This window comes from Pseudochaenichthys georgianus, chromosome 5 (genome assembly GCF_902827115.2).
Source record: "Pseudochaenichthys georgianus chromosome 5, fPseGeo1.2, whole genome shotgun sequence".
Classification (NCBI taxonomy): Eukaryota; Metazoa; Chordata; class Actinopteri; order Perciformes; family Channichthyidae; genus Pseudochaenichthys; species Pseudochaenichthys georgianus.
Window position 1 is genome coordinate 24,729,456 of NC_047507.1, and position 65,588 is coordinate 24,795,043.

The 65,588-nt window shown below is 40.6% G+C and overlaps 2 protein-coding genes across 4 annotated transcripts in view; both read left to right on the top strand.

Annotated features, from left to right (window-relative positions):
- Nucleotides 1-12,813: 12,813 nt before the first annotated feature.
- On the top strand, nt 12,814-59,933 carry LOC117447092 (neurexophilin-4). Of its 3 annotated transcripts, XM_034083696.1 has the most exons (3): nt 12,814-13,277; nt 58,563-59,361; nt 59,721-59,933. In XM_034083696.1, the coding sequence occupies exons 1-3, from the start codon at nt 13,224-13,226 to the stop codon at nt 59,735-59,737; spliced, it is 870 nt and encodes a 289-aa protein (XP_033939587.1). In that variant the 5' UTR covers nt 12,814-13,223; the 3' UTR covers nt 59,738-59,933. The 3 variants fall into 3 exon arrangements, with proteins under 3 accessions (XP_033939587.1, XP_033939586.1, XP_033939588.1); XM_034083695.1 differs by having other exon boundaries at nt 58,563-59,933; XM_034083697.2 differs by lacking the exon at nt 12,814-13,277 and adding an exon at nt 46,422-46,508 and having other exon boundaries at nt 58,563-59,933.
- A 5,502-nt stretch (nt 59,934-65,435) lies between these two features.
- Nucleotides 65,436-65,588, top strand: part of shmt2 (serine hydroxymethyltransferase 2 (mitochondrial)) — a 29,844-nt gene continuing 29,691 nt past the window's right edge. The window contains exon 1 of the mRNA XM_034082869.2: nt 65,436-65,581. Within this exon, the coding sequence (XP_033938760.1) occupies nt 65,549-65,581 (33 nt within the window). The 5' untranslated portion in view covers nt 65,436-65,548. The remainder of the gene's footprint in view (nt 65,582-65,588) is intronic.

Consider the following 65,588-nt stretch of genomic DNA (forward strand, 5'->3'; position numbering starts at 1 on the left):
GACTCTAGGCCTCATCCAACAACGCTTCTGGTGGCCCTCCATGTCCTCTGACGCCAAGAAGTATGTCGCCGCCTGCTCCATCTGCGCCCGCAGTAAGGCATCCCACCGCGCCCCTGCTGGTCTTCTCCGCCCTCTTCCCATTCCTCATCGGCCTTGGTCTCACATCGCCATGGACTTCGTGACGGGTCTTCCCCCATCGGAAGGAAATACAGTTATCCTGACGATTGTTGACCGCTTTTCCAAGGCCGTACACTTCGTTCCCCTACCTAAGTTACCGTCTGCTCTGGAGACTGCTACACTAATCACCCAGCATGTTTTTAGATTGCATGGCATTCCTCTGGACATTGTTTCTGACAGGGGTCCGCAATTTGCCTCTCGAGTCCGGAAAGCCTTTTGCCAGGCATTGGGGGCGTCGGCCAGTCTGTCATCAGGTTACCACCCGCAGACCAACGGCCAGACTGAGCGTGCGAATCAGGACCTGGAGGCAGCCCTTCGCTGTGTCTCTTCTCACCATCCAGTCTCCTGGGCCTCCCACCTGCCTTGGGTTGAATATGCCCACAACTCCCTGGTTTGCTCCGCCACAGGAATGTCTCCATTCATGGCTTCTGTTGGGTTCCAACCCCCTCTCTTCCCCGCCCAGGAGAGGGATGTGGCAGTCCCCTCAGTACAGGGGCATCTTCGGCGGGCCCGCAGAGTCTGGCATGAAGCTCGGGCAGCTCTCGTTCGCACTGCTGCTCGCAACCAGAGGCTTGCAGACCGCCATCGCACTCCAGCCCCGGACTACCAGCCCGGTCAAAAGGTCTGGCTGTCCTCCCGTGATCTGCCACTCCAGACTGACTCCCGCAAACTGGCACCCAGGTACATTGGCCCATTTGTCATTGAACGGATTATTAACCCCGCTGTGGTTAGGCTCAAGCTGCCTGCTGCCTTGAATGTCCACCCATCATTTCATGTCTCACTTCTCAAACCAGTTTCCTCTAGTCCTCTGAGCCCTCCGGCCGAACCCCCTCCTCCCCCCCGGAGTATTGACAATCATCCTGCTTTCACCGTCCAGCGGTTGTTGGATGTACGAAGGCGAGGCCGGGGGTTCCAGTACTTGGTGGATTGGGAGGGGTACGGACTAGAGGAGCGTCAATGGGTCTCCCGCTCCCTGATTTTGGACCCTGCTCTCCTTAGGGACTTTTATGAGAGGTACCCGGACAGGCCTGGTAGGACGCCAGGAGGCGTCCGTTGAGGGGGGGGTACTGTTATGATTCTGTTTAGTTGTATTTTTGTTGTGTGCTTTTGTGTGCTATTTCCTGTCTCACCCCTCTCTTCTCTGTTTTCCTCTGCAGGGCTGGTGTGTGACAGGGAGTTGGCTGGCTCCTCCCAGTAGCAGACGAGGCACACCTGTTTCCACTCACCTCTTCACCTGTAGAGATAAAAGCCCGGTCCTCATGCCACTTCCCTGCCAGATAATTCCTCTGTGTTTCGACCCTCCGGTGTGTCTCGCTGCTCTCCTCGTTGTTTGGATTATTGTTTGGATTTTTGCCAGCCAACTTCCTGACTCCACTGCCATATTTTTTGTTCTCTGCTTGAATAAAGCTTTTTGTTTATCGACCATCTCTCTCCAGTCTTTTGCTTTGGGGTCCAACATCCTATAGGCCGTAACAGATTTCAGTATTTTGAGGCTCTAAGCCCCATTTCTTTTCCTCACAGACGGGAAAAAAAGTCCGACATTATACGATTTAAAATAAAAACATAAAACACTGGCATGTAATTTACGTTAGAATAAATAGAATGGTTTTTAATAATAGATGAGAGTAAAATCTACGTCACTTTACAGCCCCGCTCAGTTTTGGGGAAACCAACGCTGTCATTTGAACGGCGATCAAGCCTGAAGCCACAGATCTTCTGTTACTGTCCTTTCTTCTTAGAGGAAGTACAGAAACACGTAACTCTGGATTTGTTTTAATGTTTGAGGTGCAATAAACGACACAGCATCTTTTTGGCATGTTAAAACTATTATTTTCTGCCTCGTTCATGAGAGTAACAGCTGGAGAAATTACAGCCTCGCCTACTGATTTCAAATGTGTGCTCTAAAATGATATTTATAAATGACTATCATTATTATAAGCAAGACAATAAATGGCAAAGATATGTAGAAAATAAACGTATTTAAGATACGTTCATAAGAAACGTAACGTGGGAGAAAATATGCTTCTAGAAGATATGTAGAAAATAAACGTATTTGAGATACGTTCATAACCAACGTAACGTGGGAGAAAATACGTCTCTAGCTAAACGTAATTGAGAATGCAGTTTAGTTCTGTGGGAACGTAATTTTTAGGAGACAGGGTTGGTCACAGCATACAATCCCACCTCAAACCTCACATGTTAAGACGAGCCCATTGACTATAGTGTTAACCTTCCTGTCTGCATCATCTAAATGCTACTGTCTTTGTCTCCCTTCTACGTGTCTGCTTTTAAAATGTGTCTTTAATGTTTGCCCTGCTTGTGATTTATCATGTTTTGCTGTTTTTATCAGTTTGAGTATTTCTTTTATGCATTGAGAGGGGACCTTGGGTGTTCTGAAAGGCGTCTCTAAATACGATAATATATATATAAATAAAATATAATATGATTGAAATATTATAATGCCTGATCATGTAATACACCTGTGCCTTGTGTTGCAGTAATGGTTAGCAAAGTATGACGCTGAGTTATAATTCAACCTAGGCTGTATTTTATCAACAGTGCTTTGAATCCCCAGAACCACCTTTCCTTTTTTTTTTTTAAATAGATGTTGTCCCTCTTTCTGCTCCTCCTCCTTGTTTTCCAACTCTACCACCATCTCTCCCATCCTTCCTCCCCAACCCCTTCCTATTATTCCTCATTTGCTGATTCTCCCGTTTCCTCTTGCTGCTGCATCCTCCTCCATACTGCCTCCCTGCAGTCCTTGGATTTCCTTGCTCTCACTGAGACTTGGATTACACCATTCAACACATCCACCCCAGCAGCTCTCTCCACAGCATATTCCTTCTCCCATACACCCAGACCCACTGGCAGAGGAGGTGGCACTGGTCTCCTGCTCTCTCCCAAATGGAGCTTTTCCCTCTTCAAGCTACCCAACTTCACTCCTTCCACCTTTGAATTCCATGCCGTCACAGTAACCCATCCTATACAATAAACCATTGTTGTTCTCTACCGTCCGCCAGGCGCCTTGGGGGACTTCTTGGAGGAATTGGATAATCTCCTATCACACATCCCTGAATCTGGCCCTCCCGCTGTACTTCTCGGAGACTTCAACCTCCAGACGGGGAAGATAGACGAACTAACATCTCTGTTAACCACCTTTGCTTTCTCACTGTCTCCGTCCCCACCAACTCGTAAAGCTGGCAATGTCCTTGATCTCATATTCTCAAGGAACTGCGCTACTTCTAACCTCTCTGTAAACCCGCTCCACACATTCGATCACTTCTTCATCTCATTCTCTCTACCCCTTTCCAAACATAACAAACTAATCTCTTCTCATCCTGCACCTGTCCGCCGTAACCTCCGTTCCCTCTCCCCCTCTACCTTTGCCTCATCGGTGCTCTCAGCCCTCCCTTCCTCTGACTCGTTCCAACTCCTGCCTCCAAACTCTGCTACGGAAACTCTCCTCTCTACTCTCTCATCATCTCTGGACTCTCTCTGTCCTCTCACATCTCGGCAGGCTCGTCAGTCCCCTCCTGCTCCCTGGCTAAATGACGCACTGCGTGCTAATAGAACCGTCCTTAGGGCAGCAGAGCGGAAACGGTGGAAATCCAAACACCGCGACGACCTCCTAACCTATCAGGCTCTCCTCTCCTCTTTCTCTTCTTCGATCTCTCAGTCAAAAAGCACTTTCTTTCAAGATAAGATCCAATCTTCCTATTCCAATCCTAAAAAACTATTTTCCATCTTCTCCACCCTCTTGGACCCCCCCAAAGCCCCTCCCCCTCCTCACTTCTGTCAAGCGACTTTGTTAACTACTTTGAAAAAAAGGTTGATGATATTCGCTCTTCTTTTTATGACTCACCTCTACTCACCGCTGGGTCACCAGACCCTCCTTCCACCCACACACTAACCTCCTTTTCCCCTCTCTCGCCAAGTGAGGTTCTTACCCTCATTACCTCTGCCCGCCCTACCACCTGTCCTCTGGACCCTATCCCTTCAAACCTCCTTCAGACTATCGCTCCTGATATTCTACCGTTTCTCACCCATTTCATGAACACTTCTCTAACTTCTGGTCACTTTCCAAACAGTCTCAAGGAGGCAAGAGTAAACCCTCTCCTAAAGAAACCCACTCTCGACCCGTCTGATGTTATAAACTACAGGCCTGTCTCTCTCCTCCCGTTCCTGTCTAAAACACTTGAACGCGCTGTCTTTAAACAACTCTCCTGTTATCTCCATCAGAACAACCTTCTGGATCCGCACCAGTCTGGTTTCAAGGCAGGTCACTCCACAGAAACTGCCCTCATTGCTGTCACTGAGGAACTGCACACTGCTAAAGCAGCCTCCCTCTCCTCTGTCATCATCCTGTTGGACCTGTCTGCTGCATTTGACACGGTGAACCATCAGATCCTCCTTCGCACTCTCCAAGAACTTGGAGTTTCAGGCTCTGCACTTTCCCTCCTCACCTCATACCTCAAAGATCGTACCTACAGGGTAACTTGAAGAGGGTCCGAGTCCGACCCTTGTCAATTAACTACAGGGGTCCCTCAGGGCTCTGTTCTTGGTCCCCTCCTCTTCTCCCTGTACACAAACTCGCTCGGATCTGTCATTAGCCCGCATGGTTTTTCATACCACTGCTACGCTGACGACACCCAATTAATTCTGTCCTTTCCCCGCTCAGAGACCCAGGTCGTCGCACGCATCTCTGCTTGTCTAGCTGACATCTCTCAGTGGATGTCCGCTCATCATCTCAAGCTCAACCTTGACAAAACTGAACTGCTTTTCCTTCCGGGAAAAGATTGTCCCACTCTTGACCTGACTATCAACATCGGCACCTCTGTTGTTTCCCCGACCCAGACTGCAAGGAATCTGGGTGTGATCCTAGATAACAACCTGTCCTTCACTGCAAACATCGCTGCTACAACCCGTTGCTGCAGATACACGCTTTACAACATCAGGAAGATACGTCCCCAGCTGACCCAGAAAGCGACGCAGGTTCTGGTCCAGGCTCTCGTCACCTCACGCCTAGACTACTGCAACTCCCTCCTGGCTGGTCTACCTGCATGTGCCATCCGACCTCTGCAGCTCATCCAGAATGCAGCGGCTCGTCTGGTCTTCAACCTTCCTAAATTCTCCCACACCACGCCGCTCCTCCGCTCCCTCCACTTTCTTCCGGTAACTGCTAGAATCCACTTCAAGACAATGGTACTTGCGTACCATGCTGTGAATGGATCTGGCCCTTCCTACATCCTGGACATGGTTAAACTGTACACCCCAACGCGTGCTCAACGCTCTGCATCAGCCAAACGACTCGCGGCACCCTCGCTGCGAGGGGGACCCAAGTTCCCATCAGCAAAAACACGTGGGTTTGCTATCCTGGCTCCAAAATGGTGGAATGAGCTCCCCATTGACATCAGGACGGCAGAAAGCTTACACACCTTCCGGCGCAGACTGAAAACTCATCTCTTTCAACTCCACCTTGACCGATAGAATTACTAACAAAGAACTGCTAACAGAGCACTTATATACTAATAAAGGACTGGCTTATCTATAGCCAGTTGAGTAGCACTTGAAATACTTGGCTCTATGTAACCTGATGTACTTATATGATTCTGTTTTCTTCAAGGTTGTGTCTTCCTGGTCGAATGTACTTATTGTAAGTTGCTTTGGATAAAAGCGTCAGCTAAATGCAATGTAATGTAATGTAATCTAATACTCGCATTGTTGTCCTCCTCATTTATCCTTCTTTACCACCTCCGCCTACATCTGCTTTTCTCTTAATCCAAAAGACCATTAATAGTAAAGTGCTTTGATGCTGCCTAATGCTTAAATATGTGTAGACTTCAAGATGCACTTAGACTTGACGGTTATTTATTTCCTTGAATGATACATACTGCTTTTCATTTTACATGAAGATGATAAACAGAAGCAGCCTTTAAGTGTGCAGTTTTGAAAATGATAAAAACTTTTTTGCCTGACAGTTGGGGAGGAGGAAGAGGAATAATGATGTGAGGATGATATCTGTGAAGGTAGATGCACTCGGCTCTCGCTCAGAGCATGTTCATTCATTTACTATAACCATGCGGCGACAGAGTGACTCGAACAGGAGCATTGCTGCTAAGTGGAACAGAGAAGGGGAGCAGCTGGGCGAAATTCACCTGCCACTTCCAATGTGTATCAGAAATTGCATTCACACCAGCTACCCCTCTCCGACAGTGGTGGAACATTTTTTAGGGGAAATGGGAGGACAGAGTGTGCTGTGGCGATACAGTAGATTGAATGGCGGGCAGTGATGGAAATGGGAAATGGTCACATTCTTTGGGACCTGCTGTGTTTGATAGACAAGTTTTCATGGTCGACTGAAGATGAAGCAACGGGTGTAACATGCTGATTTACAGCAGCTGCAAGAGTGGTAGGAACCAAAAGAGAAACTTACTCTGAAGGACTTTGACCGCCCCTGTGAAGTAACTGAGGAGAAATTAAGTATGATAAGTTTTTCCATCTGAAAGAAAGTCTGTCTCAATACGTTTATCACAACTCTGTAAAATTGTGTCTATATATTTAATTGCTTTATATTTTTAAAGGAAATGTCTTATCTACCTGAAAGTCAATGAGAGTTCTGTACCATATCCAAGTTGTATTTAGGTGATCAATGAGGATGTTGCACATAAAAGCAAAGGACTTTGACACCAGATCTGGGGTTTGTATCCTGTGTGGAGTTTAAACAAATTGTGTTTTAAGGTTTAAACACATTTTTGGTCAATTTCAGTTAGTAACTTTATTAAAAAAAACTTTTCTTCATATTTTCACGACCTGTTAATCATGTTCCTTGGCCTCCTAGCAGTGCTCCGTATGGCATTTGCAAAATATCACCACGCATGGAAGAAAACAACCAATCAGGGCAGAGGAGTCTCTAGTGTCTATTGCTGCTCGTGAACTCAGATTAATCTGTCCAGCTTTTCAGTGCTGTTACAAAATAATCAAGATATTTGTGGCTGTATTGACTTTTCTAACCTTAAATATTCTCAGAAACATTTCACAGTGTCACCATGATGGCTCTCAAATACTTTTTAATTTGACAAAATAAACTGAAATACGTTTGTGTAAACATTTTAGGTGAGGTATAGGCAATGTGGCAGAGGAACATAAATGTTGTCCTGTTGGCAAGAACTATAAGGGTGTAAACATAAACACACAGAAACACCGATAAAGGCTACTAGCACTGGTTGGCTATAGAGCAGACATTGTAGGTAAGATTTCGCCATTGAATGCTTGCATGCTTTTTACTATATGTGCAATGAAACTGTTTGGAATAATTATCTGGTATATTCTGAACTCTTACCTTTAGAATATTAATGTGATATTTACCTGCAAAACTTGTGCCACTTACAGTGTAGTTTGTTTACACAAATGGATCTTAGTAGTTCAGACTCTCCTTATTAATGACCAGTTGGTGTAATTGATTGCATTTACCAAACAACACTTTCAGCAAGATTGTTGCAAACTTATTTTGCTATCTGCTATGATCACACTGAATTTTTATTACGTGCCCTTTCTACTTCAGCATTTTGATAATCCTGTCGAAGGCAGATTTACTTTACTTAACAGTAATTCACGGAATTCATTCCCACCCCAGTGCCAAGTGTTCAAGTCTTTCTAAGCACTGAAGTTTGCCTCTGCATGCAATGACTCTTTGCCTCGCAGGGAGGCAGCGTTGTGTCGTTCTGATGAGAGCCACAGACGGACTGCAAAGAGCCTGCATTTCAAGGATGATAACAGATTGCTAATATACAATATATAGAGGCACACATAACCACAAAGCAGCTCATTTTATACTGACACTCCTCTCCATCTGTGACAGGATATCACTGAACAGGCCCATCAATGTGCATGTGCACTTTGGCCAGTAGTCCCAGAAACGGGCCTCGTAAGAGTGAGACTAGAAGTGCAAGGACGTGCCACAGGTGAGCTACACTCTGATATCTGAAGAGGGAAGTGCTACAATGTCTGTGCTTGACCCTCCTTCTGTTCATAGCGTCGTTGTCTTGAAGGACAGACAGTGAAAAGTAGTTGATCATTTATAATAAAACAAGGTCATTTGATGTGCTAAACATGCTGTAAATATTTGGAAAACGCAGACATAGAAACGGATGAAAAACATTGAGACATGTGTAGATAAAGGTGTATTGGAAAAAACAAGTAGACAGGTAGCTGGTCAGTCAGTCATTCAGACAGACTGTTATCCAGGAGGGACACACTGCATCATACAGACGGAAAGTCGAGACAAACATTATGCTTATACAGAGGAGACGGCCGCCAGTCACTCAGTCTGATACGTTTGACTGATTGACAGCATTATATAACGCTACACAGACGGACACACTAACAATCCTGCAGACAGATATGCTTATCTCCACACGGACAAACTGAGCCGGGCGCACCAACACTCACTGTGCATCCCAGATCAGTTCATTTTAAAGGTCCACAATCAGGCAGGCAGCAGCTGGGACTGGCCATCAGGGAGAGATGTGGGGCCACGCTGCCCCAATATATCCATGCAACATTAATATTTCAAAATTGTTTTGCTGGGAATTTATAGTCTGGCTAGCTTGTGATGTTGGCCTCTATCACACACAAGCACACAAATGAGACAAGGTTCATGTCTTTGTGTATGATTGTTCTCCATTTGTGGTTTACCTTGAAGAAAGTCACATAATGCTGTTGTCCGTCTAAGACTACATATTCAATCAATCAATCAATCAATGTTTATTTATATAGCCCAATATCACAAATGTTACATTTGTCTCAGTGGACTTCAATCTCAATCTCAATCTTTATTTATTTATATAGCACATTTAAAACAACCTTCGGCTGACCAAAGTGCTGTACAGGGCAGGCAGTAACTACAATAGTGAATAGCCCAATGGGAGTACGATAATAAAAACAATAATTAAAAACATAATAAAAAGCACAATAACTAGAAACATATAAAAAAATAAAAAAATTAAAAAAACACATACAAATATAAAAATGTAATGCTCAACTAGTATTAAAAGCCAGTGCAAAGAGGTGAGTTTTTAGCTGGGATTTAAAAAGTTCAATAGACTCAACAGTCCGGATATGTGCTGGGAGGCTGTTCCACAGTCTGGGAGCTGCAACACTGAAGGCCCTGTCACCTCTGGTTTTTTTCCTGCTCCGAGGAACCACCAACATATTCTGCTGAGCTGAGCGCAATGCTCTAGCAGGAGCATGGCGGTGCAACAACTCAGACAGGTAATGTGGTGCCAGTCCATGCAATGATTTAAAAACAACAAGTAAGTACTTGAACTGGATCCTGTAACTGACAGGAAGCCAATGAAGGTCTGCCAGAACGGGTGTGATGTGGTCATAACGTCTCTTCCCAGTAAGAAGGCGTGCAGCCGCATTTTGGACCAGCTGCAGGCGACGGATCAAGCACTTGTCAACACCAATATAGAGGGAGTTACACTAGTCTAAACGAGACGTGATAAATAAGTGGATTAGCTGTTCAAATTCCTTACTAGGAAGATAGGCTTTTACCTTCCCCAGAAGCCGCAGCTGGAAGAAGCTTGTCTTGACAACTGAGCTTATCTGTTTGTCAAATTTAAAACAGTTGTCAAAGATGACTCCAAGATTTCTGACAGAGGGACGGCTGTAGGAGGCTAAGGGGCCGAGTACACTATTAAAGCCATCCAGGAGTTCAGACTGTCCAAATATTATAATCTCTGTCTTCTTTTCATTAAGAGTCAAGAAGTTGATTTCCATCCATGATTGTATGTCTTTCAGACAGCTAAGCAAGGCAATCCTAGATTCCTTATTTGCTGTTATAGGCAGGTATACCTGCAGATCATCTGCAAAGCAATGGTAAGAGATGTTGTGCTTTTTAAAAATTGACCCCAGAGGTAGTAAATACAGACTGAACAAAATGGGGCCCAGGACAGAGCCTTGTGGGACCCCATATGCTAGTGGGGCTGCAGCTGAAGAATACTGGCCAAGATGCACAGAAAAGGTCCTTTCTGACAGATAGGATTTAAACCATTTTAGGACGTTACAGTTTGTACAAAATATCAGTATGACAATACGACACCCTCTGTCCTTAGACCCTCACATCGTACAAGGAAAAACTTCCGGAGAAAACCCACAGTTTAAAGGGGAAAATGGGAGAAACCTCAGGGAGAGCAACAGAGGAGGGATCCCTCTCCCAGGACGGACAGACGTGCAATAGATGCCGTGTGTAAATTGAAAAGATAATACATTTGCAACATAGGTAGTCCAAATATTTGGAAATGGAATTGTGTATAATAGGAAGATGAATCCACGAGGATATCCATCCAGGACTAATGATCCAGGACCACAGCCACGACTCAAGATCCAGGGCTCGCGATGCAGGACACAGGACCGCAGGATCATCCATGACTCCGGATCCCGGCGTATATAGACACCAAAAAGAAAGAAATTTGGGGAAGCTGGGTTAATCGGAACATGAGAGTACACAGGTATAGACAGAGAGAAGGAAGAAGTAAGATGTCCCCCGACAAACTAAGCCTATATCAGCAAAACTAGGGGCTGAATCTAATCAGCCCTAACAATAAGCTTTTTAGGCTCCTCGTAAAGAGACACAAAACTTGAACCCGCTATGCAAGAACACTGGGACGGAGACTTAGGTGAAGTGTCAAAAAGACTGGATTTAATAAGTCCACAAAAAACCAGGCAGGGGACAAAGCAAACTCTGAACAGAGTGGGGAGAATGTGGAGCAGGGCTGAGACGGAGGTTGGGCTGGACGTGGCAGACAGGACGGAATGGAATGTGGAGTTTCTGGAACAGGCAAAAAACAGAACAGGATTAGCATACGAAAAAATCCAACAGGAAGAGTATACAAAAGAACTAGAAAATCTAGTCAGCCGGAACTGGAGTTTACCACTGTGAGTATACGAAGAACTGGCGAAGTCTGATGATCGAACCGGAGTTTTAAGCAGCAGCAGGTGAGTGGTGGTAATCAGTGATGATGAGACACAGGAGCGGAGGTGAGTTGGCAGAAAACGGAAAGTAGGTCAACCACGCCCAGCCAGGAAGACAGACAAACAGATAGACAAACAAACAGAAAAAAGGAGAAGGAGATACCGCAATTCCTCACAAAGCTTTATCAAAAAGGAAGGTCTTAAGCGCACTCTTAAAAACGGATAGGGTGTCTGCCGCCCGAACACAAACTGGAAGCTGATTCCACAAATGTGGAGCTTGATAAGAAAAATATTGAATCTCATATCTGGTGCGACTTTATTTAAAGGGGACCTATCATGCAAAATGTACTTTTGTACGTCTTTTATACATGAATATGTGTCCCCAGCGTTTCAGGGAACTCACCAAGTGTCAGAAAACACAACCCTCTCTCTTTTCCTCCATACCCAAATCTCTAAAAACGGGGCTGCAACGGATCTGATACAGACTGATACAGATTTTATATATCTCTGGCAACGAGGAGCTCCGCCTATATGGGCAACTCTCCACCTATCAGGAGGAGACAGCCACGGCCGGTCGAAAGCGCTGGAGACACTGTAGTACATATGCCAGGCCTGTAGGTGACACTGTAGTCTGCCACAAAAGCAGCGAAGAAGACTTCTCACAGATTCAGCCCTTGCAAAAACAGGGCTAAAAAAGAGCAAATAGAGCGAAATGAGGCATGGCGTAAAATGCGTGATCTGTTTGGTATTTTGAAAAAAAAACTTTGCAGACATGTTTTATATAGGTATGGCCCTACAATATATTATTGAAATATAGCATGATAGGTCAACTTTAAGTTAGAAGTAGTTCTAGTTTGATCATATCAATATGCTTGTATAGTTACAGTTACAGTAATAGATCTATCTGTTTACATATATATCTATGCATCTATCGATCTACCTATTTAATCTATCTGCAAACTATTTTGTTGGTTTTCCTTGTGTAGGAATGCAGATAGTAATAAAGACACAGACCTGTTTACCTTGATTTAAATCCCATTAATAATTGCATTTATTATATAAAGCTAAGATAATGTAAAAAAGACACACAGAAACAATATTATTAGTGATATTTTAGGTTTGAGGTGGTTTATAAAAAGGGCTAGCAAAACTAGAAACTTGTTTTGATAAATCTTCATTTTTATTTTTATTGATAGTAGATATTTATGGAGACATCTTCACATAGCTTGTATGTCCAGCCATCAGTAAAAACCCAAATATATATATAATGTACTGACATATTTTAAGAAATTTAGAGATTCCCCACATTTGTCATTCTGAAAAAGTACTTTTAAATGATAACTGTCATCATTGACATATTAATAGTTTTATTGACCAAGCAGTTTAGCTCTGAAATAATGGATGAAATAAGTGCAGCATCTTAAAGTCACATTTAAATCCAACTTCTTTCTTTGATTACTCACACACTTTAATGACTATGACATAATTCATGACATCCTCTCTCAGTTGAATTACTTCGACTATAGTCACTATCCATACATTGACAGGAAAACATGTTTACATGCAGTTGTGGTCAGTGTGGTTTAGAATGAACGAGAGCTGCTGTGCGCCGTGACGCGCGCGTGGAGCGAGAGAAAAGAGAGAAGGGAAGACAGAGAGGAGGAGAGAGGGAGACTTAATTCCTCTAAATCAACCAGTCAGTATTCTAAAAACACAAGTAGCGCTGGCGATCTTCAATGAAATCCCCTCCTCGCCTACACCCTCCGAACTGACCTCGTCTCCGCGCAAACTTCCAGCAAACATCCAGTATGAGCGGAGACCCACACCATGGATGTGCCACATGATGAGGAGGACCAGACTAACTGAAGCCCCCGCTCAAAGTTTTACTCCACAGAGACCACTGTGACACTGACTGAACAGACACTCAACTTTACCGGTTTTTCTGCTTTCCTGATACTTTTTTACTTGCGCCTGACTGTTGGGATTGCTTGGATTCCGCGCTGTCTCTTATATATATGTTCAGCCGAGGAGACGTGTAGTTTTTCGCGGTGGTCCGCTAAAAGGAAGCTGACATGCAGGTTCTCGGTTGGACCATAGTTTTCCTGTGCCAGTGGATCCTACGGAAGGTGAGTTCATTATCCTCTTGAGACAAAACATACTCTACTATAAATCCCACAACAGTGATGTCTGTTTATACACACCTGCCTTTTCATTTTTGGATGATTATTTCGCAATAAATTAGTCCTTTGAATGAAATTATACTTGCAATAACGTTATTTATCCGCTCACATACAGATTTGCTTCTGAATCAGACGCACACATAGTGTTCAGTTTGTGTTGAAGGTGCCGTACACATTTATGGATCCTCATAGATTTGTTCCCCGCTTGAACTTGATTTAAAGTTGTTATTTCTTCACGGTAGCTCTTGAGATTACAAACAAGCCGCTATTTCATCTGCGTAATTGTGTTTTGTTAGTTTGAATAAAAGGGTGTGCGACTTTTGCCCGATCCCCAGACGCGCAGATTTCCGCTGGCTGAGCGTTTCCCCTTTACTCCCACAAGCAGCCCCTTTTATCTATGTATCTATTTGCGCTGCGAGCAACTTCCTCTAATTTTTTCTTCAGAAGTTAAACACGCCCGTGGCTTGTGTTATTAACTCGGCATCGCTATGGCGATGATTATGTGTGGCTTAAATGCGTGCGTGCGTGTATGTGTTTTCCCGATTGCTATACACTGGCAGTAATACATGTTTGAAAATCCCCCCATTACACAATATGATATAGAATACAATAGAAGTCTGTCTAGATCCATGTCTTTGGACTCAGCAAGAAATGAAAGGGAATAAGACATGACCTTTCACCATGATCCTCTTCCTCACCTCTGACTCCTTGATTTTCTTTCTCCTCCATGTTCCTTTCTTCTCCTCGCTCTTCTTCGTCCATTATAGATCATCTCCCCTGAACAATTTTCATTTAAAAGACACTTTGTCTATCTTCAAACACAGTTGTAAAAATATTGTATGTGTCTTTCTACACTTTCAAACTTGTTTTTTTCTTTTCTTACAAGGCCTAAAAAGCTGCTCAGGATGGGTAAAACTAGTTATTAGCAGAGGAACATGTCTGAGCGGGCGGTCGATGGGGAACCTTCACTGCTAACAGATTTTCTTAGTGGCCCATGGTGGCCGGCGTATATTTTATTTAAACACACCCTGTTGGCTGCTGGCAGATTGGGGCTTGGTTGTATTGTGACAGGTAATAACACCTAGATGCTTCTTTTGAGATGTAATGCAAATTTTCCTGCTACAAAGTGGAACTGCTGTGCCTCTTACGCATGGGAGTGCAACACTGGTGCAAGTATTAGCATCGACTTGGTATTAGATTATATCAGCCATGCTTTTCAGTAATGTACCATTTGAAATCAAATTGGATTGTTTTTCTTTTTTTGAGGAGTGGGAGGGCAGTAAGAGTTTTGTTTGTTTTTGTATGAGGTGTAAATATCACCGTGATTGAGAAGACATAACATGACAAGTTACATCATTGGGAGCGCTATTAGCTTGAAGGATTAATAAGTGAAGAGCTAAAGGAGGCACTGAAGACAAGTGAAGGAAGGTGAAACATTTTGTTTGCAGAGAAAAGGAAATAGTGGAATTATAAAAACAGAAATCAGCAGAGGAGAAGGAAGAAAAGGTAACACTAACCATCCTCCTAACTTCATTTAATGGTCTCTTTGAACAAAACCCACCCTCAATGGCCATTTACAGTAACTTAGAGGCCTGTTTAAGTGCATGTGTGAGTGCATAAGTGAGCATTTGAAAGAGAAGAGGAGATTGCAGGGAGACAAATTGATACATGCAGAATCCTTTCATGAAACCTCCAAACTCCGTCATTTATATTTTTATAAAAAAAATGCATTAACAATGCTGCATTAAAAATTCAAAAATGATTATTTTTGTATTATTTTCAAAAGTATGTTTTAAAAAATGAATTAGTTTTACCATACAGGGATATGTTTGGGTTCTTACAATTGCATTAAAAAAACTACAAAAAACACTGCATATGATGTCCAATGCTGCAATATTCAAATTGTTTCCACCTCGTGCTTTGAAGCGATATCTACAGTAACAGCACTACAAAAGAAGAAAAGATGTGTGAAAAGCTGCTTTGCTGTTTTATGCTCCCAGTAGAAACAATAGCATTAGCCGGCATCTCAACCTGACAAAATCCTCTTATCTCCCCCCATAAAACAACTACCCAGGGATATTACAGCTACTGAGTCACTTTAATTTCATTATACTGTATATCCTACTTCCTTTGCAATCGTTCTCAGATATTCTGCATAGCTTTGCATTTCAGTCCCTGCACCAGTGATATATGTATGACAAATATAATTGTATTGCCATTCATCATGTTTGTGCCGACATGTTATGCACTAACATTCACGCCATTGTGGAAGTGGACACTTTTTTGAGCCATTGGAAAAGAAGAATCAGATGTTGTTCTACCATGGATTAAACCAGGTGGTTGGTTTAACTCCCACTCGCTGACGTTTTGTCCATCTGTCTGTCTGTGGATCATCTAAACTGTCAACCCCTGGCTTGTAATCTGTGTAAATTATATTCTTTATTCACGAACCGATTAGATAAGTAATCTGTTAAAAACATGATGACAGAAGCAATCACATTACTGCTATTGCCTATGAAATTGTTCCCTGAGATCAAAGCATCCTTTAACCTAAAAACAATGGCACAAATTCATCCAGTGCTTTAATGGATTCTAACATGGTTTGCTTAAGGTTAAGCAACAATCCATTTCAACAGCCCTGTGCCCCATTTTTGACAACCCATTACTTTAAAAAAATGAGTTATCACTGGCTTGGTGCAGTGAACAGTTTCACCTCAGACTTTGTATTAGCCTTAAGGAGAGGGGAATTTAATTTAAATATGCGAAGATGTCGTCAATTTTTGACTAATGTAAAATAAAACATTGTTACGGACATGGAGATTCTGCTTAATACCAGCATCTGTTATCAATTTTCATTTTGTGTAGCTTACTGTCAAACTTACAGGAACATAATCTTCTGCTGATTTAATTAAAATGTTCTTATAACATTTTAAGACGAAGTTTAGCATGTATCCATCATAAATATGACTACTATTTTGCCATTCTACATGATCCTCTCTTAATAATGGAGGCAAACATCTTGCACAAGAATGTGTTGCCAAAATTCATTACAAACATGTGCACCCTCTGTTTGATTGACAGCTCGACTAGACCTGAGAGGTTCTAAGAAAGGAAGCATTATTTTTAAAATGATTGATAAGGAGATGGTATTATTTTTAATGCACAAAGGAAGAGAAACCCTAAACATTTTCCAGCGGCTGCTGCTGAGCAGGACTGTTGTCTGTGTTTGGTTCTCTTCCTGTTGGAGCCACCTGTTCCTGTTTGATATGCAGTGTTAAAGGTGTTGCTGGGTCAGAGGATCATCTGCTTATCATGCATAGTAAATGCCTTTCATCACTATTTTTTAATTAATCTCAGAGGTGATTTCAGACCGGTGAATGTATTTAGATTATTTATTAAACAACATTGTATATAGACCCGTACACAAAGGAACCCCCTTTCAATAATCGATTATGACCCACTAGAAGTGTGTGGCGGTGTGTGTGTTTGCAGAGGCCCTGTCCTATGCCTGTATTTTCTCTTTCTTTTCATTTTGCTGTTCTGATGTTCCTGGGCGTCAACCTCTTTGAAAACTGAGCAACTAGGTGCAAGATTGTAAGCGTGCATCCAAGAGGAAACTCAAAATGTTTTGGAAAAGCCACGGAGGAAAAAAAAACCCAACTGAAACAAAAATATTTTTCCAAAACAAGATTGAATCTTGAGTTGGGTTTTACCAGCTGGCAAGCACAGTCACCTTTTTTTAGGTAGGGAGGAGGGGCACTCTGAATGTTGTGTTTACAAACCTCAACCAATGAATCCCACACATTTCAACTTTTACTCGAACAAATACAACAATGCTCATTACAAGATCAACTAAAAAGAAAAGAAGGAATGACCTCCCACAATTTAAAGCGGCAACATTTAAAGCAACACATTCGTTTGCCAATACTGTCCGCCGTCGCAGTTGAATTGTATCTTGTTGAAGGATAAACTGAAGATTTTAAAGGTGGGATTCTGTTTTGTAAAGCATTGAGTATGGTCACAGTAGCCTACTAAAGTTGGCCAAAAAACAAACAAAAAGTAAATGCAGTCCAAGTCTCTTAGCATCATGAAAGTCCTGTTCTCTTTCACATCTTTCCTCAACGTAATGACATTTTTCCATTGAAGTCAAGTAAACGTGGCTATGAAAAGACATTAGGAAATAATTAATTTGTACTGCTTCACATGATTTCCAAAGTCATGATGATTCACCCGCGGGGCAATATGACTGTAACAATTTCATAGCAAAAGACTGGCATTGCCATCTGTAGAGGAAAACAAAGAGGCTCCTGACCATGCAGCCCCACTCACATGAATAATATAAAAACAGTAAATGTTGAGGTGACATGTTAGTTAGTGAGCAATATTAGTTGTGATGTCCACTCTGAATCTGCAGATCATTGAGCAGAAGTCTATACTTAAGGTTCTGTGTACAAACACAGTTAAACTCACCACAGTTAAATGATCTATCGGCTCCCTACATTCACCCTGCTAGTACTATCTCCTGCTATGCAGTTGCACCCTGGAATGATTGATGTTACTGTTAATTTCCAGCAGCCGCTACTTTGTTTTTACATTTGCGGACATTTTTACAGTGCTTTTCTAACCTTGTGACGTATTTGCTCTGCTTTTGTCCCAGGTCTGAGCTGTTGTTCATAGTTATTTCTAAATGAATCCTTTTTTAAATAGGACAAGGATGCTGTGAATAATCAAGTACATATTTCTGTTTAATTTTACAAAGTAGCCTCCAGCTGTCATAAGAGTCTTGCTTTGGTTTGGATTGACTTGTTGTGAATGCCAGATGGTGGGCTTTTACATAACTGCAAATAACATTGGCAATTGGTTGAAGCTTTTATGTTGGAAAGAAAAACATGGGAATCAGAGAAGCAGAAGCAGACAACTTAAATAAAACGCCTCCCCCTGTCCCGTCTGGGCTCTCTCTGGTGTTCCAGAAAGCTCAAGTTAAAATAAAATGGTAAACAAAATGACTTTCACATAATAACAGTTTATGGCATCATGGCAGCGATCAGATACCACCTAATGTGTTTCCATTTGTTTCTTGTTGAGTGATTCAGTAATGAACTGGCTGAATTAATTGTTTGTATAATTTTGAAATCAGTGGGATTTTTGAACAAAAAAATGTACTTGTATTATAATGTTTGCAGATAAAACATGTCACATGTAACTGATTGGATAAAATCCTGCTCAAAAAAGAACATTGTAATAGCTGCACAGATTGTATTTGCATATTTGAGAGTTATTCTAAAAACAAGGTATACAAAACCTAATCAGAATATCTTAGAGTCAATGTTTAAACCTCCTTTTGGACAATAAATGGAAATGTATGTCTTTTGCAGGGCTTGGTGTCCCAGCCAAAGAAGAATCCAAATAAACTTGCATTAAAGCGCCAAATAGACGATACATTTGCATAATGTCATGGCTGTCATATTGTAATGAGGTATATACTTTGTTTCTTTCCAATGAGCGCATGATTAAATTCTCTGCTGATGATTTTAAAACATGTGAAGCACTGGTTTATTCAAGTAAGAAGGGAGGGTGAAACTTAAGTCACTTATATTAAATATGTAGGGTTGTTAAATATTTTTCTTTCAACCCTATCTTTGACATAAAAATTATCTGCCACGACCGCCTCAATATGTGTTTGATAAAACCAATAAATACAAACTAATTGTGATTGAAGAGGTTTTTGATTTTAATATTTAGTAAAAAATAACGGCCTCAAAAGACAAGTAAAAGTCTTGAAATCAGGATTGTGAATGTACAGACTTATGATCAGGTAACTGTACTTTCATTATCTAAAGTAAAATAACTAGTAATGCAGAATAAAGACTTTGAGAGTGTTTGATATTAAATATATATATTGCTGGATTAGTGTGGCAGTTGCTTTACCAGATATGCAGTATTTCAATTTTGCAGACTCATGGAGATGCACATTTTCTTTGTATACTATTTTGTAGTTGTAACTGCAAACTTCCTATTTAATAACTTCATCATATGTTTTGGTCTTTGTGTAATATCTTTATCTTATATTAAACATAATGCAGTAATCAATTCATTTATTTCCCATAAATGGTAGAATTACAAAGTATAGTTTACAGAACACTCATTTGGAGTGCAAGTATACATCAACACTGTCCTAGCATTTGAATGTACTTAGTTTCATTACACAACTGCCAAAGGCCAATCAATGTAGAATTTAAGAGGGTGCAGCCAACTTCAAATTTAAACTTCATAATTAGATCATATTAAACGCTCATTAGAGATGAAATCGATCAGTGCTAAATTGATGGCAAACATTACAAAATAATAATATTCCTATTACTGTCTGTCTTCGAATAAAGAGCTATACATGTAAAGCAGTCATTGCTGCTAAATCTTTAAGCCCAAACAAAGTAATCTAAGTAGTGGTTAAAAAGTCACTGTGCAGCGCAAATATACAAATAATAACATAACATATTTGTTCCTGTTGTTGGAAAAATGAACTCTAGAGCTTCAGTAGATACACCGCAAGACAGAGGCAGAACTCAGGCTCCACATCAGACCGTACCAGGCTCTCTCACTGCCAGGACAATCTGGGGAAAGAGGCCTGTGGACAACTGCTGCCTCAACCCCAAGAGGGTCTCACATCTCGTGGCCTGACCCCCACCCAGCCCCTACGCAGCCTCCAACACACTCTTTATGTATCTGCCAGCTTGGGTGGTGGAGGAGGACTTGTTGATGATGGAGATTATCGGAGATGTTTAATGATCTGTGATGATAAAGTGCAAAAAGGAAGTCTTTAACACTCAGTTTTGTTCCTATTGTTCTAGTTTCAAGATTCAAAGGTTTTAATGTCATATGCACATAAGCTACAGTGTAGAAATGGCAATGAAAATCTTATGACCCGAGCTCCTCCAACGATGCAACATATATAATAAAATACAAAGCAAACACTGAAATAAAACAATGCAGAGTTGGAGAGTAGCTAGAGACACGGCAGCCATCCATGGCGCCATCTTCCTCATATTCAGTTTGTGTATCATTATGCTTTTTCTATAATTTATCTTTTATACTATCTCAAATTCTGAGTTTCCTATGTATCCTCTATTTGCTCGGTCCATCTTTCTGTCTTTTATTCCCGAGTGAAGGAAAGGAGGACGAGGGCAGGGCAGCCAAAGCACACATGGAGGTCCAGGTCAAGATAACCACACCTGTCTTAAACTGAGCTCTACCCCCACCGCAGAACACACACTCACATAGCATTTTAATGCATCCTCGCCTGCCTCAATAGATGGGCTACCATTATTACAATAGTGCTGTGTTACTCACCAAGCCTTACAGAACGACTGGGGAATATTGCTCCCTGAGAAGAGTTGCGGAGGGCAAAAAAAGGGAATGCATGAGAAGACGATAACGCCTGAAAAGGAATCAATTCGAAAATATTACTCGTAATCTGTTCGGCGAAAGATATATGAGGCCCAGAGGTGCAGGCATAGAATGGAGCTGTGATCAAATAAATTATGCCCAAGCACAGTCATAAACACATGTATACAACTGAGATTTAAAATTCAAGAATCCTTGCTACAAGAGTGCCCGATTGTTCATGTTGTCATGACTAAGGTGTGATAGACGAAGAGCTTATCTATTACACGACAATTACCATTAAGGTACTACGGCCATGATGGCAGAGGAGAGAAAATGAACACTTAGCTGCAGCCGATAAAGGGACATTACGACTGGATGTGCCGTGGCCCTGTAACGCTGTCTGCTGAGAGGGCACACATCCATCACCGCACAGTGTCCTCCTGAACAGGGAAGGGCAGGGAGAGCTCCACGCTTCATCCATTATTTCACTTCTAAATGTTTGCTTTACCTCGGAGTGTGGTGAAAAACATGTTTTCTTACACTGTTTAATATAGTCATGCTCCTTAATGCTTAGTAGATCAGTGCAACCATTTGACATGGTTCAAACTCATGTATTAAAATTATCATTGAATGAATGTTCATATTCATAATCTTGTCTACTGATTGTTTGAACAGACAGTTCCTGATTTAGAGCTTTTTTTTTAATTTCTGCCTATATTTAATTTAAGTTCTCGTAAGAGTTTTTAGCACTGGTAGCAACATGGCTGAAAGGATGGCAATGTTGGTCAGCCCAGTCCATGACCTGTTTTTTTTAAAACAGTCATGGTTCCAGGAGAATGACTCCTTAATGATCCCTTTACTTCATCTACGGCCAAATATCTGCAAAACTTGAGACACCGACTGTAGTTTGTTATGTGCTAGTTAGCAAATCAGCATACTATAATGCTAAACTACGATGGTAAACATAGTTAACATTATATCTGCATAAAATCATGTTAGCATTGTACATAATAACGTTTGCACAATGCACCCAAAGATCAGCCTCACGGGGTAGCATGCCTGGAGAGTCTTTAGTCTTGAAAGACAACATTTCATATTTCAAAACTTAAGTAGACTTTTAAGAAAATCTTGTTGATATTTCTCAAAGACATTGAATAGAGATTTGGTTCTGGTATTGTACTGAAGCTCAGTTTTTCATATTAGCACTATTGAAAAGCGGCAAGTATTGTAAATGGCAATACTTTGAAGTGGCTGGTTTTAGTTTGTTTTCTTTAGAAGGCCTATTCAATTATTAGTTTGCATGGATCTCCGCTGTGGTTTTGTTGTTGTCATCCTCTTTTGCATGACTTAATAAATAAGGCCGCAGGGGGAGATTCTGGGTGTAAAGCGGTCAGCCCTACTTTGGATTGCTCTACTGGTGTTGCTCCAGTTTGAGAGGTCCCCAGTCTTCTTGGTGATGTGAGCAGTGTGTTAATCTCTCTCTCTCTCTCTATTTTTCCTGGCTGCGAGGAGCAGAGTTGAGCTTTGGAAATAAATCACATCAGAATGGACGCTTGGCTCCTGATCGTGTGCACTGTGTTTGTTTCATACATGCATGATGAGCAGCTCAGCTCTCGGTGGGGGCCACCAGTTATAGCATCACACCGCACAGGCATTGCCTCGGCTCCCGCTGGGAGAAAGCACACGCTGGTTTCATACTTTTGCTATTTGATATAGCAGTGTGTATTCTTATGCCGTCACGTGTGTTTACTGGTGCGAGAGACAAGCATGAGAACTGAACATGGCTCACGCTGAGTGCTGAATTGTTGCATAAAAAAATAAAACAACAGGTCATGCATGTGTGTGTTGGGTTGTGGGTGTACAGTATATGTCCAAACTGTATATATTAGATAGATTAGATTTTTCTTTTTCTTTACCTACACATGAGCACAATGTTTGTGCACGAGTCCAGCACCCAGGGTTTAAAGGTATTACACAGCCTTGGGTTTTCACATCTTGTGATTAATAGTGACACACCTGGGGGAGATATATAGAATAGCATTTTGTGCATTTAATGAAATATTAAAGTGTAATCCGAGTGACACCAAATATCATAACTCATGGTGCAGGCGGGAGAAACGCTCAGGGTCAGTATGGTGTGAAGACCCTGCCACAACTGGGGCTGTGGAGGAGGGATTAGTTTTTATCATTGTTCTGCATGTCATGTAATACATTTATATAGACATGTATTTGGATTTATTGGAAAACTAAGGCAGTATGAGAGAGAAAGACATAAGCTACCCAGCTACACATGGTGACCCATCTAGTAAGCCCCGATATGCACTGAACCGCAGCATCTTAATAAATAAAAAACCTGTGGAAATCCACTGGACATATAAGAATATCAGGGACTCATATCCCTGGGATATTGTCCATGTATGTTTTTCTTTAAAGAAAATTAATAATAATGGAGTCTTTTTTGCATTCTTCCTGGATTTCAGAAGCTACATGGGATGCATTATTAAGATGAAAGCCAGATAATATGCTACCAGCTGTGCTTTCTTTGGAGGGATTTGTTTTCCTGGACCGTATTCTCATGTCAAAACTTCCTTTATATTTATTGTTTACTGGACTCCAGCTTAATGGACAGTGGTCAGGAGATTTCAGGGGAGAAGTGAGCACTCGGCAGAACCATTTGGTCACACATGCCTCGCACCTCTCAGTCTATTCCTCTGTCTTTCTCCCTCACTGTCTTTCATCTTACACCTTTCCCACCTGCCACCTGCCTGTCAAAACCTTCACAATCGAGCTTCTATCTTTCGCTCCGTAGCCCCATTTCTCCTCTTGCATGCTCTTCGCACTTCTTCCTCTCTCCTGCTCCCTCCGCCTTGATACCGGTCATGCCCGGCCTGCAACTACCTTTGTGTCTGATTAAAATGTAGCCCTTGAAGAAATAAAATATGTGAGTAGAATTTCATAGTTTCAGCTTGGAGCTCCTTGCGCTCTGATAGCTTGTACTTTTCTTTTCCCTCTCCTGGTGCTTTCTGGCTCCAGTCACCATGTTTCTCTCTGGGTGTTTCTGGATCAAGACATGGCAGTTCTCGCTGCTGAATTATATAAAATCTCTTGGTTGGTTTTTAGTTAATTAGCTCTAGCAACGAAGAAGCAGGGGGGATGGGGAGATTGATGGCAGGAGGGAACGGAGTGGTGTGTGCGGAGGGGGCGGGATAGACATTCCCTCCTTTAACTTGGTCCAACTTGGCCCAAAAGAGGTTGCTGGGGAGGGAGTCTAGGTCAGGGTTAGGAAGGAGAAGATGTGCAGAGCAAACTCAACTTGAGGCTGTGTGGGCAAAAAAGGGAACATCAGGAAATAGCCTCACATCTTAACTGCCCTCTCATTGGCAACTTCACTTCATTAGTCCCCACGCAGAGCTTAACTGTCAGCGTGTGCTAGAGGGCCTTGACTTGCATGTTTTTTATGTAACCACAGATGCTGAACAAGGAATTGTTTTATATTAACGGGCTGTTAGATGTCAGTGATGAAGTTCATTTTTAGAGAATATCCTTGTAGAAACGACATTTGTTTACTCCCTTCAGCCTGACGATCTAGCTATGTTTGTTTGGGTTGGAGACATCAGTTGGATCAAAATGCCTTGTCTACATCCTGTTTAAACAATGGCCTGATCATTTACAACCTGAGTTAAAGCGGCAGTGATCAGTTGACTTTTAAACTGTCTTTTAGTCAATCAACAGAAAACTAAATTGATATTGGATTTATCATTAATCGCTAAGGGATTTTTCATACACAAATAGCAGAAAATGCACGTTTTTTTCCAGCTTGCCAGTTATGGAAATGTCCTGTTTCTCATCATATTTAACTAAATATCTTTAGGTTTTGGGATAAACAAGACATTTTACCACATTTGGCTTGAGAAACAGTACATGTACTACCAAAACTAGCTCGTTTAATCAAATACAAAGATTTCTCTCTGCGTGTCCTGGTTAGAAAAAACACAGATGGAACCAGTTTTCTGAAGCCCGGTTCACTTTGCTCACCAGATGTCACCCTCCCCTCGACAGACACTTGGACCAGACCCCAACCTGCATGTAGCGACATGACCAGTCAGTGACAGTGACATAATGTGGCACCTCGAGAAACAGACAGAGAATGAGGGCTGGGAAGTGACAGACAGAAGGAGAACCACATATGCTGCGGCAGCGAGAGGCAGGACGTCTCTCTGCAGACGGCTGTGCTTCTGTGTGTTCAGCTGAGGAGAGTGTGAACAATCTAATGCAACATAAACAATGGAGGGCATCAGTGGAATCAGTGTAAGCCTCTGAAAAACCAACTGGTGATCAAACTCCTCCCCCTCTCTGTATGTCTTCAGGCAGTGAGCCTATACTCAGTGCATGTCTGCTGTAGTGAAATATGTTGCATGAGTGACTGTGGGAAGTTCAACTAACTACAGTTTAGGGATGAGAGACGGTGATCGCTTGAGTGAATGAAGTTAATTTGCGAGTTCTGTGATGCATTCATCTCATAGACACTGCTAGACGTTTCAAGTCTTCATTTTATATCATTCTCGTTTTTTGTAACAAAATCTTTAACTATAAACCAATGTCCTTTTTTTCTGTGGTTACTGAATTTAGAGTTGGATTATTTTTTTTGCCTCAGGATACAGATCCGCTCAGTAAATGATCGGCTATTTTGAGAAGAAATACCCGTATTCCGTATTTTTGTTTCATGTGCCCAATATTTTCAGACTGCTGCTACTTTGTCCACATAGATAGACATGATTTGTATTTGTTTTTTTTGTTTAAAATGACTACCCATTTCCCTGCTGGCTCGGCTTTCAATCCAACACTGGCCCACCCTTAATGGAGGAGCATTTCTGATTATCTTTATCTCTTCTGATGATCTTTAAAGACCTTTTTGTTTTCCTATTACTGAGCTTTATTTTTTTCCCCCATATATTTCTTTAACTAACAGAACTATTACATTGGTAATATCGTTTCTGACTTTGTTGATTGTAGTCTGGCTCTAGAGAGTATTGAAACCAGAATCCATATTAGTCTAATGTAGGGGCTCGTGTATACTAGTGAGCATCTAAAAACTGTTCCACATGATTTTTAATAAACTTTGTTATATTTAATAAACTTTGTTATATTTAATTGAAATCCAATCTTTCCATCTGATACAACCACGAGGCTGCTCGGAATATGTCAACAGCTCTTAATTTATTGGAATGAAATTCGGTACAAATGCTCACCTTATCCTAACTTGTAATAGAGTTTGTGTTATTTTAACTTTGTATCGACTCTAAATTATATCATGCCACCATTCTAAAATAAGATGATGCTTGTTGGTGTTAGCATTTAGCTCACAGCTTTGCAAAAATAAAGTGCCACTTGTTTCGTTCTTCCTTCTGTCGCTCCCCACCTCTACCACCTTCTCCTGCTCTTCACTGATATCCCTGGTCCTCTTGTTTTCAAGGTATTCATTTCCTTTACATTTTTTCTTTGTCACTCTTTGTGGTTGGATGTTTTCATGTAGTTGAGATAAGGAGGCTAGTCTTGCTAAATCAGACAGCGGAGTATTGAGGGGCCAGCATCGTGTCCTGATAGCCTACTGAGCCACATAAATCAAACACCGGCGCACACACAAGGACAGAAAGAAAGAGATTAAAAAGATATCTGTGAAAGATTGACTACCCTGTTGCCTTGTAAAATAGATCTGCCATCAGGTTAAAAAAAACATACTAGTTTGAATATGTATGTGTGCAGTAGTCTGGTATTAAAAAATCCTTGTGTGGACCTTGAAAGAGTAAACGCTCGCTGAGAGAGTGACACGCACCCAGAATGTATCCCGTGGTTTACTATCTGAACATCATTCTTAAAATGGACTTGAGGACTCAACCTTAGAGTAGCATAACATATGATGCATCCACAAATGTTGTTTGACATTATTGTGGGCCTCAAGGTTTATCACAGCTTACAAAATCTCATCAGGCAAAGCAATTTGTATTTAACTGGATGTGCATTATTTGTAGATTGCAACATACACTAAATAGAGATTCAAATGAGATTTACAACTTAATGTTGCTGATAAATGTGTTTTGTATTTTTTTCTCTGATGTTTAATCCACAAGGTCAGTGTTTACCACATGCCTCCCTGTATCACCCATATCATTTGGTTAATTCACATCCCCCCCTCCCTTTTATTTTCATGTTAATAACAGATACACTACCTGCTCCAGTTATTATCTTTTACAGGACAGAGTACAAAAGGATCTGACATTCAATGTGTGTTTCTGACCATTTTTTGTAACACCTGCGAAACACCTCTGGTGTGTCCTTGTACATTGCCTCTACATTAAAATGATTTCTATTTTGGCGCAAATTGATTTCCATCTGTGATAACAAATGTCCTTTGTCTTGTATCAACCCACCCTCCCATTTTCATTTACCACGTCTGATGTAGCAAAGATTACATTCTGCCGTGAATGATTCAGTTAATGATTTGATTCTTGTTGTTAATTGAGTTATCAAAACCCTGTGTCACATTTTCATTTTAGAAAAGGAGAGCACAATTTGTCGACACTCTTTCTGACTTGTTATGTGGATTAGTCTGAATGCCGTGTGAGATGAAGAGGTGTCAATCCTTTAAGTCCCAGAGGTTTCCCACATGTACATGCAGTCATGGATTTGTGTGACAATATTGCTTGCTTAATTTCTTTCTTTTTTTAGGCATCAGGAAAATCAAGAAAACGATTTGGCACACAGTTTATTGAATAACATAAAAATTTAAAACAAGCTTTTTCAGATGTCAGAACACTTCAGACTATCAGTATAATAACAATTATTATTAAATGTTTGAGACTGACATGCAAAGACATTGAATCAACTTGAAATATTGATTTGTATGATTATTGGCAGTTACCCATTATATTAACCTGATGAAAATAGTTACTTTTAAAAAGCCATGGCTGTTTTCTGTAGACTCACTTACCTAACTACTGATAACACAAGCTTACCATGCTTTTTAATGCAATGAGATGTGAGAGAACATTCTGTGAGTTTGTGTGAAACTTAAATTGTCCTTCACCCTCTTATCAAGGATGTGTTCATTAAAATGCAGTCATGAGCTTTAGTTATGGTAAAATCCGAAAGACTATTATAATTAGCATGTTGGCATCTAAAAAAACTCTCAAACACTTGATATAAAGGGAAAACCCTTGTGTGTTCTCATGCTAAATAACATAACACAGCTTTACTGGTACCTATTTAGGGTTGTTTGTCAGGTGTTCACGGTGCACTCACTTTATTTTATTGTTTTATAGCTTAGACAGATGTTTGCCTAATCACAACTTTTTTGTAAGACACTAACTCTGTATTGTAAAAATGCAGTGTGATAACATTCCGATGTATCTGTTTCTTCTTAGTGTCTCAGGAAAATGTCAAAGTGGTGCAACAGCAGCAGCAGGAGAGAAAAAATATCCATGCTGCATTTCATGTTACAGTTATAGTATTTTCCAAACACTAATATAGGGTTGCAATGCTTGTATACACAGTGGCATGAATTAACTTGTGGCTACCTTACTATAGTAAATGGACGATGTGTGGTTTGTTCTAATTCTTACAAAATCAAAAAGGGTCAATTCTCTTTAAGTTCCCAATCACCAGCTAATTGGGGAAAGTCCAGAGGGCATGTGAACAGCTTTAACAAGACTAAAAACAAATGTTTAAATGAAGAGCGGGCTGCTGGCTGTATTGACTTGAGGGTGTATTGGCAACGCTAACAGAGTTTAGGTTGTTCTGTTTGTGGCTTAATTTGCCTGTTGAGACGGTTGAGACCAAGCCAACCGTGATGAGAAGATCTGAAAGGCCCCTCGTCACTTCGGGTGATATTTACAAAGTGTGAAAAGAAAGTAACTGTCGACACTGTGGAGAGGTTGTGATGAGAGTTTTAGATTAATATGTTTGGGGTTAAAGATGGAGAGAGAAGGTCTTCTTTTTTTCATCAGACTATTTGTCCTAATCTGTGGTGTAAAAGTAACATTTATTCTAGGAGGGTTAAATTCTGAGGGACTTCTGGATGTTTTTTTAAAAAACTTCTGCATACTCTTACCCACTACATTTATCTGAAAGCTTACTCAGTAAGGCAAATTAATAATTTCCAAAATCTGCAACCAACGTACAGAAAATGATACCATATTATCGAGTTATTTAATGTAACCAACAGTACTGTAATTATTATAATCGACTTGACCTTGACATTAAAGGTGTTACATGTAAATGCGTAAAAAATTACATTACAATATATTCTTTGTTATATTAGCGCTGTGAACAGACATTATGCCTGCATTTGGTACTTTATGCTGTCAATTATTTTGGATAATACTTTTTATTTGAAGCTGTTTTTACAGTTTCAGGAACACAGCGTCGATGCTTTTACTAAAGTAAAGAATCTGAATATATCCTCATGGTCTTAACACCCAGATTTTCACCTTTTTAAAATCTACATTTTCTAAACTTAAACGGGACCTATCATGCAAAATGCACTTTGTGATGTCTTTTATACATAAATATGTGTCCGCGGTGCGTCGGGGAACTCACGCAGCGTCAGAAAATAAAACCCTCTCTCTTTTCCTCCGTACCCAAATCTTTTAAAAACAGGGGTACAACGAGCGGATACAGATTTGCTGCCAATCTGACATCAAATTGGCAGTGGACCCACAGAAAGTTGCTATCAGAAACAATGCCTGACGTGTTTTGGACATAATCTCGTCTTTGTTTACATTAGCAAGCCTCGCTAACACTCAGAGCTAACCTGTACTGTAGAGCACGTGTTTTAAAAAGCATGAAATAAAAAAAGAACTCACCTTGTGATAAACCTGCAAGAGAAAAAGCATTTGAGCTCCATACTGTTTCAGAAATAATCTTTGATGTGGTTTAGAACAGGATGGCGTTTTATCACAGCAGAATTTAACTTTATCTCTGTTAGAATTCTGATCAGGCATTAGCTCCGCCTCCTCTTTTTTACTTTTTCAAGCTAAGGCGTTTCTCTAACAGGGCTGCAAAAGAGGGGTATGAGCAGTATGAGGCATGGCTACAATGGGTGAACTGTTTGGTATTTTAAGCAACAAACTTCACAGACATGTTTTGTATAGGTTTGGCCCTACAATATATTTTTCCAATATAGCATAATAGGCCCACTTTAATGTCACTAGAAAATTGTTTCTGGTTTTATTAAATTAGTTTGGTAAGAGACATCTCAGAAGCAGGAATCTAATAACCTGGTCAAATTAATTCATAACTATTTACGTGTTTAAATGCCACCAAAAGTATTCTTTCTTTCTTTTGTGAATTGAGTGAACTGACTCTTAATGAAAATTCACATTTAAGAGTGTATTTACTAAACGCCATTTGAGACTATTAATCGTGAACTGCTCGGTAGATTTGTGTGAAGGTGAATATCTTTCTTTCCAGGCTGGTTCCAGTGAAGGCAGAAATCAGAAGCTGGAAGTTAGTGTTGGCTTTGCTGAAAGCTTCAGAGTGCAAGATGCATAATGTCATTATGGATTCAGTCAGCAGAGGGGGTTGTCAGGAAGGATGGAGGCAGTGGAGGAGGAGGGTGCAAAGTCCCAGCTAAAATTAAAAAATGCCACAAAATGAAATAAAGATGAGTGCTCCACTGAGCCACCGACTGAATATAAAAGACAATCCTGTGAAATATACATGGCTTGCAGGAGAGTAGCGCAGAATGCTAAACTGGAAACTCTACCTGTAACTCACAGCGCCGGCCCTGATCCTGAGCCTGCTGAACATTTAGGGATCAAACCAACCGCTGTGATTTGTCCAATGGAGCAATTTCCTGCTCACCTAGGCAACAAGAGACAGGAAGACATTGAAGAGAAGAGAACATCACCCATATTAAATAAGATTTGGTGTTATTTTTCCCCGTCTGTAATGCCTTTATTATTGCAGATTAGCTTAGCGGTGAAAGGTATTGATTGTGAGTCAGAGCCCCAACTGGGACTGAAGAGACGGAAACAGCATAGCAGGGTGTGGGCTGTTACTAGCAGGTGATTTGTGTTTAAAAAAAACATGTTTTTTCCTTGTCTTGTAAGGTGTTTTTTTGCATCATATTTTACTCAAGCAAGCAGGGTGCATTTATTTATTTGAATAATTCAAAGCAGTTGTACTTCAGTGCCTGACAACCTACCTCAGGGACATTTTTCTAACAAGACTTGACATGTAGTGACAATCTAACAGTATCAATAGGTGTGTGGTGCATGTAGCAACATGGACAAGTTAATGCTAGAAAATCTATCTGTACTGTATATGTTGTAATAAAAGCGAGTCTGAGAGAGGAAGTCAATACAGGGAAAGTGATTGTTTTTAGTATTAAATACAAATAGACACATTTACCTCATTGATGTATTACATTTTCCCTGACCAAAAACAATGAATTGCAGAAAAAAATAAAGGAAAGATACAGTGAGATGATGAGTTATGGTGTTCCAGTTCCTATTCCTAGCTGTGTGGAGGGGGAGCAGGACTAATGATGCTTCCTGACCTTAATGCCTAGCACTCAAGGTCAGCCCTCCACTGATGCATTGTGGACCAGGTGTCCTGGACCGCTGAGGAGCACTGCCAGATTCAGTTTGTTGGTGTTGTTGTTTTCCTGTGACTTTGCCCCAGAATCTATTACTGTTGTTCCTTAAAGCCCCTGTCACACTGTCCCGATGTTGACACCCGATGGACACACGAATATGGAATTGTGAATTTCGCACGAAGATGGCCCCGAACCACACACGAAGGCAATATTTACATTACATTTAAGACATACAACTGCAACGAAAGTAACAAAAACAATTATGTTACAGTACTATGATACTGTACTGATATTTTCAGACTTTGTTCTTTACTTTCTCCGTCTTTATATGTAGAAGATATTACACTTTCTCCGTCATGTTGTTGTTTCCATAGCAACAACAACTTCCTGTCAACTCGCCTTCAAAATAATATATGATATCCTTTTCAGTTTCACAGAACACAAATTGGGTTATTTACATAATATGTTTACATGATTTTGTTGTGCAATAAAACAACCAGATGGACACACGATAAAGGAAATGTTCAAATTCGGCTCTGATCGTAGCAACATCGGGCCATTCGTGAGGGCATCTTAAGCCATCGTATGATCGCCGGTGGAGTTTCTCAGGCTCCGGCAGCAACTTCGTGAGCAGTGGCAAAATCTTTGGCATGCCAAAAAATAGCCGAAGGACCTTGCGAAGTTTCATTTTCGTGTTGAATTCGTGTGTCAATTGTGCCCTTCGTAAGGCCATCGTGAGGGCATCTTGTTATCATCGGTGCCATCGGGCATTCGCCCCGATCAGAGTGAGGGCGAATGCACCGATGATAACACAACAAAAATAATGTCAGAAAGATGTGTAACATTTTAAAGTTGGAATGAGGTTTCTGAGTGAAAGTATGAAGGAGCAGTTAGCAGTTGAAGTTGCATGAAGATTGTTCAAGTCTGAAGAGTATCTCCATTGACTTCCATGTTAAAAATGTGATGAATTATGGGATGTATCTCTGGAATTATGAAAGTTATGAATGATAAAAGTAATAGCCATCGATTCCCGACCGAGCTGAACGTTTTGATGTTTGAACGGAGTTTCTGCGATGTGGAATGTGGGAGAAGAAGAGGTGCAAAATAACCCGGCGGAATAATAAAGAATTGCGTGCGTAGCATAACAGATAGTTGGAATGCTGTGTCAGCATTCCCACTAAATTATTGTGAGAAAGACTGACCTAACACCAGTCATGAACATGAAAGTGTCTTTATGAATGTGTATGCCTTGTCATGAGGTGTCATTGGTACATTTGAATGCAAACATTTGAATGCAAAAATGTTTGCGACATTTCCATTATGAGAACTTGACATTAACCCAGACAACATAGCCGTAACCTTTCATAAAAATACCATAGCAGGCCATACTATCCGAACTATTTAGCTTACTTAACTGAGGTAAGTTGGATAGCTTGGTTAGCCATGCAGTGAGTGGTCCTATTATGGTTTGCAGAAGAAAAAACACTTCTGAACTGTATACCTCAAACTGGCCAATGTCACTCGAAGGTCCATTGTGCCTCCTGTTTTTAATGTACATTTGTAAAAGTTTGATTGCGATATATCGTAGTAGATTTGAATGTATCTGTTGAGACGTTAAAAACCCCTTTCCTGTTGTTGAAACGTTTTTTTTTTAGATTATAACATTTGATTTAATGGTGATTATTTTTTACTGTTCAACACAATCCCTTGGATAAAAAAGGGGAATCATTTACATTCATGACAGCTTCACACATATACACACATCTTTACAAGTTTGACCACAGCAGGCTAATGTTGGCGTGCTCATCTCTGCCTACGCTTTTTTTGCATTTCAGTCTACCAATTTTTTCTAATATGATAAATGTAAAAAATGTATCATCTACATTCAGTGTGTCTCTCCGTGTTGGAGGAGGAGAAATTGCATAAAAAGAAAATGCAAAAAGGATTTAAAAATAAATTAAAAAAGCACAAAGAATAAGTAGCAGAAGCCAATGCAGAGGAACACACAACTGGGAGGAAGGCTGAATGTTGACTAGAGGGAGGGAGAGTCAGCCTGTCTCCCTTGCTTGGATCATTAATGTGTGTGCTAATTAGCGGGAATGCCACAGTTAGAATGTGACGCCTGCATAAGGACGAGAAGAGGGCGTTTGTGTGTGTGTGTCCTGTGTCTATGACCTGCCCTGGCTGCAAGTCTCCTGGCTTGTTAGAAATGACAGATTGGCGCTCTCCTGCACCCCCACCCACCAGGCCAACCTCACTAGCCTACCCATCCCACCCATCTGCTCTGGAAGCACGCCAGATCCTCAGACCCGTCTTGTGTTTACGCTGTGTGGGCGTTTGTCAGTCCGCTCAGTTTTTCTGCAGGTCTGGTTGTACCAGTGGGGAGCTCGCGAAAATTCTACTCGTGCTTTTGTTGCAGCCCATCATTTGTTGCTTCTGTGAATCCCAAGGCCGAGCTGGTTTTGTTTATTAGGCTGTGTAAGCACATAATGTCCAAACTGTGACTGTGCTACGGGGAACAAAACAGCGTGACATCATTTGTTGCTGTGTTTGCTTAAGATGCAGATCACAAGTCCTCGGTTTTAAATTAACAAAATGACCATTTGCCAGCCGAGTGAAACTATGAATTCACTTAAAACCAACTAACTGTAAAAGAATATCTATTAAAACGGCAAGAATTGACTCCTGAGGTCACTATTAATTTTTCCTGAGTTTCCTCACTCATTGTGGATAAGCTGCTTCAGCCAAGCTTTTCATCATCTGTCCCCTTATTTTTAAAGACCCAGACGGTGCAGTGAGCCTTTGCCTCCCCAGGGCCTGAAAACATTCATTTAGATTGTGCCAATATCCAATCTTCCAATGCGTGTCTTCTGGACATATCTTTAAGGGAAAAAACGAGGGAGAGAAAAGCATCAGTGTTGATATCCTTTGGTCAGTGACATCACATTTATAAAGGCTGTGTGTGTACTTCAGAGTGTGTGTTTGCTGAAGCTATTGCAGTAAAGCATCTAGCCCAGGGACATAGTATACTGCTCCATGCAGTAATTGCACCACAGATCCTGCTGGACTATTAGTCACAAGTCTCAGTCTGTCCAGAGCCTTTTATCGCTGTTGGATCAACACAAGCACTGTGAGAGAGCAGGTCAGTAATACAAATGTAGCTATCAGCGTGCCACAATTGTACTTTCTATACAAATATCTTGCTACAAGTTAGCTGAAAAACTGTTGGTTTTCTTTTTGCTGAAATCAGACAAAGGAGGGATTGACAACATTTTACCTTTACAATTATCCTAAGGACACAAGGACTTTGCTTAGATTAAGTCATATGGGGCAAGACACAAGTGATGCTCAAAATCTGGTGATTTGGATAATCTGGTTGATCTGTTGTTATTTTAATCTTGTTACAGATCTCTACAGCAAGGCTCAGGCAATAGCCAGGCCAGTACAGCAGCCAATATCTGCTTATTATAGATTTTAATAGGTTTTGAACATTTGGTCTGACAATTTCTAGTAAAGGCATCACTTTGTGATCCTGGAAATTGTGATAGGAATTTTATTTCCTGAAAATGTTCATTATTCATCAAGAAAATGATCTGCAGTTTTATAATGAAAGTTATTATCATTTGCCGCCCTTTTTGCATCTCAGAGAAGGTTGACACTTTACCTCAGCCACAACGCAGACTCTATACGCATTAATGCATTAATGTTTAAATAGTGGTTACTGCACATATTTCATATTCTATAATTCACTGCATTCTATTTTGTTGTAAATTACTGCTTTATTTTATTGCTATCTTACTACAGTATATTTGTATTACAATGTTCTTAATATAGTTCGCTATCTGTGTACTTTTTAAAATGTTTTGTTTTATATTTTATGTATGCCCCATGACATCAAGTCAAATTCCTCGTACGTGTGAACCTACCTAATAATAAACCCGTTTCTGATTCTGATTCTGAAGGTTATAATATTTTCTGATTTTTACTTACTGATTTCAACATGTAAAACATAGGCTCCAGAAATGTAACCCCTAATATGTGTATTATGAAAGTTGGCATCTGTGATCAAGGACAATGTCAGTTTGCAAGTCAGGTTATATATCAGCCACTGGGCAGCACGCTGCAGTTGAGGTTATCTGAGCTAAAACAAAGCAACTGTCCGATTAGAGAGAAAGTGGAATACTGCTGTCCTCAGTCATGTTTTCGGGCTGATGGAAAGACAGCAGGCATGCAGACGAACGGCCCAGAGATATAAAGGCCGAGAGGAGTGGAGAGCATGACACAAATAACCGCACTGGACACAATTGTCTGTTGAAAGACAATCCTGTGTTTCTCATTTCTGTTCATATCTGCTCCGATATTGGGTCTCGGAGTGTGAAACCAAGGCGAATGATGGAAGGACATTGTCTCTGGAGGAGGGCGAGCGAAGTGTGAATGAATACTTCAGACAGTTCTGGTTGAGCAGAGACACTGACAGCTCCTCTCCCCTTTTTTGTCTGTTTGAGACTCCATCAAAATATCATTGCTAGAGATTTTCAAATGCAGTACATACTAAGCAGTATTTAGATTGATTAGTTTTCTTTCTACAATATACGCCCGCCCCCGATCTTGCAGTTCATCCAAAGGAACAGAATGAGAGCAGGGCTGCTGGTCAGCACTCTGTTTTTTTGTTTTTTTTGCGTCCAGATGGTGGATGTGAAAGATCCCAGTTAGGGGTCCCAATGCTGCGTCCTTGAAGCCAGTGATTTATACCCTGGCAAAGGCATCCAAAAGGCAGAAGAGGGGAAAAACCTGCCATACATTGTTCCTTTTGAATCTCTGTGTTATGTTATCTATCTTATGTATCGTGTTATTTCCAGCTCCTATTTATCAAATTATAATAAGTGAAGCTAATTGTATGCTTTCTATGCAAATAATCTTACAAGGACCTACAGCTTCAGTAGCAGGTGTGTGTTTCAGTGAGTGTGCATAACCTTGAAGTGAACGGGGAATGACGCCCTGTCCTGCTGCCAGCATCTCTGAGGGGTTTTATTCATTGGAACCTCCCACTGTTTTCTCTCCAATTAACTCTGCCATCAGCCCCGGTGAAGTCAGTGTGCCCCAAAGGTGAGAGCCACGTATCCCCTCCCAGGTTTGAGCTTTGCCCCACAAAACTACACTCATCTTAGGCCCCATCACGTGGAGAGCATCCTTCACAGCAGGAAAGGAGCAGACATGGAAACGCTTAGTCTTTTCATCTTTGTCTAATCATCCTTTTACATCCCATAACTCGGCTGACTCCCAAATCAGGGAGAGAGAGGCTGGGAGTCCTGAGCTCTGGCAGCCGGATGAAAGGAAAGTGGGAAGGAAGGACGAATGGAGAGATTTATTTAAGGATGAAGGGTTAAAGAAATGAAGTAACAAAGTATCAGGAGTCATGGATGACTGAATGGACCGGTTGGGTGGATGGAAGCAGGAAAGGGTTATTCGAGGCAGGAATGGGAGAAAGGAAGGCATGTCATAGGTGGGTGGGGGAAATGGGGGAAAAAATGAAACAAGGGACGTCATAATAAAGCAAAGAAGGACATAAAAAAAGAATGGAAAAAAGTAAGATTGTCTTGGTCCATATATAATTGTTGCTGACAGAGGTGCTATCAGGGCAGTGGGGAGAGCCTCATAGAACCATATGAACACAACCGCCTGTGTTTTAAAATACTTGCATCAGCCTTTTGCTTTTTATTATCTATTTCTGCAAATATCTGTTTGTCTGACATTGTTTTTCACGATGACCACCAACAGAAGGATGCACATGAGCTTGTCACAGCTCAGTCAGGCAGTTGTAGAGCAAGGAGGACAATCCGCATAAGGCAAAAAAAGTAAAACACTCTCCAGCAGCAACATTCATCCGCCTGGCCGATCTGCTCCCACAAATGGGCTTTTAGGTCTTTGTTATGAAGACTTTGTTTTTGTCTGACATATTATGATAAGGATAGACGGACACGTCCAAAAACGTCCTCCATTTTCTACAGTGACTTCAGAAGGGCTTTTCTGAAATGCTGAAAGATATTCAACGAGAATGGTCACACAAAAAATGGAGGAGCGCTCAGAAAAGGCGTTGCATTAAAAGCATATGCTACTTTAATGCAACGCCCAATTGTGCCCAAAGAGGATTGGGAACAATTAAATAAGACGATGCATTAGGAAAAGATGAAAAACTAAATATAATCAGCGCCCATGTGAATCAAATGAAAAAACTCTAATTTGTAAAATGGTTGGACGATGGCGGCTATTTTATTAAGCGAACATGTTTGCTCCAAACATCAAGCAGCAGAGTAGCATTTCTGGTGTGACTTTGTTTAATACTCTTGTTGGCACAATAATCCAAAGGAAGATAACTGAAAGAAGAATGGTGGGAATGTTTGAATGGGTGGATGGAGACAGGGTAGGACAAAGAAGAATGGAGGAATGTAGAAAGATGATAAGAGAACTTAGAGGACAAGGAGAGATGGACGAAGAAGAGAGGGAAGAATTAAAAAAGAAAGACCAAGGGCCAGTTGTTATGTTAAAGCTATGGATGGACGGATTAGACAAGAAAGATGCAAGAACATGCAAGTGAAGGAAGAAATTAAGGAAAAATGGAAAAAATGAAGGGATGGATGGCATATCAGAAATGGAATAAATAAAGGATGAAAACATTGAGGGTGAAGGAAGAAAACAAACAGCAGATTAAAATTAGATGAAATGAGTTGTAGGCAGTGGGACCGCAGGTGGCTGGGAAGAAGCGGAGGCAGAAAAGAGAGCAGGTCTTTATTATGGTGAGTAACTCTGACATGCTCGCGTCGTGCCCAGCGCCAGTCCATCCGTCATCCAGCTCTCCACTGATGAGCACTGGAAACAAATGTGAGGAACGGGGCTTATTTTGCCACCTGGGTGACTTGTCGGAGTTGTCACAGGCCCATGTGTCGCAGTATCCCTCCCCAACTGACATCTCCCCGGCTCGGCCTCACCCGCTGGGAGGCTCTGCCTCTCTTCTCATCTTTTCATTATGCAGATAGATAGTCCTTCTTCTTCTTTGCCAGTCCCCTGTGTTTATTTGATTCTGCATTTATCTCAAATGTTTCTGCTGTTTAGTTGTGTATTTGCAGAGTGAGTGTTTATATGTGCTTGTTAAGTTGCGAAACACAGAGGGCATCAATCACTGTCACTTAGCTGCTCCACATGTCACTCATGCTACCAGAGCGCGAGCACCTCCTCCGAAACCGGCTAGCTCTAATTTTGATGAATTTCAGACTTGTTCAATACATAAATCTATGAAAAAGAGAAGAGGGGGGGTGGGGGTTGTGGGTGATGAGGACAAGCGCTTTTGTGCTTTTGCAATCTAAGTCAAATATATGTTTACACGTTTACAAATGAGAAATCCAGTTGCGCCACGTCAGTTTTCATGTTCCCCACGTCCATAGCAGCCTGCCTGGCTGCGGCCCCCCTCTGGAAGCAGACTTCTGCAACAGTTATTTAGATGAATGATTAAAGTTAAGGCACAGCCGGTAAGAGTCTCACCACTCTTATTTAAGGAAGAATGGGATGGCTGTCATCTTTTGATGCATTGCCTGCCATCCCGCATGCAAACGAGACCGCCTCATCCAGCGATGCCTCTCCGCTCCTCCGTCCCTCCCTTCCTCTCCGACGGGTCCCCAAAGAGTTGCTTTGGGTGATTGATCAGGTGCCGTGGCATCACTGGAGACATGTGGGAAGTCTGCCCACCCAGCCAGTGCAGAGAAAACACTCCGGCATGCTGATCTGATGTGATCAGGAAGATAGGAGGAACAAGGGAGGACTCCTGCATGCCGTGATCTATGGTCACTGAAGTCAGGCTCCTGAGAGCAAAAATCTTCTAATGACTTTATAGATAAAGCATACTGCGTGCGGTTGGTATTCACTCCATGTCTCGTCTACCTTTTGGCAAACGGTAAAGAGAGATGTTAGAGAAAACATGAAATGTGAGCCCGCTTTTCCTGGCCCTGTTTGTCAGTGATTTAAAAAAAGTGATGAGGGTAAATAGTGAAATACCAAAGTTAAGTTGCAAGACTTCAATTGAAAAACATAAAGTCACTTTTTTAATTTTAATTTCTATTTTAATCATTTTTTTTGTTTTAAAAGATTCATATTCCAGTTTTTCCTATAGTTTTGCCATTAGTAAGATAAGATAAGATGGACCTTTATTAATCCCCGTGGGGAAATTCAGTAGTTTAACAGCAACAGGGTAAGATTGAAAAACAGGACAGCACAGATTCACACAGATTAATAAAATTAAGGATAAAATGAAAGATAAAAAAAGGTAAATAATATAAAATAAGAAATTAATTAAAACGAACATATATACATATTTAGTGATGTGTACATATTATTTACATGTGTGTGTGAAACAATGTATATTTTATGTCCATTCTATTACTGATAAAACATTAATATTCTGCAGTAATACTTGTTGATCATTATGAACTCAATTGACTTCCCATATGTCATCTTTACTTATTTCCTGTTTCATAGCATTTCCATACTGCGTCTTACTTTCAAATGCCAGGATATACACACTCAACATGTTAGGAACCCTAACATCCCTTTAATAACGTACAGAACACCTGCCCAAGCTTACTCTCAGAATAATATACTGTATCAGACGAAGAAATACCAAGAAAACTCAGAGACGCTCTCTTTTTAAACTATTAAAATGCCTCCAAGGCTTGCTGCAAAGACACGTCTGACTTGTTTTTAGGTCCAACATTAATATACAAAATTCATTTTAATTGCTTGAAAAGAGGAGTGCCTTGGAGTTGTATTGGTATTTTTTAGTATCCTTTTAGAAATAGCACTGCAAACTCTACTTCCAGGAATCACACAAAGAAATGATTTTTTAGTTTCATCTTCATTGACATTTCCTATTAGGGCTTTTGCTAGGTTTAAAAATGTATTGTTTTATTATTTTTTAGGGTATGTGTATGTTGTTGCCTGTATTGTTTTTTAACTGATTTCGCCCCAGTGAGGTGGCTCTACTCCAGTTCTTATTGCATCATGTTACCTGTGTGTAGCCCATTGTATAATCCGATAAGGCCTTTACCACAGTTTGTTAGATTAACAGCCTACCTTGCCACAGGCATCACCGAATGCCCTGAGGAAGGCAAACCAGCTGACAGCTGCTGTTAAGCTGCTCTCATTATCCCTCATATTGGTTCATATCAACCTGAAATATATAAATACAGGAAAGCCTGACTGATCTCCTTTAAGGGCTGTTTGAATTAATTGTTTTCGTTTATTTGATATTTGTCGCAGTCCACATTTTTTTTTGCTGTTACATTTGGCATTCATGTTAACACTGATTGTGCTGCGGCAGCATTGTGTAATAACATACATGAATGAAAACTCCCACTCACAATGCTGGCAGCAGTGCCCAATGCGTTCTTTAGCAGTGATTCATACACTGGGTGAGTGTACAGTCTCGAGGGTTAGCTCTCTAATGCAACCTTGTTTTACAAAAGGGATTGTGTGTTAGGGGTAGTTAATCTTTGTTATTATATAACCTTACTTTATTTCTTCATGCTATAGAGGGTTTTCTTGTGTCATACCTCCAGTTTTTAGCTGTGGATGTTTCTTTTAAATTAGTGATTCACTCTCCTAATGTGCACAGGATAACATTACAGCTGAGTGTGAAAGTTGGCAGCAGTTTAGATTGAAAAGTGTTTATCTTAAATAGTAATAGACCTTTTTTGTTGAAGAACTTTTGACATGCAATACTAAGAAAAGCCCAGATGTATTCAATAACATTAATTATAGCTGCATCCCACTTGGTATCATGCATGCAGAGCCATCATTAATGTTGTACATTTCAACTGTGTAATGCATTAAGTAAAGAGGAAACTGTTTTAAGGAATAGTTGGACTTTTTGAGCTTATTTGCTTTTATATCGCTAGTAACTAAAGATAAGAAGATCAAAACCACTTCATATCTGTCATATAATCATCATTTCTTATATGGCTTCAGTCGAGTTATCTTAACCAGGCATGAAGACTAGAAACAACTAGCTTAGTCATCGTAGATTCCCCTTTCCTTCATCACTTTAACTGTGCTTAGCTAAGCTAAACGGCTGCTGACTGTAGCTTTTTGTTTACAGGACAGTAATGTTATTTTTATTTTCAAAGCAGATAATATATTATACTTAAAAATGTAGAAATGCAGCTTTAATTATATGACTGTCTTCTTGCATGATCAGTCCATTGCAGAATATTATGGTCTACTAATTGACTTATAGCAAGGGTAACAATTATCTTTGTAATAGTATAGATAAATAAAGTTTGTTTGAAATTGTGCAATAATTGCCTAACTAACCAAGAGAAATCCTTCAAGTGTTGATATAGGATTTGACATGTCGTTAAGACAAATACAGTAAAACATATAGATTTATGGAACCATATAAATGGACATAACTATGCAACAGAAATGAAAAAATGCCTTCGAGGTTTGTATTGCATCACGTTTAGATTTTTTTCTGCATGTGTCTCCTTGCACGCCACGACCGGGGATTTCTGTATTTCCCTCTCAGTCCAATCTTCCTGGAATCTGCAATATTTTGCAGTATTGACAGCATATAACACTTAAGCTAGCACACAATACCTCCATAAATCCTCTTACTGTATGTAGATGTCAAATGGCAGGGAGTACTATCTTCCTTTCTTCCTTCCCCGTTGATGCTTGATCTTACTTTAATAAAGCTTTATCCGTGTATTCGACTAGATGTTGGCCTATACGGAAAGTCCGGTTTATTTTATATGAAACTTTTGCTCATGATCATCCAGAATACTGTTTACATTTTGACAGATACACAGGAAAAAGACTCCATTCCTTCTTTAACTAAAAATAATTCCAGAGCTGAGCTGGTCCTCTCGAAACAATATTAAAGATATTACTTCTCAGAAACCTCTGATTATTCTCTATGGTGTGAAGTGATTCTCATGTTTGTCTTATTGCACTGATAATCTCACTGTGTCTCGTATATATATTGTCTTTTTACCTTTTATTTCTTTTTGTGCACTTTCCCCTCACATTGTCTTAGAGTCCTCTCTGCTTTCTCTACACTCGTTCTCATATTCGTTTTCTTCTTCTCCCTTACTGTGTTATCTGTCTCGGCTCCATTTCCTTGCTCCCTGATACTCCCTGAGTCAGTAGCTTTCATTTTCATGATAATCCAGTGACACCACTGGACTGCGAAATCGCTTTTAGTGCCTTTTATTTTTCTTCTCTCTCTCTCTCTCTCCATTTGCCCCCCACTGGTTTATCTTTTTTCCTCCTGGCTTTATTTAGCTTTTTGTAATTAAATGTCATTTTCGGTTCTCAATATATTTTTGCAAGAAGGAATAAAAGTTTATTTTTTTATACAGAGTGGAATCACTACTAGGAAAATTGGACATGTCTTAGCCACAGCACCACATTAACATCACCTAATAAGTTGAAGTATACCTTATCTTTTTTATTTGCTTCACAAATTGGTTATATTATAATAGCAGCATGGAGCCCTTTGTCAAATTATGAAATGCAAAACAGACATAGACTCAAATTGTCATATCATATCTAATGTGTCTCTTGACAGCTCTGTCCAGAGACATCTTGTTCAGTTGTGAGGGGGAAGACATTCTTCTGTTCAGCCGCATGCTATGACATTTCAGGGTGTTGCAGGGCAGATGGGATATGTAATCCCCAGGATAAGATTTACAGTATGGGTCAACCCTATACTGTAGGCCGCTTCAATACTGTATGATGCTACAGTACAACAACTGTAAAATGCCAAAACCAATCAACTGGTCTGGCCCCTTTCAATGCAAGTAGCTTTGTCTCTAGCCCCCGCTGCACGCTGGAGGTTTTACTCTCAAACCAAAAGTGAGCCCAAACACACAATAAAGAAATGTACATTCATGCTCACACACACACACACACACACACACACACACACACACACACACTCACAATCAAACACATGTTTACAGTACGCCTGTTGGAGATACAAAAAGTTATCTTAGCCCCAAAACCCGGCACTCCATATGTGTTTTATAATTTGACTAATTGTTTTGTTTGATTCTGTTTGTATCACCTGTCGCCAAACAAAGGCTTTTAGATATCCAAGTCTGCTTATGGGTCTCAACGTTGACACTGCAATATCAGCTACATTTATCAACTATTCAGTACTATTTGTTTAAGTTAATCGACATACATTAGCTATAACAATACGCATCCTCATTTTCTAATGTCAAAAATCTGATCGACCTGAAAATCCTGTTTGGGCTATTACAGACCAGAGGCATCAAATCTGTTTGGTAACTACCACTTCTCTACTACTACTTTATTTGCTACACTAGTAGTACATTTACATTTGAGAACATTTGGTACAATTAGAAAAGTAAAGTCAGGTAGGTCTCCTTCTCCCTTCCCTAAAGAAGAGTTGAATCTCTCTCTATTGTCCCACTGTGCTCTCTTACAGTCAAGATGGCAGTGAAGATAACGAAACAGGGACTTATTCATCTTGTGTTGTGCCTTACTTTAGTGGATCATAACATATTGAGTATAGAATTGATATTTTCTACATGGATGGCAGATTTTGAGCCACTATAAAAGCGAGAACAGCAACTGACTAGGTTTTTTTTTTTTAAGCCTAAACAAATGCCACAAAGGCTTTTTGCTACTGAAGCCGTTTTTGAACACTCCGAGCCAGTGGCGGCCGGCCCATAGGGGCGCCGCCCCCCCTCTTCCCACATGTTTGATTGTCATTAAAAATTAAATTAAAAATATATATATTTTTTTTTTTTAATGAACAAGGTAAATATTATATAGTTGGCATCAGTAAAATGTATAATCTAAAATAAAATCTCGTTTAAAATAAAAAAAACAAAAAAAAATTGTTACAGTGTCTAAAGTTACTAATAAGTCACATGTTTCCTGCCTGGCCGCAGCGTGTATCATTACCATAGACTGTATATATAAATGGACGTAGGCTCCGTGACGTCACCCATAGGATTCTGCAGAGTTGCCGAGAAGCCTAAAGTAGGCGGTGTCGGGCACTAACGGCTCAACAGTGACGTCAGAGTAGTGTTAATTTCGTTGACTAAAACTATGACGAAATATGTTCGTCAACGACCTTTTTTTCCATGACGAAAACGAGACGATGACGAAACGGCACCGACGGCAGTAAACAATAACTGCAACGAAATCATCATGCAATATCGTATCGAAAAGTAACGAGACGAAAATGTAGTTTACTAAATAAAAACTATGCCAAAATCTCTCTTTACTTTCGTTGACGAAAAATGAGGAGACGAAATATTATCAAAGATAACGTTACATTTCTGATAGTCAGTTTTTCTCCCAGCAGTTCCATTTCCGGTGCTGCGGCTGGGCAGCAGCTGTGTGTCTGTGCGCGCGGCGGTACATTTGAATTACACCGGGCAGCGGCACACTGTGAACTGTCAGGAAGACTCGGGTCTGACTCGGGTCAGACTCGGGTCAGCGCGAGTGAGTGATAAATTGTGCACTCAACGGGTAATCATGGATTATGACGGAAATGTTACAATCCTGTCCGTCAAAATGACTGACAACGAAAAAGTCTAAAGCCACCACTGCTTGGGAGAAAGAAACAATGTGATATTTGGGCCCATTTTCGCTACAATGAGGCGGAGATAAAAAGTGAATGCATTGTTTCATCAGAAGGGAAGCAATGTGGCCATAACACAGCTGGTAAAAACACCACAAACCTGACCTGATACTCTCTGCAAAGCTGCATTCTTAATCATTCAACCTGTGTTTTTCATCCAATAAGGACAAGATATAATCTTATTTATTTATATACTAAAATGACAAATTATTGGTTTTGGCTAGACTGAAATGTTCTATATAATCTGATGACTAAAAAAGACTCAACAGTTTTCATTGACAAAAAGTAGACTAAAATAATTAGTTTTCTTTGACTAAAATATGACTAAAATGCTCAGACTTTTAGTCGACTAAATCTTGACTAAAATAGTTACTGTTTTAGTCGACTAAAATAAGACTAAAATGCTCAGACTTTTAGTCGACTAAAACTAAATAAAAACAGGATGAAGGCTGTTTTTCAGGTTTCAGGCTCAAAAATGACATTCCCAGAACAAATGACCATATCTTCCCTTCTAAAAGGGTTAAATTAATAATCTTTTTTCTCAAAGTAATGATAAACCTGTGAGTTGGATGTAGAAAAGTCAGATTCAATATAGATGTTTTTTATTTTAAAGAAAATTCAGATTGAACATGGTAAAAAACTGTAAATTATAGTGTCCGTCCAAAAGATATTTTGTACTTATAGTGAAAACTAACCTTGGATGATGGGTTAGTAGACTAAAAGCTTTAGTAATCCAAAGTACAACATATAATAAGTACCCTGTATCAAGATTGATGCAAAACAAGTGATATTTGACCTTTTTAGACAGATTTAGCAACAAAAAAACCCTCTTCTGGGGCCATTTGGGTGGATTTTTCATATTACATTACATTACATTGCATTTAGCTGACGCTTTTATCCAAAGCGACTTACAATAAGTACATTCGACCAGGAAGATACAACCTTGAAGAAAACAGAATCATATAAGTACATCAGGTTTCATAGAGCCAAACATTTCAAGTGCTACTCAACTGGCTATAGATAAGCCAGTCCTTTATTAGTATATAAGTGCTCTGTTAGCAGTTCTTTGTTAGTAATTCTATCGCTCGAAGTAGAGTCGAAAGAGATGAGTTTTCAGTCTGCGCCGGAAGATGTGCAGGCTTTCTGCTGTCCTGATGTCATATCTCTGGCCCCCATTGCTGGATTTTGACATGTGACATCTCTTTCTGACCGTCAGAGCCAATGGAATCGGGGGGAACTCCCACATAGTCCTTATTTGGTAATGTGTGTGTGTTAGACTGCCGCATAGCCTAGACTGGAAGCAGCAGCCACTCTGGTGGCTACCATTAGCAACTAACTTTTGCTCTCCGATTTTTACATACAAATGGAATTATGGATTATAAATGAAATAATTTATTAATACAGAGACGTTAAAAACATATGGATTAACCGATTCAGCCGGGTTTTTTCTCGTTTTAATGCCATTGAACATGTCTTTTGATCAGATTGACAGCTATGGTGAGACGATCTCCCTAGAAGCTCCGTAAAGGTACGTGTTGTGATGTCTGTGTTTGCTTCCCCTGTCGCGAGTCCGGATCACTCATGATACTATATACCTAAATAATCTGTGGACCCTCAACTTTAATCGGATAGCTTGTACGTGCAGCTACGATAAGTAATAAGGGTACTTTTATCTTGAGTTCTGTGCCAATGTCCGTTAGCATTTTTCGCTAAGGGGTCATTTAGATGCTTCTTATGAGACTTGTGTTTTGTTTTGGTAAAAATGGTTTGTATCGTCAATTAGCTGAGATTATTTCCGTTAATCTGGTATAACACATTAATAGGTTCTTAAATATTATTAAGATCCCCTGAGACACAGTGTCGTGAGAAAAAAAAAACAGGGTCCCCGCCGGTGGGGACCTTGGGGTTTATTTAACAGGTTTAAACCTCTGAACCTGCAAACACAAACCGCTTTCTGTGCATGGATCGCTGTGCATTCGTGTGTGGGTTTTTTGAGACTCCCCTGACGGTCACCAGATTCGTACTTGTAGTTTTTTCTATCTATAGCCAATCAGATGTCTCCTCAACGAGGGTATGATTTTTTTCCGAACAGGTAATGCAAGGAAATAAAATATTTCATATTATTATTATTAATAATATATATATAAATAAAGTAAAGACATCTTGTATTTTAGTTACACCCGCTATTGATTAATTTTGTCAACATTGGACCTTGACACCGTCCACATAGCTATAGTGAAATAATATAATCGAAAACATTAAGCCTCTTTGATTTAATAATCGGAGCTGAAATATCTCTGCCATCTCATACAACCAGTGGTGAACCGTGTCTATCACAACTGGACCTTCTGTAGACACACACACCCCCCCCCCCCCGGCATTATAATGTCCGTCTTTTCACTGAATTGTCGTCTTGAAAAGGGTACTCACAACAATTCCGCAACAACTTCATCTTCACCTGTTGCACTTGTCATTTCAACGTTAAAAACAATAAAACGGCATGAATTGCTTCGTCGCATTCGTTCTAGATCCTCTGTCTCGAGCCAGTTAACTAGCGGGCCTTCTAGATTACCCTGGAACCGAGGGGAACTCTGAAAGAATACGCCCATTGGCTACAAATCAATATATGATTGCTTGATCGAACTGTCAGTCCAAACGTACGCTCTCATTCAGTGCAACGGCCAGGGCATTCGATCAAGGTTGTAGAATACCTTGGTTGAAGGATATTCTACCCAGAGACCCAGAACAAGATCTGATTGGTTACTTTCTTTCCTAACACAAAACCACTGAAATGCGTAGAGCATGGTCCGAGAAGGACAAACAAATCAACGTAACACTGTAATATTACAGATCAAAAACACAGATACGATTCTCATTTATTCATTTTATATACATTTTATTACATTTTATTTATATAATTAAAACGATTTTTGTTTTTGTTTTATCTGAGTGTTCCAGGGTATTCTCTGAATACCTTGAAGGCCCTGACGGTTCGCCACTGCATACAACACACTTCCTTATTTAACTTTGAATAATAATAATAATACCGTGAAAATAAAGACGACTATACTACAGTCCTTCGGTCCTGAGATTAGCGCCTGCAGGCTCCATGGACCTGTCATCTCCGGACAGTGCAAAATGCGCATAAGAAGTGCTACGTCGTGAACGCAAGAAATCATACCCTCATGTGATTGGCTTAGAATGGAGGAGACATCTGATTGGCAATAGATAGAAAAAGTACAAATCGGGTGACCATCAGGGGAGTCTCAAAAAACCCACACACGAATGCACAGCGATCCGTGCACAGAAAGCGGTTTGTGTTTGCAGGTTCAGAGGTTTTAAACGGAAAACAAATATGTGAGGATCAAAAATACATATGTAAAACTTTTTTTCTGTATTTGGATTTTATTTACATGTATGAAACGGAAAACATTTGTGTGTGCATTGACAAACACAAGTGTGGATCCGGAAATACAAGTGTGAATCCTTCTGTGAGCATGTGTGTATTATAACGGCCCGTCCACACTACAGCTTCGACAGCTTCAAAAACGGTTTCCAACGCGTCTGCCCATTCACTTTGAATGGGGTGACGTCACTTTTCGCCGAACTGCATTGTGGGAAGCAGAGCGGAGCTTTCCTGGCGTTTTAGGCTGCAAAAGTTGAGCAATGTTCAACTTTTGAAGCTTCTGAAGCTTTCGGTGGAAGTGTCAGCCAATCAAATCATATGCCAGTACAAGCTCTAGCCAATCAAACCGCTGCTTGTGTGTCGGGGGCGGGAGATTCATGTGATTGGTTGTTGGTCGAGCTTCAGACTCCAGCTCCAAGCTTGTTTTGAAGCTGTAGTGTGGACGGGCCGTAAGACTGTTCTGAGCCCATAGAGATCCCCCGGTGTTGTTGCGGGAGCTGCTGCACTAGCTAACGCTGCAATAGCTAACGCTACATTAGCAAAGCAAACGCTAATTTATTTTTGCAAAAGGTGCAGCGGGCTTCAAACACGTTCCCCTTCACTGGTTTCAACCAAGCACTAAATTCGATGTTTTCCAACCAAATACGGTTGAACTTACACTTCCCCATATTTATTTGTAAGTAGATTCGAAGATACCGCTAGCTGAAGCTTGGTAGCTAGGTTACTAGCTGGGTGTTCTCTGATAAGGGGCCAGGGGAAACAAAGTTAGTGATTACTGGTTCCATGTTAATTTATTTCAATACAAATTGTTGGGGGGAACTGAAAGGCTATTACCGTACTGGTTACTTTGCAGCCCGGACATTTCCCCCAAAACACATTTAGACGCTATCGCAAGAAGTACCTTTCAAATACGATCATTTTTAAGACCTTCTAAATCATATTTAAGACCTTTCTTCTTTTTTTGGTCATATTTAAGACCTTTTTAAGGCCTTAAATTCAGATTATCAAATGTAAGACTTTTTAAGAGCCCGCTGGAACCCTGTCCCAATATTAAATTAAATGCTTTTATGGATTTAGAAAATGTTTTTATTGATTTAAAAAATAGTTGTATTGATTTAAATTGACATGCATCCGCTAAGAAAAATAGTCCGTTGTTACCGTTTGAAATACGTAGCAACGGCAGAAAGGCGGAGCTTGTTGATTACAGATTTGAAAACATCGTTGCTTGCTTTAAAATTAGCACAATTTATTATGTCAAACCTTGGAAAGTATTTAGATATCCCTGCCCTAATGCCAAAGTAACTGGTAACTGAATATGTTCGATGTCTATGTCTGGACCGCTGCGTAAAAAGGAGGGTTTCTGCCCGTTACTGTGAGGAATTGCGGTATCTCCTTCTCCTTTTTTCTGTTTGTTTGTCTATCTGTTTGTCTGTCTTCCTGGCTGGGCGTGGTTGACCTACTTTCCGTTTTCCGCCAACTCACCTCCGCTCCTGTTTCTCATCATCACTAATTACCACCACTCACCTGCTGCTGCTTAAAACTCCGGTTCGATCATCAGACTTTGCCAGTTCTTCGTATACTCACAGTGGTAAACTCCAGTTCCGGCTGACTAGATTTTCTAGTTCTTTTGTAGACTCTTCCTGTTGGATTTTTTCGTATGCTAATTCTGTTCTGTTTTTTGCCTGTTCCAGAAACTCCACATTCCATTCCGTCCTGCCTGCCACGTCCAGCCCAACCTCCGTCTCAGCCCTGCTCCACTTTCTCCCCACTCTGTTCAGAGTTTGCCTAGTTTTTTGTGGACTTATTAAATCCAGTCTTTTTGACACTTCACCTAAGTCTCCATCCCAGTGTTCTTGCATAGCGGGTTCAAGTTTTGTGTCTCTTTACGAGGAGCTTAACAGTTACTTCTCCGCTGTTTTCTTGTCGCTCTTGTCTTGTCAGTTCGAAAAGTAAACTGCATTTCAGCCAAAACTGTATACAGTTAAATCGACCAAACTTCTTTGAGCAGATGTGCATAGATATATATAAACACGGATGACTCACCCGCGCTGCTGGCCAATGGCGACCGACGTTGCCACATGGTGGCCATCTTGCCACAGGCAGCTCGCTCATTCATAACATTATGTCTATCGTGCACTATTGAAATAACCGTAGATTGCTCAATTTTCAACCAATGTTCAAACAGTTTGGTTTGTTATAAACATAACAGATGTAGTTATGATACTGCATACTTATACTTATAATCATGAACTTTTTTTTCAACATGTCTTGTTGTCTCCTGTATCATAGCCATGCTAATAACGTTTATAATAAACCAAACCGTTTGTATGAAAAAGTCAGTCAAGATTTCAACGAGTTAAGAGTATTTTTGTGCAGATCACTCACCTTACAACAGCTGTAGCAGTAGTTGTTGACTGTGGCAAGATGGGCGCCGGTGAAGCTACGCTGGTGACTCCCCCTTGAGCCATCTAGTGTTTATATATATATGCAGATGTGAGAGTCCTTAACAACGGTCAATAAGTCCTTGACAGCGGTCTGTACTACTGGATTAACAACGTGTCACGTGTTCTGAATTGACCAATCAGAATCGAGTATTCAACTAAGCCATGTAATAATAGTTAATAGTCATGAATCACCTTGATTAATTGAGCAACCAGTCAAAACAGTGACCAAAAACTATTAGGCTGAGGGGTCTGTAGGGATAGGAGAGAATAGCCTCACAGACACGACCACACACAGCCTCACACACACGACCAAACACATGTTTAGGCCTGTTCAGTCAGCTACTACAATAACCAGGGGTGCACATAACTTTTTTGCCCTGTTTCTCAAAGGAGCACCTGGAGATGTTGCTTTGTGCGCATCCTTAAAATGAAATAAACCGGACCTTTTGAGGGGTAGGCTACTTGACTTTACGTAAGTAAAGTCTATGTGTGGGAAACCCTGCTATCTTAGTTCTTATGCAACTCGCAAATATCTCTCTCTCCTCTCATCCCTCTTTTCTCTCTTTCTCAATATTCTCATGAATATTAAACACAACAACTGAACATTACAAATATTCGCCTCAATTAAACCTGGAACCTCTCTCATACAGTGGCATTTTTATATGTACAAAAGTGGTGGGGCACAAAACACTTAGATGTCTATATATAAGCTTCTGCAGAGAGGTTCATGGCTGGCGAGGCACTGGCACTGACTCTTCAGGTTTACAAATATTATATTTTGACCTAAATCAAAATATAATATTATTTTCAAAAGCTTTTTTTGTCTGATGCTTCAATTAATTTTAAACAGACAGTTCAACAAAAGGATACCCAAAAAATGTAATGTTATCATTTAAATATTGAATTGTTCTCTCTTAGTAAGATCCCATTTTCAATAAAATTGCGGTCTTACCTTGACTTGAAGATGAAGTCCATGCTATCCTTCTGGACAAAAATCTCTTACTTTTTTGTAAAAGTCCTCCTTATCTTCTTGTAGTTTCAAAAGTCTATCATAAATCTAATCGATAGATTTATGGTTCGAAAATTATAAAAGTAGATGTGTGGATATTATCCGGCTGAACAAAACGTGCATTTATCTAACAGGTACGTTTCCCACAGATCTTATTTTGAGCTATTTTCTAAAATCCCACTTTTCGCGGCACACGTACTTACAGCCAATCAGCTTTGAATTATGTGAGATGACATATGGTGGGGATGGCATCTCAGTGACCCTATGGTCATTATTTGTTTGCCACACACATTAAATAGGACAATACTCTGAGCATGCGCAGTGTAGTTTTTACAGTCACCAGGAGGAGCATGATCGGGTTTTGTCCCACATGGCTCTAAACAGCTCAATAGGCGCACACTGTAGACACTAATTAAAAGAACACCGACTAAAACAGCAATGTACAGACGAATCAGATGATTAAACATGATCTTAAAAATTGTATTTATTTTTTGCATTTTGTTGTAATCATTATTTGTAATACTTTCTGCTAACACTAGGAGGGGCACACACGATATTATTGTTGTGTGTGTGTGTGTGTGTGTGTGTGTGTGTGTGTGTGTGTGTGTGTGTGTGTGTGTGTGTGTGTGTGTGTGTGTGTGTGTGTGTGTGTGTGTGTGTGTGTGTGTGTGTGTGTGTGTGTGTGTGTGTGTGTGTGTGTGTGTGTGTGTGTGTGTGTGTGTGTGTGTGTGTGTGGGTGGGTGTGGGTGTGGGTGTGTGTGGGTGTGTGTGTGTGTCGGCGCAGTTGTCGGCGAAATGCTGCTCCTCTGTTTTCATAACTGTCAAAGCATAAGACTGAAGTTCCCACTGTGGGTCAAAATAATGCGCTGTGACCCCGAGGTAACTGTCCTTACTGAGTGAAGTCCAATAGTCTCCGGTGAGTCTTTCTTAAATCCTCCTCTACTTTCGCTTTTTGGACTTCATACAAGTTGTGTATTTTCGACACAGTGGTGGCTCATAAGGGCAGTCGTTGGATGCGACCCGAATTATATCAAGCAGCCCCTCGTCCTCCACAATGTTAATTGGCCTGAAAGCTGTCGCCACCCATTTAGCGATCTTTGTTGAAAGTTTGCTGCTCGTAGACATGTCCACTCCAGGTGTCTCCTCCGCACACTTTCAAGTGTGGTTTGCTGCAGGGGCTGTCGGCATCAGCAGTGTGCTTGGATTATAGATGGTATTTTAAAGGTGACATGTTATGCTTTTCCGGTTAGTACCCGTCCCCTTGTGTGTTATGAAGGTTTTTATGCATGTAAATGGTCTGCAGAGTCAAAACCCTCAAAGTACACCATGTAGGGAGTAAAACTCTAAAACAGAAAATACCTCCGTTGGTACTCGTTGGAGATACGTCACTGTCCATTTGATTCTTCCGGGGACATCATGATGTCATGTCGTCCCCGGAACGAAATGGACCAATCCGTGGAGCCGTTACGTTACGTCCGCGGAGCCGTTACGTTAAGCCCCCGCTGATTGGTCCAAATGCACGGACTTCCTCACACACTCAGTGCAAGCAGCTCTGCTGATCCCTCCTCCCTGGCTCACAGCTGCAGGCTGATAACAGACAGTTGGGATCGCGGAAAAATTCTCTCTGCAGACCCATTCTCACAGCGTTTATCAACCATTTTCTTAGTCAATATCAAGCCACACTTATTGTTTTTACTTCGGCTGTGACTTTGTGTGTGCTCAGGGTGAGTTTGGCTGTGTTTCGCTGTGTATCGCTAAACAAGGAAATCCCACCTCCACGGAGCTTAGCGCGATTCACAACGTCCCGACTGGTCCCGACCAATCGGAGCACACTCACGGGGGGGCAAGAGCTGCAGCGAGCCGTTTAGTGGAGAAAGTGAATACTGCTGAATACACATACTTTACAGAGATGCTGTATGCGAAACCAATGTGAGTTTGGAAAATTGCACAGTATAAATCTATTCTAGTAGACCTCAACAATGGAATTATGATCAGTGGAAATGGCCATGACATGTGACCTTTAAACTCGATGCGCTGTGAAACTACGGGGCGGCCGAGGAAAAAAAATGCACATGCGTTAATCGAGTTAAAATAATTAGTGGCGATAAAAAATGTTTACAGCCCTATTTATTATATAACTAGAATACGTATATTAAATTGTTTCTCACTTGAATATGTTTGGGAGTGTGACTATAATAACACATCCTTCTTCAGTAGTTGATTATATATATTTTTAATAATGTGAAGCTGAGAAGTAATTGGTAACTGATGTTGTCAGATAAAAACAGAGGAGTAAAAACTGTAGAGTAAAGTTGCATTAAATGATAATATTCCAGGACGATTACTGCAGTAAATGCGACACTGATCCCTCAAAAGTCTCGAAAGTAAGACCAGCGCCGACCTCAGACCCCATCCAAAACAAATCTTTGACGTTTAGAGCTACAGAAAGATGAGTTTTTTGTAAAACCTCCAGATGTTGCACTTTTCACCAGCACCTTGAAGAGATGTATGGCATTTAGGTGCATTTAAAGTAAACAGTTACTTCAAAGTGAAATCTGATTTGCATTCAACTTCTCTTTATGAATGTGTCCCCTCAAACTGCTTAGAAATAGTGTGTGGCCTCTCCTAGACGAACAATGAGCTAAACCGGAAAATGAGAAGAAAAAGCAAAAGCTATTTTTGATTGTAATCACAACAAACAGTAAAGTAGAAGAGAGTAAAACAACTCTCAGTAGCTGGCATCAGAGCCTGTGGTTTGTAGTGTGGTGGGAGTGTAACTGTACATTTGACTCTTCGCTGTGACAGCAGATCAATGCAGCCTGGAGCACAGATAGACATTAATTGATTGTCGCCAATAAAACTCCAATTAAACAAAGAAACAGGCCTGGGAGAGAGCTGTGAGACAAGTAGCTCTCATTTTCTCATCAGTCCTCAGGGGGGAAGGATGGGAGGCAGGAGAGGGAGAGGATGTGGGCTGGGGGAGCCGATGAGCTCCTTTTGCTCTGAATACTCTCGCCATCCAGGAATTGTAGAAGTTGTGGATAAAGGTGAGAGAGCGTGCTGCTGACTGAGGATCAGATACCCGATAGACAGCGAGAGTGTGAAAGAAAGGGAGAGCAGGGGTGCTGCCATTGATCCAAAGCGTCCCTTAATGATGAAAAAGAGATCTTAATTGTGGCGGCATGTCATATATCAGGTTTCAGCAGTCAATTCTAGAGCTCGTCTGACCTTCTCTTATTTAATAAGTTAGTGCCCTTCACGGCACAGTCTTTCACTTCCTCTTTATAAACCCTTCTCTATCTGCCAGTATGTGCGTCTTCTTGTTCTGTCACTCGGTCTAAGCCACACTCATAACTGAACAATCTCTACATTTCATTCCTGCATACTTCCAGGTATGTGATAAGCCTCCCACCTAAGCAGCAACTAAAGATGCTTTTTTACTCATATGCTCCTCCAAATGAAGTTAAAGATGATTAATGTGCGCCATTCCTAGAAAATGTACAAGATCTTCCTACTCTCCCTTCTCCTCATCTCACTTCTCCACTAATAACATTTTCTTCACTATCTCCCTCTATCTCCTGAACTCTGTAATCTGATTGTTATTTCTATGATTGTGCTGTTATTGAGTTGCCTGTTTCATACATATGTATAAGTCCACCACAATACTTATATCATCTTCTGCTACAGTCCGCCCCCCAGCATCCGAGCCAACAAGAATCTCAGACATAAATGGAGGAAACACTAATGTGGTGTTAACACATGTAGAGCTTCACTATCTGGGGACATTGCAGGTTGGGAGCCCAAAATAACCACAAGCGGAAACAAAAAGTTTCACCCAAGTCAAGTTTCCTCTAAACTTTTACAACTTTACTACTTTTAATGTATTTCTATTGTGCTTATTGAGTTCAAAGTTACACCATCCTGATATGGTTTTTCATTTATAAAAGGAGGTATTTCAGCAAGACTCAGCGCTGTTGCTTTGTGTTTAATGTGATAATAGAGAAATATGTGGTGTTGTGCAGATTATTTAGGGAGCAAAACCTTTATCTCATCATGTTCAGATTAAGATTATATGCAAGTACCATAGCTCGAGGGAATGTAATCCGGTCAGTCCATACTGAAATATATCTCCAGATATTGAGTTGTCATGAAAATTGGTTCAAACATTCATAGAGCCCACTTTTGTAGTTATGAGTGAAATCTCTCAATTATTGGATTTATTGCAGTACAATCTTGTACATATAAGTGGATCATTTTAGATTTGAATACATTTGTGATCCCTTTTAAGTAGAGCCATTATAAACCTTGGTTCATGAAAAAGATCCTTGCAATATATTATCCTATTGAACATCATCATGTTAACCTTGTCTTTTTTGTTGCTGATTGTATCATTCACTCAAAACACCACTTTACCTGCACTTTAATACAGCTCACAGACGACCTACAGAGGATTATTTAGTTTATCCCAGCTTAATTTCTAAATGTACTCACCTGCAAGAGCGAGTGACCCATGTTCAAAGGCATAAACCATGAGCTGCTGTACTATAGTCAAAGCCAAAGTAAATCCTTAAACAATGATTGCATTAAAATAACATTAGCAGAGTGTCAAACATGACCAATTCCTGATTACGAACCTCATTAACAATTAGACAAAGACCATTGCTCTAAAAGTCCCTTTTCACTCATCGTAGCCTAACAGAATAGTGGAAGCGTGAAGATGTATTTCTCAAACCGTCAATCTTTCGCTGGTTGTGGCAGCCTGATGTGACCTTATAGCAAACATCCGCTGTTTTGAAAAAAGTCTATAATTTATGGATTTCACGTCAAGAGAAAATATCTGATATTTCTTCTAACAAATCCTCACCCTTTAAATAGATTTACTGTCCAGCACAAAAAATATTTAATATTTATGCTAATAGGAAGTCCATCCATTCATTGGTTTCTGTTGGCATTTTATTACTTTCACGCAACAGAAGAAGAAGCCCTCTCTCCATACACATCTTTTCCCACTCGATCGATGTTTGTTAAAGTTGCTGACTGTGTATGGATGCTTTTCCCCACTCACAAATACCCGCTCCGACCTCAGCCCCCTTCATACGGCTGACCCTGAAGGTTAGGTTGAGGTTCCTGGTGGGATGTAGCCGCTGAAGATGGCTAAGGATTATGATGATGGTGCTAGTTCGGGCTCTATTCGCCATCAGCATGATACATTATGATAACTGCACCAGCCGAGTGTTAGCCTGACAGATGGCAAAACATGGAGCTCGCTGACAGCACTGCTGACAGTGTACGTTATCTTGTGTTTTTCTGCCATCAACAGTTGCTTATCCCTGCCTGTCAACACCAAAGTCGGCTCTCATCCCAAATTCACCGGCTTAAAATCGTGAGACCCCTGCAAAGGCATCCTAGCCAAAGGGAAGTGAGGTCTGTTAAAAACCTCAGCCTCTTAGTCACTGGTCATTTATCAACACCTGTCCTATTTTGGTAATTAATTCCTCCAGTGGTCAATAATCTTTCAGTTATTTCCCCCTCAATCAATCTACTTAGAAATCAGATCTGCGGGCATGTTAATGAATGGCCAAAAGACGTAGATACATTAATTGAATGACTGAATACATTAGGAACCGTATTGAGCGTTGCACTTTGCCTCCGCGGATAGCAATATAGAGTTATTATTAGGTTCAGTGATTGATGAAGGATGAGGAACGATTTGGCACCACCCTGTCGGTTCCACTGCCCTGGATAGAAATGAAGGGAGACGGAAACTGTCCTTGCATGAGTAGACACAAAGATCTCATCCTGTACTTCTTTTGAAATGCTGTTTTCATTTATTTCTTTGTTTTTTTTATCCACCAGAACAGTTTTAAAAACTCTATCCAAATGCGTCCTCAGGGGAAGCACATGTAACCTCCGAATAGCTGTAATTCTTCTCGCTGTCACTTCATGACAGCTTCCAGCTTGAAGTTTGCATGTGTGCAAATGTGTTTGTGTGCTGAGTTGTGTGTGTTTTAGACTGTGGACATACATGCATATGGATGTGAACATGGCAGTGATGTGATTGATGAGAAATGAAAGAGAGCAGGGGAACATTTCCAGTCAATCAGCGCAGTGAATAACCACCTAGGCTGTGGATTAAAGGCAGAAAGATGTCTCAACTAACAAAGGCTCACATCCATTACCTTACATGCAGAGTTGTTTTTCTCTCCGGAGCAACACTGACAACAAAATTAAAGTGTGTTAACAAAAATAGATGGTTTTGTTTTCTTGAATTCGAGAGATGAAACACAGCCACATCCAACAACTTGGGTGCTTGTGGAAATAAAATTCATGTGAGGTAAAACATATCTCTCTGATAGTGACCTAAACAACACTTAGGATTATGATAATGTGTGTAAAATGAAATTGGACATAACGGATTTTTTTTATGTTTAATAGATTTTGTCCAGACGGTTTCAAGATTGAATTTAAATAATTCTGCCTCTTCATCTCTTAATCAATCCCAGTACTAAGTCTTTTAAGGCTACTGTATAGTCAGCAACATTGCTATCAGTTTTGAAATTAGCAAAATATCAATTTCAATCTATAACCAGTAACACGTTTTATCCTTGCACAACTTCTGCTTTCTGTCCTGGAGAATATGTGAAAGTGAAAATATAACAGCCTTTAGCCCACTGTAACTAAAGTTACATTTTTCTTCTCTTTTCTGTGTCTTTTTTTCTTCAGGTCCAAGGGTTGGAGAAGCAGGTGGAGTTCTCAGACCTGCGCCCAGTGGGGTCTGTGATGAAGTCTCTTCCCTATGGCATAGGAGGAGGCGGACCGTCAGGAGGAGTGGTGAAGCCTCCATACCAAACACGTATCTTCTCCACCTCCATCGACCAGACACCTATGAAAACCAAGCCGCCCACCTACAGTTTCTATAACCCTTACGACCCGGCCCGGAATCAGTCCCTGCTGCTGGACCAGACAGGATACCGCTCTAAGCGCAAGCCCTCGCTAAAGACAAACATGAAGACCAAGAAGATCTTCGGCTGGGGAGACTTCTACTTCAACGTCAAGACCATGAAGTTCAGCTTGTTGGTGACAGGGAAGATCGTGGACCACATCAACGGCACGTTCACTGTTTACTTCCGCCACAACTCGTCCAGCCTTGGGAACGTGTCGGTCAGCATTGTGCCACCCACCAAAGTTGTGGAGTTTGAGGTCCTCCACCACCAGCAGCAGCACCATCAGCTACACCCTCACACTCAGCAGGAGGTCCAGATCCAGCAGACCCAGCAGTCCACCGTCAACCACAAAGAGATAAAGACCTTTAACTGTCGGGTGGAGTACGAGAAGACCAACAGATCCAAGAAGCCGAAACCCTGCCTGTATGACCCCTCTCAGACCTGCTTCACGGAGCACACCCAGTCCCATGCCGCCTGGCTCTGTGCCAAACCCTTCAAGGTCATCTGCATCTTCATCTCTTTCCTCAGCATCGACTACAAGCTGGTGCAAAAAGTGTGTCCGGACTACAACTTCCAAAGTGAGCACCCTTACCTTGGATAAGAAAGGGAGCTTGCAATGCAAAGATAAAAAGATAGAGACAATGTTAACGACAACGATGATGGTTATGATGATAATGATGGATATCATAGTCATATTGATTACGATGAAGAAGCAGGGGACAGTTTTTTGCCTCTAAACTGCTGTGAATTGTGGATTTAAATCAAGTATAATCAGAGTATTGAATGGTTAGGATATGGCTGATTTCTCTGACTTATTTTCCAACTTTGTATTTGTTAACCTCTGTTTTATTTGCTTTTTTTCTGTAAATAATGTATTTAACCTCAGCACACTTATTGTTTTTAGATATTTGTTTCTCAGTGTTATTACTTTTTGCAGTTGGAAAATTCGGTTGAAGACAGCTGGAACAGTATTATGCCCTCCGAGTACAAGGGGAGCCTCTGAGGCGGCTGAGCTGTGCCACCACTGTACGGCAGAAGTAATGTTATGGTAGACTGACTGTTAATCATCCTCTCAGCTCTACTTTCCCTGGATATAAGAGAGTTATATGTATGAGAAATGCTATGGTGGATATGCATACAATATACTGTATGAAAAATCACATTAAAATCTCTTAAACTGTCTGTGTTTTACTGGGTGAATATTTTCGTTCGGAGCTTCAAGCTAAATTGCTGCACAGAAGCTGTTAACTCAGAAAGCACACTATTATGAATTAAGTTACATTTCACTCTGATTGGGAATTCCTGCAGAAGCTTTCTGTGAAGATATCTCATTTTTAATTTCCGAGAACATAGGGAAGAATGTTAATTTTAACTTGAAAACCAACCATGACACATTCTTAAGATGATGATAATGTTTGACTCCTTTCGAATGAGTTATTGAAACCGAGGAAGGTATCATTTTTAATTACATAATAGTAATAATAGATTTATTTTGTTAGCGCTTGTACAGGTGCTCAAAGTCGGTTTACAGAGATAGTGAACAACAAATATATATAGTTAAAGTCAAATTAAAATCAAGCAATACAAAAACAATCACACATTAAAAGCCAGATTGAAGAGGTACGTTTTTTGAAGGTGGTGAGGTCAGTGCAGTCTCTGATGGGTTGTGGGAGTGAGTTTCAGATGTACCCTAAAACTGCAAAGGCAAATATGTATTTTACTGAGGGCAAAATTACTGACAGATTAATGTTGTTTGATCGTGCAAGCAAGTTTTGCACATTTTAAATTTTAGTTTCACATACACACACTGTTACGATGTGAGGTGCAGGTGAAAGAACGATACGTGGAGAGAGGGTTTTCTTGCAAAAAATAAACAGGCGTTTTATTCTTAGCCTTCCACATTATTCCACAGAAACACAAACTGCATCCCTGCCTGGTGCTGCATTCACCAGCAAGGAACAAACACAAAAACGAATCCCCCTCCCCTCTCTTCCCAACCACATTTATAGGAGACTGCCCGCCTTCCCACTCCAACCTGGCCAATCAGGTCGTGGTTCTGAAAGCGGAGTGAAGGCTTAAATACAAAATTAAACACTGTTGTCTACCTTTAATAAAACCCTAAAGGCTTAAGTAAATTCCTTATTGCATCGCCATAAATATTATACCTTCAAGAACAACAAGGTCTGCTTAAAACGGATAGTTTTTAACCTAATTGACACTCGTAAAATCACACATTTCCTGACCAATCGCGTCCAAGACTCCGCCTACTCATACGGCACATATAAGGAGTACTTTGGAGGCGTGCTCCCCCTGAGCACTGGGACAAGATGGCCTCCAGGGTTGCGTTCCGATTATCCAAAAATCAGCTGCTAAATTCTAACCCTATCTCCTATTGCTTGACCTCTGAGTGAAACGTCACGGGGTTAAGGGATAGTGGATAGGAGAATTCAAAAGGACTTAGGAGAAGAGACTGCGGTACTTTTAGAGAATCCGAATGCACTTTCACTATCCAACGTGTTTATGATGCGCCAGCGGATGTCATGAATGTGCGTCTGCTGCTGTGGGGAAACTATGGAAACCACAGTTTTCTATACAGCGGACTACAACATGGATGTTTAATAAGAACGAGGGACTACTGTAAACTCATCTAGAGACTCTGCACCGTGCTCTGATGCTGTTGCTTTATGATGTATGAACGTGGACAACAGAGAAACATATTCTTTATGACCAAAGTTGGAATTGAAATAAAAAATGAAAGTGAAACTTATACTCGTCACCCTCTCCCTCCGGTCCACATTAATACAAATGATCCCAATACGTATGATTGTATGAACTATGAAAAGATCTTAAAAATAAATACAAATGTATTTATTATAAACGTTAGTCCTTAACATCTATCACTGTGTATATCACCATTCAAACATCTTTTAAAAGTTGAACAAACTCCACACAGCTCAGTAAAGACTGTGAGATGTTGACTTTATTTGATCATTTCAGTAAAAACTAACGTTCATATTTCTCTTTTTGATTATAATACTGATGAACGTTCAAAACAAAGTACTTTGGCAACTTACCACATACGTTTTAAAAAGCTTAATAAGCACCGTAACTTTCATGATATAATTTCTCCGTCATAATCGTTTGTTTCCGTGAACGGCTGACTGTTGAGTGACGGCAAATGCTGCGGCTGCAATGCATTGTGGGGCAGCATTTTCTCTTCTCCTTTCGGTAAGGGAGGTCCAGTGGTTCCTAAGCTAAAGGAGGTTATAAAGGAAGTTTGAAACCTCTTTTCCTTTCATTTGGAGAATTGGGCTGCAGTCGGATAGTTTAAAAATCAGCTCCTAAGTTCTAACCCTATCGTCTATTCCTTGACCTCTGAGTGAAACGTCACGGGGTTAAGGGATAGTGGATAGGAGAATTCAAAAGGACTTAGGAGAAGAGACTGCGGTACTTTAGAGAATCCGAATGCACTTTCACTATCCGACGTGTTTATGATGCGCCAGCGGACGTCATTGTGTGCGTCTGCTGCTGTGGGGAAACTATGGAAACCACAGTTTTCTATACAGCGGACTACAACATGGATGTTCAATAAGAACGAGGGACTACTGTGAACTCATTTAGAGACTCTGCACCGTGCTCTGATGCTGCTGCTTTATGCTTTATGAACGTGGACAACAGAGAAACATATTCTTCATGACCAAAGTTAGAATTGAAATAAAAAAGGAAAGTGAAACTTATGCTCGTCACCCTCTCCCTCCGGTCCACATTAATACAAATGATCCCAATACGTATGATTGTATGAACTAAAGATCTTAAAATGAATACAGATGTATTTATTATAAACGTTAGTCCTTAACATCTATCACTGTGTATATCACCATTCAAACATCTTTTAAAAGTTGAACAAACCCCACACAGCTCAGTAAAGACTGAAATGTTGACTTTATTTGATAATTTCAGTGAAAACTAACGTTCATATTTCTCTTTTTGAGTATAATACTGATGAACGTTCAAAACAAAGCACTTTGGCAACTTACCACCTATGTTTTAAAATGCTTAATAAGCACCGTAACTTTCATGATATCATTTCTCGGTCATAATCGGTTGTTTCCGTGAACGGCCGACTGTTGAGTGACGGCAAATGCTGCGGCTGCAAGGCATTGTGGGGCAGCATTTTCGCTTCTCCTGTCGGTTAGGGAGGTCCAGTGGTTCCTAAGCTAAAGGAGGTTATAAAGGAAGTTTGAAACCTCCTTTCCTATCATTCTCATCATTCTAGAGAATTCGAACGGCACTTATCATGGCTGCCACTCAGGGACTTCCGGGTCATTTCACTCCTTTAGGAAGGTTCCTAAGCTAAATGGACAATTCGACTTCAGCCCTGGAACGGCACTTATCATGGCTGCCAGTGACGTACTTCCGGGTAATTTCACTCCGTTAGGAAGGTTCCTAAGCTAAATGGACTATTGGAACGCAACCCAGGTCTGAACAAAGGAAATGGTGATTACTTGGTGCTTGTGTATTTTACAGACTGACAAACGAATTTAGACGCATTTTATTAGTTTGTCTATGTAAACTGTTTTTATAACTTTAACTGAAATAAAGGCAACTGAGAAAAAAACATGTACTACCTTTCTTAACAAACAAATAGTTAAGACCAACATGTTAGTGAGGGAGTATGTGCGCTTCCTCACTCACACACACACACACACACACACACACACACCACACACCACACACACACACACACACACACACACACACACACACACACCACACACACACACACACACACACACTGCTCTGTTACTCAGGCCACTGTTATTATCTCAGCTACCTAATTGTGTTTACTTTATTGCTTTCTTTATGCAAAAGCAAGCTTATCGAAAGAATAGGCAGGATGGAGTCACTATTGATAAGAATATATGTATATTCTTGCATCGCGATTAGAGGTTAAAAAGAAAACCATAAATCAACTGTGGCACCTCTTCCTTGATTTAATTAAACAAACACACTTGGTGCATCTCTGCCTTACGACTATCTCTCAGATAGTTTCTCTTCTTTGTTCACAAACGTTCTCTCTCTCAGCACAGTCGTTAGCTCTCCACACATTTGATCAGAAGATAATGTGCTCAGAAATTCATTAGAAAACACACAGTCGATGCTAATTTAATCTTCACTTCAGACTTTCTCAATACCCTATTATGCTTTTGATCAATGACTGAGTTCCAGGGAGGTCTTACACAAGTTGCTTTTGATGGTCTGGACTTGAAGATTGATGGATACCCTGGAGTTCACCTCTTTGTAACATATATTCTCAACAGTGGGTTGGTAAACAATCACTGGACCAATTGTTTTGGACAGATCGGGAGGTCTACTTTTTGGCCCAAAAAACAGATTTCACATACTTTGGAAGAAAATTATATAAAAACGTGCTGATAACGCCCACCGACATCTACTGTAACTTTACTTAGATTATTGAGGGCGCACAATAACTGACTTATTAACAGTGCTGGAAGAAGAATATGTTTTATTTGAGTGAAAAGTAGCAATACTAAAGTTTAAAAGTAGTTTTTACTTAAAAGTCCTCTATTCAAAATCTTAATTGAGTACAAGTGCAAAAGGATTGCTGTCAAAATATATGTAAAGAAAAAAGTACTCCTCATGCGTAATGGCACATTTCAGAGTCGTATAATCTATTGAGTTACTGGGTTACTATGATTAAATTGAGTAAAATGTAATTCCGGTATCCGCCATTTTACGCGAGGTGCGAGCAGGCCGAGGGTTTAGCCGTACACCATAGGTGTTGCTAAGCTTCCTGTACTGAATATCATAGTCTATTGCCTTAATCATTATCTAGTCAACTCTAAAATACCACATATATGCAATGGCATGATAATATTATTGTGACAAGTGGGGTATTCAACTGGTGTTTCCAGAAATTAGACGTAGATGCAGCCAAAATCGACAAAGGCCACTTTCGAGGGTCGTTTTTCCATACATCTGCAGGCAGTCTGTAAGGGCAATCCGACAACCCACACAGCTCTAGTTTACGCTGGTAACGACCTAGAGCACACCCCTCAAGTCCAGAGATGTAATCCGAAGACATGCAGCGATTTCTTCGGTCGTTAATTCAGAAAAAAAAACTAGTGCGCTCTGCCTGGCTACGTTAGCTAGCTGTTTATATTTGCACCTCCAGGATATTTGCACCTCCAGGAAAATGGCGTATTTATATATATATATATATATATGGCGCGCGTTGCATTGTGGGTAGCTCGTGACGTCACTGTGTGTGAAAGAATAGATATATGTGAATGTTTATTTAATAATCAATTTATATTTTGTATTGGCTAATAATATAAATCTAAAAAGTAACTATTAACTAAAAGCTGTCAAATAAATGTAGTGTAGTAAAAAGTGCAATATGCCTTCTAGTGGAGTAGAAGTATAAAGTCGAATATTCAGGTAAAGTTACTATCCACCACTGCTTATCAATAATACATATGGTGATATATTTAAAACTCGCAACCTCTTTGAATCTTTATTATGGAAGTGTTTGTACATTTAATTCATTAATTTTCGTAAACGTATTTCGTAATCTTCAAATGTCATGCTTGTGTAATTTTCTCTCCACGGACTACAATTCCCAGCTCCCCCTTCGGCCGGACAACGTAACCAGCCGTTGCCAAAAACTCCAAGCAGCCTTTCTGAAGCCTAACAGCGGTGAGTCGCCTGGCCGTGCTGCTTCTTCCTCCCTTAACTGGAACCATGCTGTCCTTCGCCCTCAGACAACTCACACGGGTATGCG

Coding starts and splice junctions, on each gene's coding strand:
- LOC117447092 (XM_034083695.1), top strand. CDS start 13,224: ATGCAGGTTCTCGGTTGGACCATAGTTTTCCTGTGCCAGTGGATCCTA. Junction 13,278..58,562: donor GCCAGTGGATCCTACGGAAG/GTGAGTTCATTA, acceptor TTTTTTCTTCAG/GTCCAAGGGTTGGAGAAGCA.